We start from the raw sequence: 72,089 nt of genomic DNA, 5'->3' as shown, positions 1-72,089 counted from the left end.
GCAAGTGGTTAATTATTGAGAGTTGTTGATTATTTAAAGCAGTAGACTCTTGTTCAGTCTATGTTGATGATGCAAATGGAAAAAGAGCTAAAAATATCTCTTTTGTCTGAAAATGCCAGTTCAAAATGAGAGAGATAGAGAAATAGAGGGGGGAGAGACAGAAACAGAGAGAGAGAGAGAGAGAGAGAGAGAGAGAGAGAGAGAACGAGAGAGAGAGAACAGCTGAAAGCATAGTTTGTAGGATATGTATTACCTATATTTGCGTATAGGTAATAGCATCACTGAACTCTCAGAGGAGTAAATTGCTTTACGTTAAATATTCTTATCACCATTCCCCTTCTTTCTTCTTCTTCCTCCTACACCTTCAGTCCTACACTTAGAAGTTTATGATATAGAATGTCAAATAATTTCTTTAAATTTTTAAAAAAATTTTTGAGTTGAGGATCTCAATCTATCACCCAGACTGAAGTACAGTGGTATGATCATGGCTCACTGCAGCCTTGAACTCCTGGGCTCAGGCTAAGGCTATCTTCCTGCCTCAACCTCCTGAGTAGCTAGGACAATAGGTGCATGCCACTGTGCCCGGCTAATTAGAATGTCAAATAATTTCATGGACTCAGGAGGGCAAATAGGGAGACAATATAGTGAATCAGATAAAGCCGAGGCTCTGGTCTTAGGCTGCCTAAATTTGAATCCCAACTTCAGTGTTATATGTGTGACCTTGTGGAAGTTACTTAATCTTTATGTACTTTATTTAACATGGGGTTGTAATATATTTTAATATTGTTGCAGGATTAAATTATATACTTACATATTTCTTAGAAAAGTTCTTGCATGTTGTAAGTATGCCATCATGCTATTATTCTCTTGTAGTCCTGAGGTCAAATATTAGTAGTGATTCTTTTTCCAGACATGATACTAAGTCTTCATTCCCCTCCATTGTACAGTGGAAGTCATTCTGACCTATATTCACACCAGTAACATAAAGAGTTAGTGCCAAGATCCTAGTGTCCTTTGATGAATGCTTCTTCTTCTTTTTTTCTTTTTTTGAGTTGGAGTCTCACTCTGTCACCCATGCTAGAGTGCCATGGCACGCTCATGGCCACCCCAGCGTTAACCTGCTGGGCTCCAGCGAGCCTTCTGCCTCAGCCTTCCGAGTAGCTGGAACTACAGGTGCACGTTGCCTCGCCCGGCTAATTTTTTATTTTATTTTATTTTAGAGACGAGGTCTTGCCAAGTTGCCCGGGTTGGTCTCAAACCCAGGGCTCAGGCAATCCACTCGCCTCGGCCTCCCAAAGTGCTGGGATTACAGGCCCAGCCGCCAAGCCCGGCCTGCTGAATGCTTCTTAATGTTTGTAATCTCCACCTGCATTCCAAGATCCAACTTTTAGCATTCATTGAAGAAAGGTCATGTCTATGGCCAATGAAAGAGGGTATCCTTTCATTACTAGTCTGCTTATTTCCTAGGTCACCTGATTTTTTTTTTTATAGATTGCACTCTCCAAATTTAAATGTAATGCAACTTTAAACAAAAAGGGGAAGTCAGTAGATTTATCAATCCACAAGAATTTTGTAACAAAGATCCATAAAGTGGTGACTAGGTTATAACGCTTAGTACAGAATATCGGAAGGAGTTCTTAAAATCCCATACAGACTCTCAGTGTGGTATGAAATGCCATTGATTTGGGCTGACATAGTATTTTGTAGTGGATAGATGCTATTCAAGGGCTTGAATAATTTGTTTTCTAATTAGTATGATCCTTGGCTTCATTTTACTTATGCTACACTTTGCACAGTGATATCTCCTTTCATATACTGTACAAAAAAAGCAAATTTCAGTTCTGTTTTGATGAATTATGATAAATTCCAAGAGTTCAGATGTTAGTGCCACAACACCCCTTGAAGGAGAGAGTCAGCAGGCAATTCAGTATGGCTTTCATCTGCCTGTTGATGTCAGTGTGGAGGCACAATGTTATGGTTAAGTCTGGCATATGACTTTTTGACTTAACTGTGTATTCTTTTATCCTTAATTGAACTCTGTTTATGGAGTCACCATTCAGATTGCTGCTGTCAAACTGAGAAGCCTTTCAATTGGCACTATATTCTACTATATAAACACTTCAAATAGTCTAACTTTCTTAGACACCTTTTTTTCTTTTTTTGAGTTGGAGTCTCACTCTTGTCGCCCAGGCTGGAGTGCAGTGGCAGGCTCACGGTTGCCGCAGCCTCGACCTGCTGGGCTCAGGCGATCTTTCTGCCTCAGCCTTCCAAGTAGCTGGAACTACAGGTCTGTGCCACCATGCCTGGATAATTTTTTGATTTATTGTAGAGATGAGGTCTCACCAAGTTGCCCAGACTGGTCTTGAACCCCTGAGCTCAGGCAGTGCTCTTGCCTTGCCCTTCCAAAGTGCTGGGATTACAGGCTTGAACCACCATGCCCGGCCTTCTTAGACACTTTTAAAGAAAGATATTATTTATTTTTGGACCCAGTAGCTTTATGGCTTTTGATATGGTATATATTGAAGAGTAGAATGAAAGTAAGTACTTATTTAATTCAGGGAGTAATATTTTGGTAAACTTTTATGTATTGCGTATTTTGGACATTTGAACAAATGATTTTATATTTAAGCTCTGTAGATCAAATTATTAAAAAGCTCAGAGTTTTCATCAAAGCAGGGTATTGACTCAAGTTTTAGAAGTTATTTTAGAGTAACACTTTTATTGTGTAAAGTTGTCAAGACTCTGTTAGGCGATTCAGGCCAGCAGATGGCACTCTTACCTTGTGCTCATACGAAGAGCTTTTTGGGCTTGTTAGCTCTCAGAAACTGTGGAGAATGGCATGTCTCTATTTTTATTTGAACACAACTTTATAACAAAGCAATAAAGTTATTTTTATTGTTATAGAGAAAAAGTGGATGAAAGGATAAAACCATTTCTATAGATAGTCTGTCCAATTAGTCAGCACGTGAAATAGTTAAGATCCATATGGACAAAAAATGCTCTTCCTGCAAATGTGTTCTATATTGTATCAGTGTTTTTTCTTCCTTCTTTATAAACTCAGAATCTTAATATGATAAATCCAGCTGAATGAACAATAGAATGAGAACAATACCCCTTTCGCCCTTTGTTTTGGGAATTTCATAATATCTTGGAATCAGAGAATTTTAGTTCTATAAGGGACCTTGGAGATCATCTGGTTGAACACACAAACTTTTAGGTGAAGAAACCAAGGCCCACAGAGGGGAAACAACTTGTCTAATCTAAAGGTAGAAACACCTGCTTTTAATTAAAACCAGAACATGAGACACAATATTCAGAGCAAAGTTGGCGCAATATATAATTGCATATTGCTCTGTTATTCTCTGATGCATGGAAAGCAAGGGAGCTTTAGTCACTTGACTTATTGGTGGAGATTAATATGTTTGTCATGCTTTGTCTGCTTTTGCTTATTTCATAAAACTTCTGCACAAAGCAGCTAAGATTTTAGAGACGCACCTCAAGTATATCTAAATATTAAAAGCAGGCAAAAAAGGTATGTTAGAAATGATCTTTTTCCATAGTAATTATTAATGTAAAGAGGGATACATACATCTTTAATTAAGTTTAACTTAATAAAAAAGAGAGATACCAGGACCCAGGGGAATCTACATGTTGCAGGTATAAAATGTTCAAGCCCTGAGCCAGTTAACTAAGCCTAACTTCACGAATAGTTAGTTCATTTGGAGTGGAGATATTTGTGGAACCGGGAAACATTCATATAGGTACAGGGTAGGGTATCCAGTTAGCCCAAGGCAAGGGAAGATAATAAGTCCTTCCTGCCATAGTAAAGGAACTCCAAGATTTTCAGTATGACACTCGGATACAAAAAGCATCTCATTTCTTTGCTGTTATCAGTCAAACTAAATATGAATCATTCCATTTGCCTGATGAGCAGGACATCCAAACTCAAGTTGTTTTTTTAGGAGAACCTCCCTATCTTATTCAGAATGGCAAAAGACCCAAGGGGCTTAAATGAACCAGAAAAATTGGACCAGGGCCTCTGTTCTCTGTTCTAGTTGATAGCTGCTGAGATGTTTGTTGATGAAGCATGGGTGGTCCATTTGAAGGCGTTTCCTCATTACCATTCACTTCCTTTAAGGGACATTGACCTGGACTATCAAGCTGTGCAGGGTTCTAGACACTCACATGGAAGCTTTGCTTGCTTCTGTGAGGGACCAGTGTGTCTTCTATTCCCAATCTGCCACCACTGCTCCAGTTCTCTTCAAGATCTAGTGGGCAAAAACCTCCATGCCCTCAACCTTTGGGACTGTGCTGCTTAATTTAATCCAATAATGCTGAAACCAAAAATGACTGCTTTTCTCTCAGGGAATTCAGAACACAAAAGAATGTCTGAGAGAAAAGAAAACAAGTAACGTTTATTCTCTTGGGCAATGAGTTTTCAGTAAGAAGCATAAGACACATTTTAATTTCTTAATGATATGGCCTATTTCATAAGGCTATATACTTCATTCTAGTCACGTATATATTTTATCTATTTATTTTTATTTTTTTTTGAGTTGGAGTCTCACTCTGTCGCCCAGACTGGAGTGCAGAGGCCACTCCGGGCCACGCAGCCTCAACCTTCTGGGCTCCGGCGATCCTTCCGCCTCAGCCTTCCAAGTAGCTGGAACTGCAGGCGCGCTACCACGCCCGGCTGATTTTTTGATTTATTGTAGAGATGAGGTCTTGCCAAGTTGCCCAGGCGGGTCTCGAACCCGCGGCCTCAGGCAATTCACTCACCTCGGCCTCCCAAAGGCGCAGGATTACAGGTTGAGCCACCGAGCCTGGCCATATATATTTTTAAATTTTTTATTGTATTTTAAAGATGTGGGGTACAAATCAGACTTAGGTATACCAATGTTCATTATGCAGGTACCCTTGTTGATGAAGTGTGCCCCCCTGCTTCCCTGGCAGATTCCCACTACTGCCAATCTCCTCCACCCCGGTCTAGCTGTATATTTTTAAGATAGGTGACAACATGGGAGGAGGTGAAAGGAAGATCTGGATTCACACAGGCTGCTGCTTTTAGGTGTTTATAGTAACCAGGCCCCTGAGTTCCTGCTGCGTGAAAAATAGGTTGAGTTTAAGTGGAACAACTGTTAAGAGCACAAAGGCTGGAGTGTGTGGGGGAATAAAGTGTAGTTGTTTTTCCCAGAGGAGTGGGCCTCTTCTCCCATGCAGCTGAAGAAGTTTTATTGCGGTTTAATGTTCTATTGCCAAACTTGATTTCTTAGCTTCCTATAAAACAGAATCTACACTTATTGCCCATTTACTCCTTAGGGATCCTTGAGAATTCCCTGGGTTAATTTATGCTAAGTGCTTCATTCTAGTCAATGATAATACTAATCAGGGCTATTAAGACATCCGCTAGACAATTGAACGCACCCCCCTCCAATTCCCCTCAACTTTTGTTTGTTCTTGATTTATCTCCTAGACTGAGATAAATGTAAATGGCCTAGAAAACATCCCAGTGAGGAAAGCTTGTCAGGTATGTGAGGCAGAGGAAAACATCACTTCTGATATGCTCCTCTACTTCTCCAAATGGGGTAAAATGTTTGAATTTTGGAGTTGGGCTTCATTTTCTATATCAGACCTTGTAGGCTCATACCAGCTTGTGGGAGATGATTGTGCACATCTCTTTCCAACACTGTGGTGAGGACATCATTATGTAGCTTGACATCAGTCACAGTGGGAATATTTATAAGGAGAGGCAAAGACTACACATGATAGCTGACTGATAAACCAGCACACTGCTGCCTAAAAATCACTTTTGAACCAGCATATCGAAAAATCTTCACTTTTTTTTTTTTTTTTTTTTTTTTTGAGGCAGGGTATCACTCTATTGCCCAGGCTGGAGTGTACTGGCACTATCATAGCATACCTGGCTAACTTTTTTGATTATTTTCTAGAGACAAGGTCTTGCTATGTTGTCTAGGGTAATCTCGAACTCCTGTACTCAAGCAATCCTCCTATCTCAGCCTCCCAAGTACTGAGATTACAGTCATGAGCCACTACGCCCAGCTAAAAAAATCCATTTTTAAAAAACATCTGTAAGGACCTAAAGTTTTTCATTTCAACTTTAAATGAAAAGAGTGTCTAGAGGGAGAGTTTGGGTGATCCATGATGGGAAGACTATTGTTCCCTTCCCTTCGGCATATATCAATAATGATAATTTAAAAATGCCACCACTGCCTTTGTTTAATAAAAATTAATTGCCTGTGGGCCAATAATAACATGTTGTTAGAGCATGCCACAGTTTTGCTCTCTAAAAAGAGAAATGAAAGAAAACAAGCAAAAAATTCTTTTGGCCATTCTCTTGCTAAGTTATGGTGTGGCCATGTGCTCTTGAGCTATGACTGTTGCCATGTTTTTTTTTTTTTTTTTGAGTTGGAGTCTCACTCTGTTGCCCAGACTGGAGTGCAGTGGCTGCTCCCGGCCACCGCAGCCTCGACCTGCTGGGCTCTGGTGATCCTTCCGCCTCAGTCTTCCAAGTAGCCGGAATTACATGCACGCACTACTACGCCCGGCTGATTTTTTGATTTATTGTAGAGATGAGGTCTCACTGCCCAGGCGGGTCTCGAACCCACGTGCTCAGGCAATCCACTCACCTCAGCCTCCCAAAGGCGCGGGATTACAGGCTGAGCCACCGAGCCCGGCTTTTTTTTTTTGAGTTGGAGTCTCACTCTGTCACCCAGACTGGAGTGCAGTGGCTGCTTCCGGCCACCGCAGCCTCGACCTGCTGGGGTCCGGCGATCCTTCTGCCTCAACCTTCCGAGTAGCCGGAATTACAGGCATGCGCTACCACGCCTGACTGATTTTTTGATTTATTGTAGAGATGAGGTCTCGCTGCCCAGGCGGGTCTTGAACCCGTGGAATCAGGCAATCCACTCACTTCAGCCTCCCAAAGGCGCGGGATTACAGGCTGAGCCACCGAGCCCGGCCATGTTTCTTAAATCAGACTTAGGTATACCAATGTTCATTATGCAGGTACCCTTGTTGATGAAGTGTGCCCCCCTGCTCCCCTGGCAGCACGGTTGATAATGTATTTTGGCTAATGTGAACAATGTTGCAATAAACAAATGTGTGCAGGTATCTTTTTCATAGAGTGATTTGAGTTCCTCCGGGTATATTACCAGTAGGGGGATTGCGGGGACATAGGAAGGTCGATTTTTGGATCTTTTAGGAATTGTGAAACTGTTTTCCATAGAGGCTATATTAGTTTTCACTCTCACCAACCTTGGGGAGGTGAATCTCCTCTTTCTCTCTCTAATTTACTTTTTAAATAAACTATATTTTCTAATTAAAAAAAGAAATTCTTTTGAGTTGATGTTTTAAGAAAATATATGCAGAGATAATACGGAATACAATTTGAATTCTATTTCAGGAAATATTTTTAGGAATAGCTCTTTGTGCCTTGATACTCATTACTTTCCCCCACCTCCCAGTTCTGTCAGAGATAAGTCCCGTTACACCTAAGTTACTATGACAATTATCACAGATTTTAAGGAACATTGTGCTAAGCCTGAGGGAAGCAAGTGAATTAAATGAAATAATGAATTAATGACTGCAGAGTGTTTTGTTGAAGAAAAAGACTCCTTCCTCCTACAATCACCATCTCCATAAACAAAAAAACTGTGTTTAACTCAGTAGCATATCAGTATCAAGTTAAAGTTAAGAATGCCTTTAGTTTCAGTAGAACCATGGTAGAGGGCAAAGAAATGCTTTTCTGTATAGTGCTATCATATTTCAAAGTAAGACTGCTAAACAATGTATTTTTATATATTTTAAACTGAGGATTCTGTTAAATCTCCAGGAATCGTAAGTATCAAATATTATTATTTGAAAAGTCAAAAAGAAGGACTTTCATGGCACCTTAAGTAAAATGGTGAGAAAGGTAGGAGGGCTTCCCTAAGACGCAAAGTCCTAGGGAAGCAGAGACAACAGAATCATTGCTGATTTTGTTGTCTCTGCTGTTGTGATGTTCACACTTCAAGGACTGTCAGCTATATAGCTATGGACTCACCAAGCCATGCTCCAAAACCCTCAAGTAGTTAGCCATACAGCTGGCTCACTTTAGGAGCACCTCATCTTGGCTTTGTTCAAATAGCTCAGGATCCATTGTGAACCACAGATGGACCAAAATCCTAAGCCTCACTGTTAGGAGGGAGATGTTGCCCTGCATGAGCTTCTCAAGTGTGATACCTCTCCATTTTGGGCCGAATCTTCATTTTCATTCTTTTTTTTTAAACTTTTTATTTTAAAGGTGTGGGGTACAATTCAGGATTAGGTATACAAATGTTCATTATGTGGGTACTCTTGTTCAGGAGGTGTGTCCCTGTCCCCCGGCAGATTCCCATTATGGCCAGTCCCACCTCCCTCCCCTTGCAGTTTCCTGCTACTGCCAGTCCTTTTCTTATCGTATTACGATAATTGGTCAAAGTTCGCTTATGAGTGAGAACATGTGATACTCAGTTCTTTGTTTCTGTGATAGATCACTCTAAGTCCATCCAAGTTGCTGTGCAGTTCACAATTTTGTTCTTCTTTATGGCTGTGTAATAGTCCATTGTGTATATGTACTATATATATTTTTTTATCCAGTCCACTTTGTATGGGCAGCACGGTTGATAATGTATTTTGGCTAATGTGAACAATGTTGCAATAAACAAATGTGTGCAGGTATCTTTTTCATAGAGTGATTTGAGTTCCTCCGGGTATATTACCAGTAGGGGGATTGCGGGGACATAGGAAGGTCGATTTTTGGATCTTTTAGGAATTGTGAAACTGTTTTCCATAGAGGCTATATTAGTTTTCACTCTCACCAACAGTGTAGAAGTGTTCCCTTTTCCCTGCATCCTCTCCAGCATCTATCGTTTTTTGAGTTATTGATGATAGTCATCCTGACTGGAGTTAGGTGGTATCTCAGTATAGTTTTAATTTGCATTTCTTTGATGACTAGTGAGGCTGAGCGTTTTTTCATGTATCTGTTGGTTGCTCATATGTTTTCTTTTGAGGACTGTCTATTCATATCTTTTGCCCTCTTTGTAATGGGGCTGTTTGTTTTTTTCTTTTCGGCACATTTGAGTTCCTTGCTGATCCTAATGTTAGGCCTTTGTCAGACAGACATACAGATGGAAAATATTTTTTTCCCAGTCTGTGGGCTGTCTCCCTGCTCTCTTGATGGTTTCTTTTGCTTTGCAGAAGCTTGTCAGTTTGATGAGATCTCACTTGTCTATCTTATCACTTATGGTTGCTAGTTCCAGTTTCCATAAGTGCGTCTCCTGCATTTTCTAAGGTTCTTATAGTTTGAGGTTTTACATTTAGCTCTTTGATCCATTTAGAGTTGATTTTTGTGTATGGTGATAGGCAGGAATCTTGAATCTCCATTTTCATTTCCGAGCATCAGAGTCTGGCTCGGATACCGAAAGCTTATCAAAAGTTTATACTTTATAGTCTTCTATTCTTGTGTCTTCTAACCCTAAAGTAGTTACTCAGAACTTGTCCCCCAAGTGCTTATATCTTATTTGGAGGGAAATTGTGGGTGTTCGAGGGTCAGATACACATGAGTGACTGGATTTGAACCTGCATATGTCAGTTACAAAAAACAAAACAAAACAAAACAAAAAAAACCCATTTCTGTAGTCAGTGTAATCATCAAATCTGATCTTACTTGCCCAACACAATATAAGAAAAATGTTCAGAATTTCTGATACATTATTAAAAAATGCTCTGAATTTCAGGCATTTGACTATTTGTAAGTGAAGATATTCAGATGTAATCATTATATTTCCATGCATTGAAGTTTATATATGAAGACAGTTATTCAATAGACATTTCCTGAGACCAAACATATGGTACATGATACAACCCAAGAAGAATTAAAACAATAAAGAAGCTAGAAATGAGCCAGGCTTGGTGGCTCAGCCTGTAATCCCGTTCCTTGGGAGGCTGAGGTGAGTGGATTGCCTGAGCCCGCGGGTTCGAGACCTGCCTGGGCAACTTGGTGAGACCTCATCTCTACAATAAATAAATAATTAGCCGGGCGTGGTAGCGCGCGCCTGTAGTTCTGGCTACTTGGAAGGCTGAGGCAGAAGGATCACCAGAGCCCAGCAAGTCGAGGCTGCGGTGGCTGGGAGCGGCCACTGCACTCCAGTCTGGGTGACAGAGTGAGACTCTAACTCAAAAAAAAGAAGCTAGAAATAATGATAACACCTATCATTTGCTGCCTACTTTTCCTGTGCCAGGAACTGTGACAAAGGTTTTTAAGGGATTATTCACTGACAAAATCTCAGGTCATAAGACCTACACATTTTAGAATCAGGATATAAGCACAACTGATCAGAGTCTATGGGCTTAACCTCCACAATGCAGCTATCACATTTCACACAATAGTGCAAATGGGCATCTAGGGACAGCCACAGAGAGATTTGAGGCAAGAAGTCTTCTTGAAAGACATATTTGGAGTCAATTTTGACATATGGTCCTATGGTTCAAAGTTATAGGGTATACGAACAGCTTGAAGCATGTCGATTAAGAAATTTAAAAATCATTAAATATTTTGGAAGAAGCAATGCCACATGTACTAACTTAAATGAACTGCACTAGTAATTTACCACCATTTCTCATTCCTTCATCTCTCTAGTTCACCAAAGCACTACTGACATAATTTTCATGCACTGTCATTTCAGCTCAAATACTTTCCCATCATCACCTTTCCTAGCTTTGGTTTACAAATCCATATTAGTCACCTTTTCCCAGTCAGACAACAGAAAACTTTCATGATGTTAGTCCTTACCAGGATATCTGGCTTATCAGAGGCTCTTGTAGATATTGGTTGAATGCATTCTAATGAAGATGGTTTCATTTTTGTCTTCAATTCTCTTTCTTGTTTTCATAGCCACTTCATTTTTCATTAATTACACTTTCTCATTCCAAATTCACTCTATCCTTCCCTTTGCAAAGATGAAAAATATATAAAATCGAGCTCTTAATGAGAATGAGAATGATAGGAGACATTATGACTTTTCCAGGACTTGCAGTGGATACTTCTAAGGCAGGAAACAGAATCCTCTTGAAAGATAAAGAATTCAATTTAGACAGAAGGGCTTTCTGATTCTCATTTGTGTTTACGTGGTGTACATTGGATAGTTGTTGTATCATTGACTGCCAGATAGAATCTGTTGATGATTTGATTTTGAAAGAATTAAAACGAGTGCCTGTAGAAGTAAGTTGTCAGGAATTAGCTAACTGCTTCTTTAGACTGGACAAATACACTTCTTTTTGGACTACATTCATGCCTTTTCCAAAGGGACATTGTCACACAATGTTTGCACAAGTGCTTCCTATTTGTAACTTTGCCAGAACTGTGTTCAGCGTGAGTCTGCTTACAGACCCAAGATTGCTAGAGTTGCCAACATTCAGACATCAGTAGTGACCTCACTAATGCCATTTTGATAAAACGTTTCCATCACTGCTTCTCTTATATCTTGTTCTTGACGCATATTGGAGTGTCTGGCCTACATTTCCCCACATCCTTCATTGACCACATATTTGTTTGATGGGGTGTTTTTCAAGTTGTTAGTGTTCTGTACTTTTAATCCCTTTTGGCTAGAACCCAAATGTTTGGTGCGCCAGGTCGTGAGCCTTTCACCTTGGCAAGAAAAATTCTGCTAAAGGAACCATTATGAGGATAATTGCCTTTTCAGAGGTTTCATATTGTTTATTTCCCTCTGTCACTGTTACTTGGGGAAGAGTTACTTTTCTTCTCTGTGCTTCTTTAAAATAAAGATAGCCAGTTAGATTTGAAGGGTCTGCAACTGCTGTTTTTTCTTTTACTACATTTTAGCTAATTTTGTTTCCACAGTGGTCTCTTCTCTGAGGTCTGAGCTGCTTACACTCTGGAATTGGTTACTTTACTAATAGAAGCAGCTTCTGCCTCAGATCATTGTCATCTCATGGTCCCTTGGGTTCTAATATTGACTTTCCTGTCTGTTCAGATTTCTGAATGACAGCCTTACCTTAACCTCTAGGCTATATGTTCCTCACCTCTTGTCTTATTGAACCCTTTGTTTATCCACATATAGCTCATCTATATTTAAATTATCTCAGAAATTTCTACAGAAATGTTTGAGACTAGTAAATTGACCCTTTGTCCTTGGTGCTTCCCTCAGCTATTAACTCTTCCTAATAAAAACTGAAAGATCAGTTTTCCATGATCTTTCTTTGCTAAGTAATCAGCAAAAACAACACCAACTAGCTTTCTTTACTGTTGAGCTTGTAATATATAAATATACACTTTGAATATTTGAAGGGGTGTATACTATGAAGATGTATCCATTATAGAATCCACTTATTGGTTGCCTTCTAAACACCCTTATTTCTCTAGCTTTAGGTGTGCATCCTAAGTACTCTGAAGTGGTGCTTCTAATCCATGGCTACATACTCAGATCATCTGGAGAGCTTTTAAAAAATAAAGATGCACCAGCCCTACCCCAGACATACTGAATTTGGAGTCTTTGTGGTATAGGAACTGGATATTTTAAAAAAATACTTCCTAGGCAATTCTAAGGTGCATTTGTAATGGAGAAACGTGAGTCTTAGCCAATCAATGAGCTGTAACATTTACCCAAGTGACTGTGATTTTTTACTCCTTATGACAAGAATGCACATTCTCATTTAAGGGCAAAGTGAACATAGTCCGAGTTGCCTTTGGCTGTTATCTCATGACCAGCCTTAGGGTGAAGTTGATGCTTTGGACAAGAAAGCAGAGAGAGTGTTCCCTGATGACATCTTTGAGCCACTGAATCAATTAACCCTGAAACTTGTCCTACCTCTGGACTTGTTATCTGAGAAAATAAATTTCTGAATAGAGGAAACTGGGATCAAAGGGATTAAATGACTCATAGAAAAAACTAAAATCTGTCTTACAGTTTAGTGTTTTTTTGTGTGCATTCTATGAAGATACCTCTCAAGAAATTGGTGAGATTTCATCTCCTTTTGTTATATACACAGAAGATGAATTGTTGGGCTATACAGTAATTCTATTTGTAGTGTCTTTAGGAATCTCCATACTGTTTTTTCATAATGGCTGTATCAATCTATATTCCCACCAATAGTGTGCTAGGGCTCCCTTTTCTCCACACATTAGCCAACCTTAGTTATCTCTTATCTTTTTAATAATAATCATCCTAACAGGTGTGAGGTGATATCTCATAGTGATTTTAATTTTCATTTCCCTAATGATTAGTGATATTGAGCACCTTTTCATATACCTGCTGGCCATTTTTTCATGGCACATGCTAATTCAAAATTTTTAAAAATTTTATTTATAGTTTATTATACATGTTTATGGAGTACAGTGTGATGTTTCTACATGTGTATACATTGTATAATGATTCAATGATTAGCCTGTCCATTATCTCAAACCTTTATCTTTTCTTTATGGTGATGACTTTCAAGATCCTCTTTTCTAGTTACCTTGAAACATCCAATACATTGTTATTAGCTATAGTACCCCTATTATGAAATAGAATTTTCATTTATCTATTTTTGTTTTTGTATCCTTAGTTTTTGATGTGGTATCCAAAAGTGCCAAGGCTAATGTTAAGGCTGTTTTCTCCTGTGTTCTCTTCTAAGAGTTTTATGGTTTCAGATCTTGCATTTAGGTCTTTTGTCCATTTTGAGTTGATTTTTGTGTTTGGTATAAGATAAAGATCCAATTTCATTCTTTTGCATGTGAAAATCCAGTTTTCCTAGCACTATTTACTGAAGTGACTATCCTTTTCCCATTGTGTCCTCTTGGTGCCCTTGTCAAAAATTAGTTGATCATGCATTTGGACCTATTTCTAGGCTCTTTCTATTTTTTCATTGGTCTATGTTTCTGTTTTGATGCCAGTACAATACTGTTTTTATTACTATAGCATTGTTGTGTAATTTTTAAAAAGGAAGTGTGATTTCTCTAAATTTGCTTTTCTGTTTCAGTATTGCTTTGACTATTCAAGGTATTTTGTAATACCATATGAGTTTTAAGATTGTTTTTTCAATTTCTATGAAGAATACCATTCAAATTTTGATAGAGATAGTGCTGAATCTATATATTACCTTGAATAATATGTACATTGTAACATATTAATTCTACTGACCCATGAGCACAACATATCTTTCCATTTGTTTGTTTCTTCTTCAGTTTCTTTAAACAGTGTTTATAGTTTTCAGTGTGCAAATCTTTCACTTCCTAGTTAAATTTCTAATAATTTTATTTTATTTTTGTAAATGGTATTGTTTTCTTGATTTCTTTTTCAGCTAGTTTATTTATGTATAGAAATGCTATTGATTTTTTTGTGTTGATCTTTTTAATCTTGCAACTTTACTATGTTTATTTATTAGTTTTAACAGTATTTTTTGTGGCATCTTTGGGATATGCTACATATAGGACCATGTCATCTGGAAATAGTGATAATTTTACTTTTTCCTTTTCAATTTTGGTACATCTTATTTCTTCGAACTTTCATGTTTTATGCACCATTATTCACTATAGCCAAAATAGAAAAAGAACCCAAGTGTTCATTGACAGATGAATGAATAAATAAAATGTGATACATATATTCCATATACAGTAGAATATTAATCAACTTTAAAAATGAGATCCTGCCATTTGCTGCAACATGGATGAACCATTTTACTATTCATATGTGTTCTGTAACATCATATTATTAATCTATAATATGCTTCATAAAACATATTAAAAAACAGAGACAAAAAAAAGAAAGTAGTGAGTAAAAAATAGGTGAGAAAGCAGTACTTGCTCCCAAAGAAGTCACGATTTCTTTGAAGGAGATAAAATAGATTTTGGGAAACTTTTCAAAAAATTGTTGTATCAAACTCATAGCATGTTAGAGTTTACAAAGAATTTTGACATCTATTATGTCTTTTTATCCTCTCAAAAGATTCTTAGGAAGGTTATTATTATTATTCCAACCTTATAACAGAGGAGATTGAGGTTTAAACCTCAATTAGGATGATCCAATTTGGAACAGAGTTAGGAGTTGATCCCAGATAGAATCCAGTGTCCATTTAGCTATGCCTCTCTCTAGCTGTGAATGGTTTCTCTGATTTTGAATTCCATCATCTCCTTTCCTGGCTATGAAGACAAAGGGTTGGAGAAAGGTAAAGCAGTACTATCCCCGGAAGCAACAGTGACTTGGTGTACATGCCAGTATAACTTATATGGAGAATTGTGGGGTTGTGTTCTTATGTCTGGAAGTTAGGTGAAGTTTGTAGACATTGTAGAGTTCAAGGGAGGGAAGATTTGTCTTGAGATTTTAGAGTTTAAGGGTTACTTGGGAAGATTTAATCTGGGTTAAACAGCTCAAGATTACCCATCAATAGGGTTCAATTGTGGGAGCAGAAGACACAGTCCTATTTTATTCCTTCCTATTTTTTATTGTCTGGTCTTATGTAATTTTCTTGCATCCTCTCCCAGATCCAATAGTCACATTTTTGATTCATATTGAATGTACAGTAGTTTCTGTTCTCTGTGTTCTGGAGCTTTCTACTCTTTCCCTCAGTCTACCAAACTCAAGGTAAACCAATTGCCTCCATCTACAAAGTAAACTGCTACTGTGATAAGCTTTCCACTAACTTCCCACAGGATAAAAAGAATAGTCTAGCAATATTCCCTGTGTATTGCTCATAATTCTGGGCAGATAGTAAACCGATTAAATAGCGCAGCTGTACAAACATTCCAACTATAATTTATGAAGTTCAGATCGTGAACACATTTTCATTGTCTTCTTTCTCCATATGGAATCTCATTGTTTCTTTTAATTTTTTTTTTTTAAATGTGTTTATGTAAGATGGAATGTTCTTTAGCTAAAGTAAGTTTAAACTGCATTTGAAATGAGTTTTCTGAGGGGAAAACGTTTTTGGGGAGAAAATTGATTTAGAATAAATAATTTTTTTTTGAGAATAGGAATGGTTGAATATCTGAGTCTAACTTAGGTTAAGTCAGCACCAAAGCTTCCCCTTCAGTCTTTTTCAGCAGTTACATAGCGGGACCACCTCTTGGGATAGGTGTCTAGCTTAGTAACCACAAGTCACTCTGCTGAAGGTATAATCATTGCAATGAAAACTTATGAGCACTTGGTGTAAAGCAGAGCTGACTCTAAGTGCTTCATATTGGTCATGCTGTTTAATCTTCAAAATGACCTGAGATGTACTTACAGTTATCATCCCATTTTGTAGATAAGGAAAAAAGGTATAGAGAGGTAAGTAAATTGCTCTTTGTCATCTAGCAGGCTGATACTTTAACCCAGTAATTATGACTCTAAATTTATATTTTTACCCATCATACTGTATTATCATCCTTCAAAAAAAAAAAGTAACCCATTTTATTGGCTTTCCTTTAAGTGACCTCTTTTTTCTTAGAGCCACTAATTGGTTATCCAACTAACTCGTCAATGACTAACTGGTCAACCAACTATTAAATGACAGTACCACTGTCTTCCTTATCTCATTACCAAAAGGCAGACCAGGAGAAATCACCTCCTGGAAACAATTAGAGAAAGATAAATAAATTTTGTAGCTCTATCTAAAACATGTGGACAAAATTGCCTGCTAATTTTTCCTTTCATTTCTTGATTGTTGAGACACTTTCACTTTGCATTTGGTCAAAAAGAGAACCATCTGTTGAACATTCTATCGTCCATACTTTTGACTTTCCTGCATCATTATGAAAACAGTTTATTGAATCTTAAGGATAAATTCATTCTTGTTTTCCCAATCCACAATGTATCTCTCTAGGAAGTGACAAACTCTAAATGAATTGCTCCAGTGGTTTGCTTGTAGTTCATGTGTTCTCTGTGTTGAAATATTAGTGGTAGCTAATGATGAAAGGAGTATATTTCCCCGAGTTCTTGACATTTTTTTGGATAATCTAACTTCCCATAGCATATTTTAGATATTTTAGGTACCTTATGGATGAGGGTACAGAGAGTAAGTGACTTCAAAGCTCATGCACTTGGAGAGCCAGAGGTGGTGTCATTTTCTTAGCCTAAAACACTTCCAGGTAAAGTTCTCTTCCTCTTTCATCCTAATTGTGCTTTAATCATTGTTGATACTAGTCAAGCAAAACACTGTGCTTTGAAGTGTTCTATTCATTTATATACATTTTTGAAAATGTACCAAATATAAGTCCTCCTATATTATGAGGAACTATGGAACCTGTTCTGGCTTCTGTTGGACTCTAGTGATCAGGGATGATAAAGATTTAAGAAGCTGAGTCATATTAGCAAAATGGAAAAGAGAATGCTTGGCAAATGGGAATGCTAATTAGCGAATTCAACTTAGTTTGCCCCCTTGTGAAGTATTGCTCCCACTGAGCTATTATTTTACGTTTTTGGAGAAATGCTATGAGAACACTTATGAAATCTGATACTCTATCAGTCATAGAAATGATGTCAAAGATGTTTGACATCAGTGCCCCATTAGGAAAGTCCCATGTGAGAAATTCCCATGTAGCTATAATTGATAAGGAAAGTTCCTCTTTCTCAGAGGAACCATTATATCTTTATTATTCATTTTAACAACTAAAAGCAACCATAACCTCAACTTTGCTTAGACTACCTTAGAAAGAAAAATAAATTATATAGACATTTATGATCTGAATACTTGCTTTTTCTGTCTCCCTATACATGCCTTACATTTGTCCAGGAATGTATGAATACTGATCTTTTATTGTTTTGCTATGTATGTTTTTGTTGTGTGTTGCTTATAATTTTTTGGAGGATTTGATTGGGATAGAAAGTAATCTATAAATCTAATTTGTTGCAATATTAACAACCGGGTGAAGATTGGGTTTTGTTCTTTATTTGGAAGAAAGCTATTATGCCAGATTTCTTTCTTTTTTTCCCTTCAGATTTCTTTCATAAAAGGAATTCCTTTTCTTCCTTTGACAGGGAGAAAAAAAGTTTCCCCTACCTTCTTAGGTTTAGTTGTTGAGGGACTGTAATTCAACTGACAAAACATGGATTATCAAAAAAAGACAGGTTTTCATTCATGTACATATTATATGGGAGTTCACAGAAACATGTGACTCAAGGATGTGGTTAGAATTTGGGGCTTATGTTGGAGAAAGCGGTGGGAGAATGGCACTTATGGGAAAACAAATGATTTTTAGAAACGATAAATGGGCCCTTAGGAGAATAGATGGAGACATGATAGTTTGTGATGATGTCTGTTTAGGTAATTTCTTATCCTTGTGTTGACTTCTCATTTCTGGTTTTAGAAGTTAACCTTTACCGGTTGTGAAACTCCTGGGGGAGGGTATTTATGATAGTTGAATTCTTTTGGAAGGCTCTGCTTTTAGGCAGATAAGGAGAGTTCAGAGGGGAAACCCCTTCCAAATCCAAAACAACCAATTCTTCAGAGTAGTATATTCTGGATCCATTCATTTTAAAGAACACTGCTCTCAGAAAGGTAAGATAATCTGGGTAATAGACCATTTGACAATGCAGTTTATTTGTGGGAGAGAGTGAGAGTGGGCTCCAGGAATGTATTTCTCCAGGATTTAGTTAAATTTAATAGCTCAACACATCCTTCTCTTTGTAATGGTGTTGTATCTCCTAATTAAATTTCCAGAGTGCCGGGCTGACATCCTGATTTCTTCATGTTCTATGTTTCTTTACTCCAACTCACTATGCAAGCCTTCAGGGATATGGTATTTCCTGATATCTCATTTCCTGTTTTTCTTTTTCTCAATTGTAAATGCATTCTCCTTTCTTGCTTCAAATGACACATTTGTGCTCATTTTGTTAATCAACTTTTTTTTTGTTTTTTAAATAAAAACGATTGCTACTTAGCATTTCTTACACTAGGATATAGAGATCTTTTTTTTTTTTTATTGTAAGAAGTACACATCAAAAGGAGTCCTTTCTTCTTCCACTTTTACTCTGTACTAATTTGTTTTGCTTTTGGTCTGACTATACTCACACATTTCTAATTACTTTATTCCTGCCAAGATTAGAGAGTTAAGTACTAAGAGAAAAAAGTTAATTCCATTACATAGAATTTGCTCAACCAAAAATACATTCTTATAAAAGTGTGTTGTGAGTATTAAGTCTATTACTTCTTTATGCCTCAACTGTTATCATTTTTTTACAGAATTAGTTGTCATTTGCACTATAATAACGTCCTAATTTATCACTTTGCCAGCTTTTTAAAAAAAATCCCTGCAATTAATCCATTTGATCTGTATAGACAATGTGATTTTTTAAAGGTGAAAGAGATTATTAAAGATTAAAATTCTTTCGTGGTTTTTGAATGAAAACTGTAACTTCTCAGCATGGCCTGCAAACGGTAACTTCTCAGCATGGCCTGCAAGACCTCTCAAGGTTTTGCCCTTGCATCTCACCTCAGACTTCATTTCTTATCAACTCTCCTTGCTTGTTCTTTCTAACCATGATGGCTGCCTTTCTCTTTATGCAAAGCACTTTGCTCATTCTTTCCCAGGGCCTTTGTACAACATGCTTTCTTTATCTGGATTTTCTCATGGCTAGTTCTCATCATTTGAATGTCATCTTTCAAAGGAAACCCCTCTCTGACCACTTTCTCTAAAGTCACCCTATTCTATCCTGTCTACTTTCTCCCATATTACCTTGTTTTAATTTTCTACAATCACACTCACTATCTGAAATTATTTATTTAGTTGTGTTTAGCCTATCTCCTCAACAGAATGTAAACTCAATAAGACTAAGATATTTTCTACCTTATTTTCTGCTGAGACCTTATCATCCTTGATATAAACTCACTGACTATTTGTTGAATGAATCATGCAATAGAAAAGAATGATTGTATTGCTTTCTAAATAGCTACAGGGCGATAAATATTTAGTAAATTCATAAAATGATGTGAAAAATTTGTTTGGAATTTATTTTAATGAATATTTTGAAAATAATTTTCTCAACTGCTTGAATAGACCTTCATATATAGTATTAAATTTTAAAAATTTTGGTGAGATCTCATCTCTAAAAACAAAAAGAAAGTAAACAAATGAGCATGGCTGTGTTTCAATAAAGCTTTATTTTAAAAATAAAATTTTGGAACAAACATAAACTTACAGAAAATTGGAAGTATAATACCAAAACGATTTTTTCCTAAATCATTTAGTAGTATGTTGCCCGTTCCTGAATGCTATGTGTATTTTATGTGTATTTCTTACTGAGAATGACATTCTCCCACATAATCAAATTCAACTGCCAAGTCAGGAGATATGCACTGATACATTACTATAGTATATTCTTCAGAATTCTTTAAAGTTTTATCAATTGTCACAGCCATGTCACCTAGGGCCAAAGGATCCAGTAGAATTACTCATTTTAATTAGGTCTCACGCCTCTTTAGCTTTCTTTATTTTAGAACAGTTCCTTAGTCTTATCTTAACTTTCACGAGCTTGAGACTTTTGAAAAAAAAAAAAAGGCCAATTATTTTGAAGAATGTTCATTGATTTGATTCAATTATGAGTCTGGAAGGAACATTATAGAAGTGATGTTAAGTTCTTTTCATTACATCCTATGATGTGGCACTGGATTTTGATTTGTCCTGTTGTTGATTTTGTTTACTTTGGTCACTTCATCAAGGTGGTATCTGACAGACTTCTCCATTGTAACTTAGTTGGTTTTCCCTTCGTAATAAATAAGTATTTTGTGGAGTGACCCCTTAAGATTATGTAACACATCTCTTTCATTATCAAACTTTTAATTTATTCCTAAAAAAAAGTTTGTTTTCTATTTTATTCAATGGGTTATAATCTATTGTTGTATTTTATATGATGCTCAAATTATTTCCAGTTTAGCTGGAAGGAATGTATTTAAATTGGCTTTTGTGACCTTTTGACATATTGCCATCATTCTTTGCGAACTTCTTAATCTCTAGCTTAGCAAGACATTCCAGGTGCATCTTTACTTCTCCTGTTTCATTTCTGTCTATAGTCAGTCATTTCTCCACAAAGCCTTAGTTTCTCTGAGTGGAGAAAGGTAACCCTAACCCTAACCCTAACCCTAACCCTAACCCTAACCCTAACCCTAACCCTAACCCTAACCCTACCTTGTTTACTTATTATATGCATTTATTTATTGTATCATATTATACATTTATATGCTATATGTGCTAGTTGTGTAACAATAGGACCAACTTATTCTCTGGGAATGAGTGAAATGAGACATTTAGCAATTTTAGACTTTAAAAGTCAATTAAAGTCTATTTTAATGTCACTAGAAATAAAAACTTATGATCAATAGTAATTATTAGGAAAAAAGGACCTGCATTGAGACTGGAAAAGCTGGTATGTGAAAAAAGTCAGAAGTGCTACATGTTGGTTTCCCCTAATGGTGAAGACTTACTCACCTGTCAAAGGCAAGCTGAAAATAAAATACCTCACCCATTAAATACCCATGCTGGAGTTTTAGTCTTGAGTAAGATCCCTGATTAGTCTGTCGAAATAATTAAAGTCAGTAGTTAGTTTAAAATAAAAAAATTGTGCCTGTTGTCCATAACAGCATACCCTCTTTGAGATGCAGATCTAAATGCTCACCCTTTTCTTATTTTTAGATTCACAATTCTCCAGGAAGACCTGGATGTCTGAAAAGCAGCTGTCTTTTTGGTTCCAGGAGGAAAGAAAGCTAGTGGGAAAAATAGTATTTACACTGAAGTAAGTTTTGCTTAATTTTCCATCTCATTTTAAAGAAAAAACAAAAGGAATTCCATAAAAGGGGCACATAAGAGAATACCTTAAGGATGCTGGAGGGTTTAATTAACATTCACTGTTATTTCATATTGATGGTTTCAATTGTGATATAGATAATTAGTTTTCTATTAGTTTTTTATTATGGTCATATGGCTTTATAAAGTAATGCTATTAAAATAGTGTTCTACAACATCAAGGGCAATCGGTTTATTGTGGCTTTGAATGTTTCTAGAAAGATTAGTTTTGGTAAAACTGTTCTTTTGCTTCTTAATAGTACTATGGATTGAAAAATATAGAAAATTGATGAGTATAAATTCATCTTGGCTATAAGCCTAGTGTTTTGTTATTGTGAAAAAAACTATGCTTTTTCAAATAATTTTTCAAATTCTTTGCTTTTTCAAGTATTTTTTGTTGTTGTTGTCCAATTGCTGATATAAATACTGTCAGTGGCCATTATCCAGAGTTCAGTAATCCCCCTACCTCTCAACATATGAAGACAGAGCAAAGGTAAGGTTCCAATATTGTTAAGGAGCCAATTACTGCATCAATGCCTCTTTGCCACTAGATGTCCCTGTATAGATGCGTCTTCCACTTCAGAGATTTCTCTGAAAAGAAGCCAACAAAATCTCAGGGATGTCTGCTACTCCTCAAATCTTCTTCCTTACTCTTAAGTTAGTATCCTGATATTGTTCAGATGCTTTTATCCTTTCTGGAGGATTAATTCCAGAGGAGTCGACAGGACTTGAATTAAGCTAAATGAGAGTAGAATTAGGTTTAGTCATTGGTTCAAATATATGCATCTATTAACAACCCAACCTAGCAAATGTAAAAAGCCCTACAGATAGAGATTAGATTTATGGAGAATTTTAAGCATGCTAAAATGACGAGGGGCTCGGGTTTGAATTAGATAATAAAATGGCAGATAATTTAAAGTTGTATTTGGTAATCGAATATTTTTGTATTTATGTTTTGAGTATGAGAGTATCTGGTGTTCTGCAGATTACTATAACTTTCATTAATAGATTCATACAGACAATATTGATCTTCAAGGGGACTTGAAGTTGTGGAAATTTCTTATATACTTCTTATCTCACAACTCCTGTCTGTTTTCTGTACAAAGACTGAACACGTATGACACCAGAACAGTGTGACAGAATAGCTTTACTCTGAACTGATTTCCTCATAAGTTTGTTAAATTTTTAGCTCTTAGTTTGCCTGCAAAGGGAAGAGGCAACTGAATGTTTTTTTAAAAAAATTTTCATTATAAAGATGTGAGGTACTGAATGTTTTTATTTAAAATGTCCCTTACTCAGTTTTAGGTTGTATGGAATCATAATGTTGGATTGGAATAACAATGAAATAAATTTCTTCTTATACTGTTTTGACATTATCAGAATCTTTCAATAAGTTTTTGGTAGTAAAATGCAATGTTAATAATCTATTTAAAACCTGAATTGATAAAAAACTTTTGGGGAAATTTATTTGTTACAAGCAATCATATCAAGAGGATTAGACTCTCCATTTCAAATACTACAGGCTTTAATTTACCAATTGAATATATTTTAATCAATTTTGTGGCTAAATAATCTTTTCTCCTATAATATTTAGCATTTTATGACATTACTTAATATAACTCAACATAGAAATACTGTAGCGAAATAAAATATGAATTAATGCCAAATAACCCAAATTAGTTTAACACAAAAAAAATGTTTGAGGGTTTTTTTTTATGCAAACTTTCTTTTTAGTCTTGAAGAAAAATATACAAGTGGATATCCAGCCTTCTGTTTGCCTTAAAGCAGAGTCATCTTTGAGAAATGATGATATTTGGGCAAACTTGGAGAAGGGGAGTGATTGCAGGAGATCAGCAAAGACTTTATCATACTGTCTCTTAAAAATAAGAAGAACAATTTTACAACTTAAAAGCTGAATAATTTGACAGTCTTGAGCAAAACTCTTGACAATGTTACCGAATAAAGTTTAAAAACCCTTTAAATTTAAAAAGCGATCATTATAAATAAGCATGTGGAATAAAAATGTCAGATTAAAAGTGTTGGAGAAGATGTGGAGAAATCAGAACCCTGATGCACTGCTGTTAGAAATGTAACAACAACCAGTTTGGAAAACAGTATGGCAGTTCCTCAAATGATTTAACATAGAGTTACCACATGACTCAGTAGATCCACTCCTGGTTAGCTGCCAAGAGAAATAAAAACATATGTCCACATAAAAACTTGCTCTTGAATGTTTATAGCAGCAATACTCATAATAACCTAAAGATGGAAACATGTCCATCAGTGGATGAATGGTTGAACAAAATGTGGTGTATCTATACAATGAAATATTGTTCAACCATAAAAAAGAATTAAGTACTAAACGTGCCACAACATGAATGAACATTGGAAACATTATGCTACATGAGAGAATCCAGTCACAAGAGACCACATGCTATATTATTCTAGTCAAATGAAAGTCTAGCATAGGCAAGTCCATATAGACAAAAGGCAGATTAGTGGTTGCCTAGGGCTGAGGGAGATGGGCCAAAAGAAGGGTCATGATTCAAGGGTATAGGGTTTCTTTTTGAGAAGATGAAATGTTCTAAATTGATTATGATGATGGTTGCACATATCTGTGAATATACTAAAAGTCACTGAATTATATCCTTTAAATAGGTGAATTGTACATTGTGTGAATTATATATCAATAAAGCTGCTAAATATTGACTACATTTGAGAAGGTACACAAAGCTAGGAGGCATTGCAAATACATTGATTTCCAGAAATAGCATCTAAGGTGATTTTGCTAGGCTGGGATGTTCAACTGACTAAGAAACCAATAGCACAGAATAAGGGATAATATGGCCACATGTGTAAAAGACTTCATAATTTTGACTTAATATCTCATTATGATGGACAGAACCATTCTCTGTAGCTATCTTTATGTCCTCTATAGAATGATGTGAAGTCCTCATACAGATATCAATGTTGTATAGATTTATTGATGGGAAGAAGACTTAGATTTGTGTCAAATTAAAGGACAGATCATGGACCAACTAGCAAAAGTTACAAGGAGGTAGATTTTGGCTGAATGTGAGGATACAAGAGATTGTGCAAGATCTCATAAGGTTACAAATTCTTGAGATAGGTTGACTATTGTTAAAAATATTCCTGTCCCACCTTGAGTGTGGATTATATTTCTCCATCCCATCCTCATTGGCTTTAGGCTTGGCCACTTTATTTGTTTTGGACAATGAAATATGAGTGGAGGAGCCAGCCTGTGGTTTTCTGTGTCCTCTTTTTCCTCTATCAAGGTGATTAGCATTGTTCCATATAGCACTGGTACTTCAGTCTAGGTCCTGGGGTAAAGGTGATATGTGCAAAGTCTCACATAGCCCATCCATGATGAAATTTTATCCATGTGAGCAAGAAACACATGTTATGGCAAGCTCCTAATTTTGGGTTGATTTGTTATCAAAGCATCACGTAGTCTATACTAAATGATATTGCTCATTTAGAGGATGAGCAGTTTCCTAGGTTTTTATTGTTCTCTCAACCAGATGCAGTTCACCAATTAGAGATTATCTCTATCATAAGCAAAGTTGCCTTGTAAAATAGATAACATGCAAATTTTATTAGGCTACCAAGGGGACAGAACTAGAAAGTTAATTAAAGGTCAAATTCTCAGGTGAAAAGTAAAAAGGTATTGCTACTCCTTTGCCCTCAGACACATGTTGAACTTTCTATACAAACTTAACACCTATTCAGATTCTCTTTATCTTGGCTTGTATGATTCCCATCTTATCCCTGGAAAAATCAGTGCTATTATCATTAAAAAGTTACATTTACTTATTTATTTTTTTACATCCATCAATTCTGCCCATTATCTTCTTTTAGTCAACTAGAAAATCTATTATAAAAATATAAGTGATTAACAAGGGAGGATATTTAAGTATTGACAGAACACAAGGGTTTTTTCCCCCCATCAATATCAGAGATAGCTCCTTCTGTGCAACTAGAATGATTGGTAGTGTATATCTGAGTGAAGGTGTCCTGAGATGCAAAAAGTTTTCAAATAGTGACAGGATTTTGAAATGATGACTACAACTGACATCCCCAATATAATTTGCTGGCTATTTGTGGAAATTCTTGATGAACATGGAGTCATATTCTAAACATATTTTCTTTCAGTGGTTTTCTTATGTGAAATGAAACAAAGGGAGATACAATATATGATGTGGTTGAAACTAATTTTCAACCAGGGTCTAACTAACAACGAATTAGTGATTGGTTAACACTTTTTGGGAGGGAGATATCAATCAAAAGGCCGTTTAACTGATGATTGCTGTTCTTGTTAAGGGCTGGTAACAGTTCAATTTTATCTTGTAGAGCCCAGGAAAATGACAAATTGTGCATAACTTTATTTTTTTGATTCACAATGCATTTTTTAAAAATGAAAATTGACTGATACTCATAGAAAGCAATGGCTTTCAAATTATTTTAGCCAAATACATTCCTTAATTTAAATCTGACATGGAAACCAATATGTAAGACAAATTACAGCAGAGTAGCTTGGTTTGAAGTGGCAAAAGAATAATAGGGCCTGGTGTTCTGCAGAAAACTACTAAAAATCTTTTTTAACTTGAGGCAGCCTTTGAGGCATCTCTGGAGAGCCCAAAGTTTATGGAGAACACAGCTGGAAAATCTCCAGTGTAATGTATAGCATATTAGTTGGAGTTCTAGACTTGTTTCTACAGTTAGTTAGGTAACTTTAGAGAATTCATCTCATGATTCTTGGTTTTTGCTTTCCCTATGTAGAAAATGAAGGGGTGTAATAAAATGATTTTTAGGATATTTCCTAACTCTGATATCTTTAGATTCTAGACTAATAAAGACAGATGCACAAAATATTAGGTTGAAAATAGAACTTGGTTAAAAACTTATGGCCATGGCAAAATTAAACCTTAATTAATTGGTCAATATGCAAAGATGATATTTTTTCTATTATTCAGTTTTTAAATTCTAGAAGTATAAAGCTGTATTAAATATAAGCCAGGTACCTGCTTTGATATTCAAGAACCCTGCTGTCATCTACTTCCGCTTGTGGGGGTTAATTGACAGCATTTCTAGTGTTTGATATTTTCTCTTTCTTTTATAATAACTGAGTTTCAAATTTTACATTGCAGGCTTTAAACAAAGGAAGAAAGTTACATTTTTGATTATTTTTGAATGACTTCATTTATGCTAACAATCCTGCTTTTTTTTTGATACAATGCAGTGTTTCAAGAATAATTATGACAAGTGCAAGGAATATCAGAGCCCAGGAAAGACACTTTCTTGGATGAACTTTTTCACTGTGTGCTTCATGGAAGTCACATAGTAAGGTTATGACCCTGAAACAAAGAATAGGTGGATGTGCTCTGGGTCTGAGCAGTAACCTGGGGACGTGGCCCACAGGAGTTCTTCTTTATCATTGCTATGCACATGTGCAGTGTCTAGGTGTTCAGGTAAGTGACACAGAGGCATGAGGAAGTTTTCCCTACTTATTACATCGAAATAGGTAATGCTATCTTAAAAAACATGGAACCAACCGTGCTACTCATTGAAATTGGACTGGATTAAAAAAAAGTACATAGACATGATGGAATATTATACATCAATAGAGAAGGACAAAATTATGTACTTCACAGCAACTTGGATGGACTTAGAGTGTATAAACTCAGTGATCTATCACAGAAACAAAGAACTGAGTACCACATGTTCTCACTCATGAGCGAACCCTGAACATTTATCATAACACTATTAGAAAGGTATTGGTAGTAGTGGGACACTGCCAGGGGAGGGAGGGGCACATAACATCAATAAGGGTACCTGATCTCAAACCAGGTGAAGTGGGGATCAATGGGAGGCCCCACAAAACAACCCCCCACAGAATTATAATCCAGGGACAGCTACTTCACCATGGAATAAATTCTTGTGGAATTGTATTTTCTGCTGGGGTGGATCTGGAGGTCAAAATGTCACCATCAAAGGCTGTCAGAATTTGATATGATATGGTTCTTTTGTCCACTTGTTTTAAATCTTGCCATAATAATAAGAGTAATAATATTCCCGATATTTTGAACATATATCAATTGAACCATGTACTGAGAAAGTAACTTTTTGAATTTCATTGTTTCTTTACATTTATTCAGAGAAGTTGGTTCTTCTCTTGTCTCTGAAGATGTGTACAATTCAATGAATTTTATGGACAATTTAAAGTTATTCAGAGTCTAAATTCAAAATGTAAAACATTTAGGCCCATGTAAGAGCCATCAATCTTCATTAAAAGGTGAAACATTATTTGAAGTTGAAGCTTCTGGTCAGGCATGGTGGCTCATGCCTGTAATCTCAGCACTTTGGGAGGTGGAGGCGAGAGGATTGCCTGAGCCTAGAGGTTTGAGATCAACCTGGTCAACTTGATGAGACCTTCTCTCTACAATAAATCAAAAAATTAGCCAGATGTAGTGGCATGGGCCTGTAGTTCAAGCTACTTGGAAGACTGAGGCAGAAGGATTGCCTGAGCCCTGAAGTTTGAGGCTGTGGTAGCTGTGAGAGTGCCACTGTGCTTAATCATGGGTGACACTCTGACTCAAAAAAAAAAAAAAGAAAAAAGAAAGAAAAAAGTTGAAGCTCCTCTGCTCCTCTTCCTCTTGTAATCCAAGCCTGCTAGGCTGGAAACCGTGTATCCCAGAACAGGTGGCATCATCAGCTATGTGATGGGCTTTCATTCTCATGCTCACCTATCCTTCAATTCCTCCTCTCTTTACTGTCTTTTATTGTCCTTTTCCCCCACTTAACTTTGTAAGATAAGCCCTTCTCCTTGTTATTATAAAACTAAACTTATTTAAATGTATTTTAAAACATGTATTGTAATGTTTATATGATGTTTCTCCATCTTCTTACATTACTTCCAACCTCTCCCATGTTGGCAACTGGGGAGGAAAAAGAGAACAAGTACAGGAAATTTTACTTGACTGGTATTGTGGAGGCGATGGGGACACATCTATAATAGCAGACGTTAAAGTTGATTCTTCCTTGCGTGGGCACACTGTAAGTTCTTCAGAGATGGTCTTCACATTGCAATTCTTCCGACATTGGTGAGTACATTTCACTTTAGTTTAGTTGCTCGCTTCTTCCATTGTCCCAAGGAATTAAAACCTTCTCTTCTTTCTGTTGATACTTGCTCATTTTTCTTTGTAGACACTCTAGTTTCTAAAATTCTCCATAAAGTTCTCTCGTCTCTCCCACATGAGACTACATTTAGCCCCAGAGAGACACTAATGCATTTACACTGATAAGTTCCCAGAAGACAGTTGCTTTCCTGCAAGGCAACTTCGCTCAGCTTATTGCCTCTGTGTTTCCAGCAGCAGGAGACATTGCCTCTTTCTAAAGTTAGTTACTGTTTCCTAGCTTTAGGTGAAGGGTAGAGAAATTCTCTGAAAAAAATCTAACAACAACAAAAAATCCCTTTCTGACTTTCTGTGGTGCTAGCAGTGTTCTATTTTTAGACTTGAGTGGGAGCTATATGGTATTTACCCAGTGATGATGATAATATCATCTGGCTGCTAAAAACAATACAACAATTAGCCTCCTTCCTGATCTCCAACTCCCAGTCTTCATACACTTTCTATGTAGGGCCTTTTCTCTGGTGCTTAGATTTTTGGAATAATTTTGCCTCTTGGTCTAGCTTCTCATTTCATTTATTTATTTTTTTTATTTTAGATTCTGAGGAACACATACATATTTATTACATGGGCACATTGTGTAGTGGTGGGAATTGGGTCTCAGGTGGCCCATTCCCTCAATAGTGACTATTATGCCCCACAGGTAGTTTCTGAACCCAATCCTCCTTCTCTTATTGTTATTCCCAGTGTCTGTTATTTCCATCTTTGCGATTGTTTAACTTTCACATATGAATGAGAGCATGTGGTGTTTGGTTTTCTGTTTCTGGAGCTCCTCATTTTAGGAAGTCTCTTAGTTGAAACTTCTATTTTAACACCTATATGTTCATCTCAACAACAATCTAGTGAATATTAATATCAAATACCATATTAAGCCATTTACATAAATTATATATAAATATAGCAACTAAACTAAATATATATATATATATATAAAATATATAAATATTCCTACAAAGTCATCAAGTTTAAGAATTGTTATCACCATTTTGCAAATGAGGAAAGTGAGTAATTTGCCCACGGTTGCAACACAAATGGCTGTGCCCAGCTTTGGACTCCACATTTTTTGACTCCACAGCCCATGCTTTTTCCTGTAAGACCATTCTCAGGCTCAGAACAAGGGGTTTCATGGGTGTGACTTGGGGGCCACCATAAAACATGCAAAGAAGGTGCAGTTACTAGCTTTATCACGTTTTTAAGTCTCCCATTTGCTGAGGTCAGAGTGCAGGTATTTGTATGACAGCTTATTTAAAGCCCAAGGGAATTCTGTAGGAGACTTATAACTTTTGTGTCCTAAACCAAACACAGAATAAAAGAATGAAAAGGGGGAAGGTGTTATTCTCAGAAACATATTCAGCCACTGTGGTTGGTTGACAATTTTATTCTGCAAAATGAATTGCTAGTGGTCTAAGGATTAAGACAATTTACTTGTAAATTTTTGAAAGCAAATAATTGACTGGGCTTGGTGGCTCAGCCTGTAATCCCAGCACTTTGGGAGGCCGAGGCGAGTGGATTACCTGAGCCTGCGGGTTTGAGACCCACCCGAGCAACTTGGCGAGACCTCTTTCCTACAATAAGTCAAAACAGCCTGGCGTGGTAGCACACGCCTGTAGTTCCAGCTACTTGGAAGGCTGAGGCGGAAGGATCGCGGGAGCCCAGCAGTTCGAGGCTGCAGTGGCCGGGAGCGGCCACTGCACTCCAGTCTGGGTGACAGAGTGAGACTCCAATTAAAAAAAAACAAACCCAAAACAACAACAACAACAAGCACCCAAAAAAGAAAGCAAATAATTTACTTCTCTGTCATGGAGTTGATTTTGAGAAGCAATTGCCCGTTGGGTTAATTTAGGGAAACAGAATTTGTGCTCCAGATGAAACAGATATCTGGTCTTTGCTTGTGTACCTCAAACTGCAGAGAAAATGCTTATTCAGCAGATACAAATAAATATGTTGATAGCAATTAAGTGAGCAATTAGTACTAAGCGACTAAGTACGATTTTGCAGAGTTTCTTGTGGTGCTAGAGTATGGAAACTCACAGTACTGAGTCCCATGAATCGATTACTTTTGCTCCTTGTTGAGTGAAATTAAAGTGCTGATAGGTCTGATAGTAGCCTCCAGGTGTTGGAAACAGAGTTGCATGCCTTTGCTTCAGTTTCTTGGCAAACTTAATCCATTGACCTTAAAATGTATCCTGAAAGTATTTTTTCTAAAATATGGTTTCCAGTTTTCCTCATTATAGATGATTGGAAAAATTAAAAGAATAGTATAATTATAACTTGGCCATTCTAAGACAAGGATTGCTGACATTTTCATCTCAATCCTTCTTTCGGTACAGTTGCACTCAGAGTGAACAAGCAATTTTATTGTCTTTTTTCTCCACTTAACTTTGTAAGATAAGCCCTTCTCCTTGCTATTATAAAACTAAACTTATTTAAATGTATTTTAAAACATGTATTGTAATGTTTATATGATGTTTCTCCATGTGACTAAATCACAATTCAAACATTCTCATATTCATGGATTATTAATATTTTTTCCTATTCTATTAAGACTGCAATGAGCATATTTATGTATAAAACTCTTTTTGGGCAGGGGGCAATGGCTCACGCCTATAATTCCAGCACTTTGGGAGGTTGAGATGAGAGAATTGCCTGAGCCCATGGGCTCGAGACCAGCCCGGGCAACTTGGCGAGACCTCATCTCTACAATAAATAAAAAAATTAACTGTACATGGTGGCGCATGCCTGTAGTTCCAGCTACTTGGAAGGCTGAGGTGGAAGGATCGCCTGAGCCCAGCAGGTCAAGGCTGCAGTGGTTGTGAGTGTGCCACTGCACTCCAACCTAGGCGACAGAGTGAGACTCTTTACTAAAAAAAAAAAACCCCAAACCAAAACCAAATAAAACAAAAAACCTTTTTTTTTTTTTTATATTTTGACTGCAGGTTGGGTAAGACTCAGAAAAGTAGAAATACTGAGTCAAAGGACAAACACATTTTATTCTTTAATATTGTTTCTTAAGAAATGGCAGAAATAGATTTTATTTTTTTAAGAAGACCCAAAGTTAATAGAATAGTGTGAAATAACTTTATTTATATTTAGAGTGTCTGTTTTGCAGGAACTCTAATTATTATTATTATTATTATTTTAATTTTAAAGATGTGGGGTACAATTCAGGGTTAGGTATACAAATGTTCATTATGCAGGTACTCTTGTTGATGAGGTGTGCCCTTCCCTCCCCTGGCAGTTTCCCTCAACTGTCAATCCCAACCCCCTTCCCCTGGCATTTTTCCACCACTGCCAATCCCTTTCTTAAAGTATTACGATTGTTCAAAGTCCACTTATGAGTGAGAACATATGGTACTCTGTTCTTTGTTTCTGTGATAGATCACTGGGTATGACAGACTAAATTCATTAGAACTCTGTTTTATGGCATTAATTCTCATAATTCTTTAAGGTAGGTGGCAAGAATATTATCAGTGAAAAAAATGGAGTTAATGCTGTTTTAAATTCACTTAGAGTTTGACAGAGTCCTAAATAGAGTTTTTATCTTTTAAAAAATTTCACCTACTGTGCATTTGTGACATTACTCTAACTTCTATCAGAAAACTCTTCCTATAGCAAAGGGAAAAATTATAGATACCACATATACATGCCCGCCCCCTTAGAAGAATTTTAGCAAAAAAGAGAACTGAAAGGGTATAAAGCCGAAATTCTCTTATTGTAAGGCATCCTGAGGAATTTATGTGAAGAACAGATTAGCACGTGCTGTTTTTCCTCTTTGGATATATTTATGCGTGTTTAAAATGAACTTTATTCTTGAATGATACAAAACTTTCTACTTGCCTTTCTCCTTCCATATTATTTTTCTTGAACACTAGATGGATAATATTTATGTATGTATTTATAAGACTATATAGATTTTCCAATACAGTCTTTAATCAGCAAACATTTATTTTAAAGGGTTTTTAAAAAATTTTCTTTCTTTCCTTTTATTTTTTTAAATTGAAGACAGGTTCTCAGGCTGGGCACGGTAGCTCATGCCTATAACCCCAGTACTTTGGGAGGCCTGGGTGTGAGGATTGCCTGAGCTCACAGGTTCGAGACCAGCCTGGGCAACTTGGAGAGACTTCATCTCTACAATAAATCAAAATATTAGCTGGGTGTGGTGGCACGTGCCTGCAGTTCCAACTACTTGGAAGACTGAGGCAGAAGGATCACCTAAGCCCAGCAGGTTGAGGCTGTGGTGGCTGTGAGAGTGCCACTGCACTCTAGCCTGAGCCACAGATTGAGACTCCAACTCAAAAAAAAAAAAAGACAGGTTCTCCTTTTTTCACCCAGGCTGGAGTTCAGTGACTCAATCATAGCTTACTGTAACCTTGAACTTCTGTCTCAAGCTGTTTGTAGAGATATGGTCTTACTTTGCAGCCTAAAGCAATCCTCCTGCCTTGGCCTTCCAAAGCATTTGGATTACAGGCATCCAACATCCAACCTTATTTTTCTTATTGGTGAAAAACATACTCATTATTATAAAAATATCACAAAGATATTAAAACTACTACTAATAGTAGTACTAATAATACTACTAATAATAGTATCGGCATCATTGGCTTCTTGTGAGGATTAAATATGTAGAACTGAGGACAACTCTGTGTAACTCATTAATAAGCAATCAGTAGTAGACTTGCAGATTGATATAGCAGAAAGCCACAGGGAGGGAAGTCTGGATTGCAGGGAAGGAGCTGTTGAAGTAAGTGGACATATGGGTCAGAGTAGGAACCTACAGAACGGCTGAAATACGTTAGCAGAATGATATGTTTGGCCATCTCTAATAAGGAATAGAGGAAAGGGTGGATAAAAATTGGACAAAGAACTTGATAATAAAAATCTGCTTTTTAAATATTTTTGTTTTTTCATTTTGGCTTGTTTTATAGGCAAGATTGGAAATAAAATTACAACAAATAAGGCCAGAAAAAAACAAAAAGCATAAACATTAGAAAGGAAAAATACAAGTCATTTTTCACAGATGACCTAACTGTATTAAACAAAAAATTGAAAACAAGCTATAGATAAACTATATGGAATAATAAGTGAATTTAACAAAACCATCCAAACAGGGCATTTTATTAAAATATCAATGTATTTTTAAGTACAAGTGGCAATTAGAAAATGAAATTTAAGAACAATATCATTTATAATAACAAAAAAGGCCTAAGAATAAATCTAATGGGAGAAATGCAGGTGTTTTTCATAGAAAATTCTACAACATTTTTTAGAGAAAAGTTTAAAAATACGTACATATAGGAAGGGCTATAACAAGTTCATGGTTTGGAAGACTCTATTTTGTGAATATATTATTTCTACTTAAATAAATTCATAGCTTTAATGAAATCTAAATAGAAATTATCAGAAATTTGTGTGTGCGTGTTGTATATAAGTTGACAAATTGATTATAAAATTTATATGGAAATTTAAGATAGGCTTGAAGAAGGACAACGAAGTTGTAAGACATGCTAATGGATACCAAGATTGATTTTAATGCTGAGTGAATTAATATGGGGGTGTTATTTATGTAAGCCTAGGCAAATAGATCAATGAACAAAATACAAATTCCACAAACAGATCCATCTCTATTTCATGGCAAATGTGACCCTGCAGAGCAGTGGGAATATGACAATAAAAAACATAATTCTGGATCAATTAGCTTGCCATTGTAAAAAAGTGAAACTTAAGCCCTACTTCACAAACTACCCCAAAATCACTTTGTGGTAGACTCTAGAGCTGAATGTGAATGGTAAAATAGTAAAGTGTCTAGGACATAACATTGGAGAATTTCTGGAAAAAGACACACAAAGTGCTTGCTACAAAGGAAAGTATTAATAAGTAGCTCAACACTAAAATTCAGAGCTTCTGTTCATCAAAAAGAATTATTATTTGTAATATTAGCAAAAGTTAAGTTCCTAGGAATAAATCTAATAAAAATATGCAATCTTTGCATAAAAACATCATTAACTTTCTTTAAAGACATTAAAACTACTCAAACACATGGAGAGACACACCATGTACAAAGAGCAAGATTCAATATTGTAATGATGCCAGGTTCACCTATATTTAGCTACAGATTTAATGTAAGTTCAATAAAAGTCCCAAAGAGTTTTGAAAGTGATGGTTAAGGGCAATCCCCTTGGGTCCCCTCCCACTGTGGGAGCTTTTCTGTCCTCTTAATAAATCCTGCTTTATAAAAAAAAAAAAAAGGAAAGAAAATGATTGTTAAACTCATAGGTAAGAGCAAAGGGTCAATAACAGGACAAGAGTGAAGAAAATTAGTAAGCCATAGATTTATTCTACCAGATTTTAAGACCTTATTAATGTGGAGAAATTGAAATTCTCATAATTATGAAGTTATAGGAATTATGACCAAGTGGTATTGACACAGTGTGGTATCAGCACAGAAACAGAACAGAGAACTCAGAAATGAAAAAAGACCAGTACTTATATGTACTCTTCCCCCCCCATCATTTTTATTTTAGATTCAGAGTGTACACATGCATATTTGTCACATGGACTGCATTGTACAGAGAGGATTGGGTTTATGTGACTCATTCCTATAGGTAATTTCTGAATCCTAAGCTCACACCCCACCTCCTCCTATATGTACCCTTGAAATATGATGTTGTGCCATTGGAGCTCCATGAGAAAAGCATGGACTTTTCTGTGAATTATAGGGGTCTACATGTTTAATGTTTTAAAAAAATTAGATTCCTATACAAACAACATCTAGTAGACTAAAGAATTAAATGTGAAAGGCAAAACTATAAAAATGTTAAGACATGATACAGGAGAATATCATTATGATCCTGAAGTGAGGGAATTTCTTTTTTTTCAGTACAATTTATTATTATTATTTTCAAAGATGTGGAGTACAATTCAGGTTTAGGTATCCAAGCGGTCATTGTACAGGTAAAGTTTGGGCCTCCCTTTGGTCCCCACTTTGCCTGGGGGTTTCTTAAACAAGAGATCAAATATAGAGACCACAATGAAAAAGAACTATAAATCCAATCACACTAAGATTAAGAATTCTAATTCGTTGAAAGGAAGCAAACAGTGAATGAATATAAAAATAAATAACAGTGGGTATAGAAACAAATCAATACCAAAGAAAATATTTAAAAAGGCAAAAAAATTATTAAAAATTTTGGAAAAAAGGAGATGTTAATGGCCTTTAACATCCAAAAATGCTCAAACTCATGAATAACTAGGAAAATACTAATTATTGAGATATTTTCACTCTTGTGGAGTTGGCAAGTATTGACAATTTGATAAATAAATTATGGTATATTCATACACTGGAATATAGTAAAAACTAATGAACTCAGCTACATATATTAGTATTCTTCAATCTCAAACACATATGGAGTAAAAGAAACAAATCACAGAAGAATTTATAAAGTATGATCCCATTCATGCGAAGTTCTAAAGGAGACAAAACTGCCTTTTAAAGCACTCACAAATATGTTGCAAACCTAAAAAGAAAACGAGGGAATAATTAAAAAAAATTCAGAGTAGTAGTTATCTGGAAAGGGATGTAGGGAAGAGGAGGCAGGGAAGAGGACATGACTGGGGAGGGCTCCACAAGGGGCCAGTGTTACAGCAAAGTGCTGTTTCTTTCTTTTTTTTTTTTTGAGTTGGAGTCTCACTCTGTCACCCAGACTGGAGTGCAGAGGCCGCTCCCGGGCACCGCAGCCTCGACCTGCTGGGCTCCGGCTATCCTTCCGCCTCAGCCTTCCAAGTAGCTGGAACTACAGGCGCGCACTACCACACCTGGTTAATTTTTTTTGATTCATTGTAGAGATGAGGTCTCACCAAGTTGCCCAGGCGGGTCTTGAACCCGCGGGCTTAGGCAATTCACTCACCTCAGCCTCCCAAAGCACTGGGATTATAGGCTGAGCCACCGAGCCCGGCCTAGTGCTGTTTCTTAATGTGCATGACCAGTGTAAGTGTGATCATTTTATAATTTCTCTCTGCAATGTAAATAACCAATTCATGACTCTTTTACATAGTTTATACATTTTCATAGCAACAGTATAAAAGAGTAAATAAAAATAAAGTTTTTATTAGTATTACTAAAGAATAGAAAAGTATAATAGTCATAATGTTATTTAACTTCACTGAAAAAGAAAAGAAGCTTGAACTTGAAAATTGGTATATTGACAAATCTTTGAAATTTCCAGAGGGAAGATTTAATCTTTATAAAAGATTTGCCATTACACATTAAAAAGAAGAGATGCCATTTCACAATGAGAAAAGAAGCCCAAAAACATCACAAGAAAATTCTCAAGAAAGGAGAATACTAGCTGAGCATGTCTTATCAAAATACATTGAGAAAACTTTTCAGATTCATGGGCCAAAGATTACACAAAAGGGCAGTTCACTTTTATATCTTGTGTTCATAGAAAAATATGCTTCACAGATCATTGGTTAGCCTGTCCATGCAAGTAAAAGTAATGCGTGTTGCCATTTTAAACAGAGGCAATAAATCACACTGGGTGAAAACTCCTGGATGAGTTATTACCATAGAGATTCATTTGTTGAAGGAAGTTCAGGAAAAAGAACATGATCATTTCAGGAGAGAAAGGCTTAGTTTCTGCAAAGGATGCTGCAGAGGGGATGTTCTGCCAACTACGAGTGGAGAAATTTGAGAAAAGACAGTCTTACGTAAAGGGCAACAAAGATGATGTTATAGAAAATTAGCATTTTGGAAATAGAAATGTTGATTTTCATATGTACATATTAGCCCATTTGCTGTGAGTCTAGACTTAAACATGAACTCAATTAAAAACTGACTTTTACAAAGTTAGTTTTTTAAAAAATTAAAATGCTGCTAATCATCAAGGGGGGAAGGATTAGAAGGTTTTTCTTTTTTTCTTTTTCCTAGAGCTCTCTGAAAGTTTTGACCTGACAAAGGTTTATTCTTAATATGAATCTTGTTTTTCATTTTGTGTAGTTTTCATCTTCTTTGCCTAAGAACTACTACTTGTTACCAATTTGCAGGTGATTTGCATTTGGCATATTAATAGTTAACAACTGACAGAAGATAAAATCAGGCAGGTATGGCTTGTTGTTGAAAAATAAATTTGGAAAAATTCCTGTGAATGCAAAGGAAGACCTTGTCTTTGAAAGTAAAAATGGCTCTGGGAATGAGCAGAAATGACTTGATACAGATTTGATGGTAGATGAAGATCATTTTGAAGACTTTGGCTTTAATCATCTTACAGTCAGAAAAGCTACAGGAAACATTCTGATAAGGCAAAAAAAAAAAAAACAAAAGTGTTATTTTTAAAATAGTAAAGTCAAGAGGTCTTTGTTTATACTTAAAATTCACTAAGAGTTGGTGTCTATATTAGTTTATTTTTCATTACTATCAAGGAATATCTGAGGTTGGGTAATATATAAAGAAATGAGGTTTACTTGGTTCACAGTTCTGAAGGTTGTACAAGAAGCATGGTACCAGCATCAACTTCTAGTAAGGACTTGAGGAAGCTTTTACTCATGGCAGAAGGTGAAGGAGAGCGAACCTGTCACTGAGAGAGGGAGCAAGAGAAAGATGGGAGGAAAGTCCCAGACTCCTTTTAACAACCAGATCTCGCCAGAATGAAGAGTGAGAGCTCACTCAATCCCATGAGAATGGCACCACGGCATTCATAAGGAATCGACTCCCATGATCTAAACCCTTTCTACTAGGCCCCTCCTCCAACGTTGGGATCACATTTTAACATGAGATTTGGAGGTGACAAATATCTAAACTATATCAGTATCCCTCTAGGAAACACTGATCAAAGTGCTCAACCATGGATTGTTTGTATAGTCAAGTAGTGAACAATTTAGTTCTTTCATTCATGCAGCAGATGGATAGCAAATACCTTTTGTATGTGTGTCAAACCCTGTGGAAGAGCCTGGGAGTAAAACAGACAATAAGGCAAATATGTAGTAATTCTCCCTATTTAGTTTAGCTTGTGATATCATGAGGCAGAGAGATATTAAACAGCTATAAGGGCAAAGGATACAATAAAATGATAAAGAGGGTACCTTATATACTGGTGACATTTTGCTGAGGCTGAGAACATAATTATACAAGAAATACTTTATAATTGATTGGAGGCCGATAGCATTACTGCAGACCTAAGTGAAAAAAGATAAAAAAGATGAAATCGGATGTGATATCTTTCTTTTAGGGCTGCTGTCATATTTTCATTTTTTCATTGTTTTTGAGTCTTGAGAAAGATTCAAACTGCTATCCATTGACATGGTTGTTCTGTCGATAGTTGCATACGCTATCATAAAATAAAATTTTATGAATTTTATTTCTTCCATACAGATTAACTGGTTAACATTTATACGTGTTTGGAATGAGAAACTTGACTTGCTGGAATCCCAGATTGACAATCTGTTGTGTGAATCTGGCTAAGTCTTCATCTTACTGATGCTCGCCTCTCTCATCTGAAAAATAGGTATTTTTCACTATTGCTATCAGAAATGAGTAGAAAACATATAGAAATAGCCTATTACAGTGTTTGGAGCATGGCAATTTCTCAGCAAGCATTAGGCTTTCCCAGTGCCTCAATAGGGTTATATATAAAGTACCTAGCTTAGGATAGGAGCACAATCAATACTAATTCCTTTTTTTCCCTAAATTTTATTATTAAAGAATAGTTAGATAAGACATTATTTTGACAATCCTAGAAAAGAAGATAATTACAGAGTAGGACAGAAACAAAAATTGATTGCTATCCTGAGAGAAGGTATGCTAGGCAATAGTAAGACATACATTGTTTGGTATAACCATGAAGTATCCAATTTTCATTAAAATACTTGATCTTTTCATAAAAGCTTTTGGACTAATTGTAGATTAAGTATGTGATAATGTATATATAATAAATTGTGTTCTATGTGCTGTACCTGGTACTTGGCACACATTGTCTACAAGGGGGACCCCCCCCAAAAATACTGGAATTGCCTTTTGGAGTACAGGTCCTTGTAGTACAGGTTTCCTTCGCTAGGTGAGTGTTCCAGAAATTCATCAGCATCAGTGTACCAGCTGGTGTTGTTGTGAGAAGATGCATTTGACTTCAGTGAATTTTTTTTTGGAGATTCTTTCAACATGTATGCCCATTTCATGATGGATGATTTATGTAGGTACCTGCCCACGTGGCAGTGAATGTTCAGTTTTTTATACCAAATGGCATGATCCCCATGCCCTACCCTCTCTATTCACCCGATCTTGCACCTAGCGACTTTTCTTGTGTGTGAAAAAAGTCTTCAAAGTCCTCAAAGGCATACGTTTTGCTGATGTGGAAGAAGTGAAACCAAAACGTCAGAAGTACTAGAAGGCATCAGAATCGACAAGTTCAAAATTTGTTTTGAGCAGTGGAAAAAGTTTCTAGATAGGCTTATTGCATCAAACGACGAGTGCTTTGAAGGGGACTGAAGTTTAAACATGTAAAAATAAATACACAATTTTTAATAAATTCTGTTGTTTTGGGTCCCCCCTCGTATGTATGGCTTATGGATTATGATTTACAATGGGGTTACATCTAATAAACCTATCTAAAGTCCAACTATCATAAGTTGAGAACACCTGTATATTGCTCCCTTTGTCCTTCTGAGAGTTGTGTCTTTATTCTGCACTTGAAAGTGTTCTATTACTCCAACTTCCAGGTACATTTTGGGACAGGTAGTACTTAAGAGAACATGAAATTAACCATTACTCAAGTAATGATAATCAAACAATAAACACAGTAATTCCTTGTGTTCTAAAGAATTATGTACCTTGCAAAAAATTTTTCTTACCCTCATAATAGTTCACTCGGGGTGTATCATATAGACATTTTATTTTTCTCCCTCTCATTTCTGCTTTCTTCTGTCTCCTTTTTTCTTTTTCTTCTTTTTAATGAGAAGACTGAGGCTTAGGGAGAATAAAGGACTTGCTTGGTACACATACAAGAAATGGAAGATCTGGGGACTGGTCACAAGTTTTTATGTGCGGAGGCCAATTTATTCACTGCATGCTGTGTCTAAGGTAAGCTAGCCCCGTGCATTCATTTCCCATGCATCTTGTTCATGAAAGAAGACTATGTCTAGTGTTGATCTCTTTCCCCTTACAAATGTTACTTTTTGTTTCTTTTGGAACATTTTCTAGATGGAAAGTATTGAGGATGATGATACTTTGGTCATAATGACCCCATGCTTTCATCATCGGCCTGTAAATACCTGTAGCAGCAGCCTTGTCAGGCCCCTCACATGAGTACTGTTCAGTTCAGTTCCTGAAGTCTTGGGTGGGTGTTACTGAGAGGTGCAGTAGAGGTAGGCCTCTGTTTCTAGCTATACACTCTTACATAAATACTTCACTTACTAGGCATTTGATGACACTTAAGATAGTGTCATTTGTGGTGGTCATCAGTAAGCAATGTTCATTTCAGTCATTTAATAATGTTGTGAACTAACACTTTGTTGCTTAATTACGATATTATTGGAGACTTAAAGTGACTCTTTCCCCTGTGCCCCTTAAGAGAGAATTCTGTATTCAAGTTTTTCCTGGGGAAAAAAAAAATGAGTGTAGAATGTAGTCCAGCACTTACCTGTAAACTCTGCGGGGGAAATCCTTGACTTTCAAGGCTGCATTCTGCACAAGTCTTGAGTAGTTTCTCTCTAGTGCTTGATATATGTTCTTTTATTATTAATTTAGAATGTTGAGGTGATGACTTGGGTGTGGATTAACCGTGTTTGATTGCAGTTTTGTTTTATCTGTGAATTGGGATTCAGTTATTACCTTTCTCCATTTCATTTACCTACGAATCAGAAGTTGATTGCATAGACTTTTTAGGTGGAAAGTTAATTGCTTCCAAACCATAGAGGTGGCTCCTCAGTATGACTTCAAATACTGGTTTCAAGTATCCAAGAGTGTCTGGGCCAGCCAAGATGCCCTTGAACAATAGAGGTCAGTTCACTGTGGTAGCTCAGTCTTGTGGTTCTCTTTCTTGACTGGAAGTTATAAAGTTGGAGCCAGAACCAAGACATTATGCCTACTTCAGAGAAATCCTAAGTCAGAATTAGTCAGAAATTAAGTAAATTCCATTTGGCGAGGGCATGAAAAACATCCCAGAGTCTTGGATATATTTAAATGCCATAAATGGTGAAATTTGCAGCTCATTAAATATGAGGAAATGATTTAAATAATAAAACCCCAAACTTCAAAATCACTGTTATTTTCTTTTCCCACCTTCAATTTCCTGCCAGGAAATAGTGCCGTAGAACAACAATCTTGTGGTTCAACTCCCTGCTGCCAAAGGAGTACATTCAAGTTATCTTAAACTAATTTCTTTACATTTAAATGTGTCTAACTAATTCTTAAAAACTTCTGAGGGAAATTCCATAAATTCCTTTTGTAAACTCTAGCAATGTTTGAATGGCCTTGCCATTAAAAGGTGGTTCCAACTATTTAAACTAAATTTTCTTGCTAATGTCAAAATATCATTGGTGACTTTGTTTTTATGAATATTAGAGAGGGAAATGACTTATCTTGAGACTATGTGAGAAGTACTTAAAACAACACCTTTGTATATACTAAGTTATGGCTTGGAATAGTTTTTTTTTCTTTTCTTTCAAACATATAGGAATGGCTCTCACATATATTCTTCTAGGATTCTTAATAAATAAATTATATTTATGATATGTAATCTTACATAGTGGTAAAATTTATGGTGATGTGTTGGTTTAGAAGGATCTGAGGGCCCTTTCTATCCTGACATTTTATGACTTTTTAAAGTTATGACTGTGAATGATGAGGATTATTCAGAAAAGCTCATTTTACCTTAAATGTTCTAGTTCTGTTTCTTGGACTATAAATAGTGTGGACAAGATTTGGACAAGTCTGTAAACTTTCCACTGACTTTATTAGAGCAGTGTTTTCCACTGGTTATTCCTGAGAGGCAGGGTCAGATCTGATAGGAGATTGGCTCAGCAAGAATACTCTGTATCCTGACTAAACATGAGAAGAAAAGCCAGACTATGACAGAAATCTGTAGGCTTGAAATAATGTTTTCAGATTTATACTCTGTATGCTTGGATGAACTTATCCATTCTTGAGGTTTTATATACCTTTTGCATGTTATATATTCTCAGATTTTTTTTGTTCCTGCCTGAACTCCTCTTCTGAAGAGTCTCCTTTGAACTCTAGACTGTATATACAACTTTGGACCTTGCAGTGTACCACTATCTGTTGGGAGCTGGCCATGGAGGCCCACTGAGCGTTAGGGATCAGGAAGGGCCATTGACCCTGAGACCACTAGGATGCGTTCGGGAGCTATTGACCCCACTTCCTCCCCCTTTCTACTCAGCACTACCCAGATTAAGCTCCTGTGAGCTCAAAACATAAAAACTCTGAGACCGGGATGAACACAAGCTAACTTTAGAAGCTCATTGCTCCCATTCTTCCTCAAACTGCAGTTTTGGCTTTCACACAACTTATAATTCAAACTCGTGTCACATCTAAGAGCCTTAGTATTGGTCACAGGCTTCTGGGTCATGATCTTAGGATTTATTGAAGGTGTAAATTGTAGAATATAGTTTAGAAGACAGTCATTTTGTTGAAAGAATGTGACTGGGTTACTTGCAGGTAGCCCACTGTGAACTTTGGACTGGGCCACATTCCAAACATTCTGGGATGGGCTACTTTCATTTGTAAAGTAAATACTTAAGCTTCTATAGAATTGTTTAACTTGGCATAAATCTATCAGCTTAGGATGAAAAAGGTTTATAGAATATGTCAGTCACAGATTAGGTTATCCTTTGTTATGGGATTTTAAGATTATCATATGAAAAGGGTTTAAAGGCAATCACTGATTAAGTTTTCATGGATTAAAGTTTCTGGTGGGTGGGGGACGCCCCTCCCACATCTGACTTTGTGTATAAAAGACCCGTTGTAATTCCCAATAACACACATCGCTTCTGCACTAGACCGGAGTCCAGTCTCTTTCTTTCTCTCTCTCTCTCTTTCTCTCTTCTTCCCCCCAGTCGCTGACGCCTTCTCCACCTTTGGGGTACCCTGAACCCGGCTGGAGCTGGTCCCCGGCAACTATCCTTGTCTTAGTGTCCTGTCTTAGTGAGTGGCACCACTGTCTACCTGTGTCAGTTAAAACCAGCTTTTACTCTAAATTATAGAAAGTTCCAGTGAAAAGTGACTTAAGCAAGATGGCAGTTTATTTTAACTGAACATGAAAATCTGGTTTGGCACTTGAGGGTCTGTACGGTGTCCTATAACATGAGGGAAAAAATTTCTTTATATCTTATTGCCTTGTCTTGGTTTGGCATCGAAGTTCTAGGTAGCAGGTTAGAGGAAGGTAGAAAGAAGAGAACATATGACATACATGCTGTCCCTCACCAGAAAGATCTCAAGAAGCTCTAGGTAAACACTTCTGCTTGTCATCCTGCTGACCTACAGTTATTCATGTGGCTACACCTAGCTGCAAAGGGAAAGTAAGAGCTGTGGTCTTCACTCTGGGAAGTGCTGTGTCCAAAAGGAGAGTCTCTATCACCATTGAAAAAGAGAGAAATGGATATTGGAGGATAACACTTTGTACTCCTAAATATTCATGAAGAAACCCCTGTCCACTCAAGAACAACATCAGCCCCTCCATAAGGAAGACAGCCACTAAAGTCCATCAAGTTACTCATGTGACTCACAATCCTTGACCTTTGGGTATGCCTGGTGTTCTCTATCAGGATCAGATGTAGCTTCTTGTGGTTTGGTGACCTACACACTAAAATACATTCTATTTCCCCATAAGTACTCAAAATACAATGGTAGAGAGGGGGTAGAATAGCTTCTGTAAAATTTTCCATTCAGGAAAAAAAAAAAAAAAGAAATAGGAAACACATAGAAGTCACTATCTATGGCAGTCCAGTTCGAATTCTACTGAACAGGAATTAAAATGATGAGGATTCACTTCCCTGGCACAGGAAAAGTTCCTTAATTAGTTTATCTGGTTGTTCCTAGCTTTACTTTCTGAGAATTCCCTAGTCCATGTTCTCTGTAATTATTGATTTTGCCCTTTGGAAGATTATTTTTCACTCCAGTCTCCCTCATGGCTGCGTCAGAGTACACATTACTTGAGGATGCAAAGATTTCACAGTCCATTTTCTACTTCTGTAGATTAGGGGGACCAGGGAACCTTGTGGGCTGTTTTGGAGGAGTAGTTGAAGGATAAATTAGGGGTGAATTTTTCCAGAAAAATGGCAGCCAGTAACAGTACTCCTAAGAACGTCAACATTTAAGAGTTAGATGAAGGCCGGGCACGGTGGTTCAAGCCTGTAATCTCAGCACTTTGGGAGGCCGAGGTGAGAGGATTGCCTGAGCCCAGTGGTTAGAGACCAGCCTGGGCAACTTGGTGAGACCTCGTTTCTACAATAAATCAAAAAATTATCTGGGCATGGTAGCACGGACCTGTGGTTTCGGCCACTTGAAAGGTTGAGGTGGAAGGATACCGGAGCTCAGCAGATCGACGCTAGGGTGACTGTGAGTGTGCCACTGCACTCTAGCCTGGGCAACAGAGTGAGAATCCAACTCAAAATATTAGATGGAGAATATGGACCTGACAAAGAGGAGACAGAAAAAATGATCAGAGATAAAAGAAGAACCATATTATTAAGAGAAGCATAATGTTATATATTATATAAGTCACAAGAAAAGAGAATCTCAGGAAAGAGGATGTGTTCCAAAATATGTATGTTTCAGGGTGGTAATAAAATATACAAGTTGAAGTGTCCATAATATTTGGTAACTGGGAGTAATTTGAGATTTTGCAAAGCTTGGGCAGTTTCAGTAGAGAGCTGGGCACAAAATCTGATTATGGAGGGTGCAAGGGTGTGAGGAGGAAATAGTAAGTTTGAACCTGGTCTTAAAGAGAATGAGAGGGAAGGGGGAAATCAGGATACTGAGATTTACTCAATTTCTCAGATTTTATAAAGATAGGATTTGAACTTGCAAAATAACAGGGAAGATGTCATCCATTTTCTACTCTGTTCCCTTTCTTAGCTCTGGATCAATTGATGTGCTCCATTATAGTGGATGGCAGAGAATGGGAATTTAGAACTTTTTTTTCCTTGATAGGTAGTTGAAAGAGATGAGGAGAATAGCATCAGCCGTGGCTCAGGACATTTACGGACTGTGAACAGACTGTGGAGTAAAACGATAAGGGCTTTGATACTCACGCATACTTACTGAAGTGAATTACTTTGTAACAAGATCAATTAAACATGACTATTTATTATGTGCAAGGCACTGCCTGGAACCAATACAATGAGTATTTTCTGAAAGAAGAAACTATCTTCGAAATTCAAACTCTAATGCAGTTTAATGAAGTGATTCTTAGTTAAGTCCCCAATACATGATCCATGGAGGAAAGTTTTTTTAGGATTTGGTACTAGACTTAACTGTGCCTTCTTTGAGAAACATCACCTATGTTTTCCTTTTGTATAGTAATACTAGATAACATCCTCAGAAAACTCACATGTGCCAGGCACTATGCCAAATGCTTCCACTTACATTTTCTCAGGGTATTCTTACAGTGTCTCTTTGAAAAAAGTTCTGTCATCATTCCACTGGTGAGGTGAAGTTAATTCTTAAAATTTTTACTTCTTCCTAGCTTCCAGGAAGGTTGTAGCAATTTTAAGGCCAACCACAGCAAATGCACTGGCTTCTGTTTTTTTCTTTTCATTTCTTTTTCTTTCTAAAGAGGAAAAAAACCATTTATTTTACCTTCGTTATAATCTTAAACATTCAGGTAAGATGACTCAATTTCAGTTTAAGGCTGCTGATATATATCTGCTGATATATATTTTTCACATGTTATTTTCTGCTTTAATCCTTTTTCATCCTTAAAAGTAGTTGTATTCATCCTTTTTGTAAGTAATCAAATATGTTTTTTGAGTAGTAACAGGGTAAAAAAATTGAATTCTACATTTAATTGCATTAATATACTGCCATTCTGCTACAACTATAAATTGAGTCCCTAATTTGGACCTTAGACTTTTGATATTTTCACTAATTAAATAATGACACAAATATCTACTATTACTTACACTTCTTTCGATCAAATTTATTTGTCTCTCTATACATGTAATAAGATTTACAACCATATAACACATTTTGTATTACATGTATGTTTCTGGGAAGGAACTAATAAAAAAGATGAAATTTAAAATGCAGTTTAGAGTAAACTTAATTATGAGGAAAAATTAATGCTTTATATGTTAATTTTCCTGGTAGGTTTTTGGTCTGTTATAGTTTTTCTTTGAATTTAGACTTTGAATAATTTTCTTTGTTGTTAAAATACAGAATTATGAAATAGTTCTTTAACTATGCATTTAAAATAACATTTTGACCTTAATTCTTATTTCCTATAGAACTTCCATTCAGAAATTTTAATGAAAAGTTGAATAACACAACCTTCAGATATCCTCTAGACTGTTTACATGTATACAACTTATCTGGCCAAATGTACTTGCTAAACTTGAGTAAATGTGATTTACTAAGAGAATAGGAAACTGACCTTAATTTTCTCAAGTTTGTGTTTAATTTTGGACATGTAATAAAGAATGAGAATTTGTACTACAGATCACTTTCTCACATTACTCAGTTATTATAGGATAAGTAAGAATGAATAACATTTTCAAATTTCTGCAACAGATGAATTTGATTTTTGAGAAGTTGATAATAGAGGTAAGCCTTTAACTCCAAGGTTTTCCCAATTTAAAATAAGTTGGAGGCATTTTTCTAAATTTGGAGTAAGTTGAAAGACATATGTGTTGAATTGGATTGTGAATATTGAACACAACTATATCAGTAAACTACTGCTTTACTAGGTGAAAGACATTATATAGGTCTGCAAATTATAATTCCAGGTCTTCATGCCCTATTACTCAAATTGTTCTTCATGAGCAAATATGTAACCTACTTTTTCTCATATTTACTTTGAAACAGCAGTAAAATACATGAACAAATAGCTTGTTCTAGTAATATTTATTGGGTACTCTTTATATGCAAGGTATGGCATTGTTTTTTTTATGAATAAAAATATGCATCAGACTTTTCACTCTGAGAACTTACAGTTTAATGGGGAAAATTAGATATGGTCACAAAATACTACACAAGGCCCTAACAGAGAAGCAAAGAAAGGGCCCCGGGACTTAAGAATTTATCGTTTATCACTGATTTCATATTCAATTCCATGGATATCTCCTCTTACCGTAGCACCAATCAGGCTTAGATCTCAAAGATTTCTTTTCTCAGATGGAGGTAGCAATGACAGGATTGGGAATCATGTGTTTGCCACTGGGTCACCCACTTTTCTTCTCTTTTTTAATCTCTGACAGACCCCTTAAATATCTTGGGTGAGCTGGGAGAAAACATAGGAGAAATTGCATTCTCATATAGATGGTTGCCTTTTGGTATTGGGGACAGCCTGGTCTTGCATGGGCTTAGACTGGATCTGTCCACTACTAGTGGCTTCCATTCATGCGATGGTTTCTGTAGTGATGGTGAGTATTGTTTTTTTTAGGGGGGAGTATTTGGCTTCAAGGGAGAGGGGCATCTTTGAGCTCCATGGGGGCTGTAGTGCCAACCTTCTTTCCTAGTGGACATCTGGCAGCCCCACAGCTCATATCTTCACCTCTGTGCTTCTTCACAAGCACTCCTGGGAGCCTGCTTTCTGGGTACCTCCTGAGGGTGTGAGGGGACTGTGTGCAGGGTTGCTGTCCATCCTTATCTTAGACATACTATGACACGTCCTTCTTTGCCTTGTGGAAACAGGTGCTCCTGTGTGCCTTTTTTCTTTGGAAATAATCTGTCCAGAAGTGAACCAAAGTGTCTAAGTTCAAATATATTCCCAAATATATGTCATGGTGTCTCAGGAAGGTGATAATTTTACTCCAATGGTGGGAGCAGTACGGATCCACATATCCTGTAGTGTCATAAGCACCCACCCAGGCAGTGAAAGGGTGACCTCCTTTCTTATAGGCACGTAATTCTTCTGAGGGGTTCCATCTCATTTGGCTTCAGGAGGCAGAGCATCTCCAGAAGAATACCATTTACCTTGAATACTTTGCTCTTTATAAGCTGGGTCATTGCTTACATTCCTGTCTCTTTCTCTTCATTGTTTGCTTATTTGAATTAGATTCGAGGTGGGTGTAGGGCTAAGTGGCAGAAACAGCTTAGCTGCTGTTTAATCAACCCTGAGGTGATATTTGACTCCCACTATTTTCGATATCCTTAGGACATTTTACTTAATTACTTAACACATTTTTTTCTTAATTTTGGGTGCTGGTTGTTAATTCTGGGGCAATGGAAAAAAGTTCTCACTCAACAGCATGCTATATAGAGAAGAACTCAAATGTCACCTGTTTTTACAAATAGCTGTGGAGATTTCTGTCATTTAAATTTTCTTTTTTTTAATCTTTACCATTTTATATACACTGCCTATTCAATTTTTTATCAAGACTTCATACGTTAAAATTGTTGTAAAAATTATTTTCTCATGCTAATGTTAACCATTTATAAAAATAATTTTCAGTGCATAAAATTATACCCTTGTGTATTTGACATTGATCATTTCACTGACTAATCGTTTCAGAATTTTGGGTCAATTAGAAGATTTCAGATAAAAAATATAAATAATGTTGAGAAAAATATCTTTGGGCATACATTTCCCCTCCCCTGTATTGGATTACTCCATTTTTATAAGCAATAATACCTACTTTATGAATGACAGCAGAAGTTACTGAGCTGACGTTTCTCAGAAACTTGGAAAACATTTTGTATTAAATACAGATGTACTTTGGTTTTGGTTATCTTTTCTAAATGGTACTCTAGCCCTGGAAGAAAATTTCAAATTCTTCTTTTTGGTTATAGCAAGTTTCTGTTTCTAAGCTTATTTTCAGTAGAATTTTTTTTTATCATTTAATATTTTATTTTCATGGTTTGGCAGCAAGAGATATATTTATTTCTGCACTGAGATTTTGGCAAATGCTTTCTGAAAATCTCAGAATTATGCCAACCAATTTACACTCTCTGTTGTCCAAGACCAGGATTACTTCCCTAGATTCCAACATTTTAGTAAATTTGGGCGAGCTTCATGAATGCCTTTTCTGGGAACCATGAGTCCCTGATTAGGCTTTCTTCTTTTAATGAGTTCTTTTAAAAGCATGAATATAAACATTTATACTGTTTTAGACTATAGTCAGGTCTTTTATTTAGTAAAAGACTCCGCTTTCCTGTCAGAGTCTAAAGTGAAATGAAATAAAATATTGAAAGAGCACTCTGTTCCTTATGACAGCTGATAAGCCAGGTATGAGCAGCTTCTCAAGGCACTGAAAGAATGAGCAGAATGAACTTATTTCCAGAGCTTGAACTGCACAGCCATTAGTCTCTGAAGTGGACAGCTATCAGAGAGGACTTTTATTGCCAATCTCTCCTCTTCATAGCTGAGGGGAAAAAGAGAGGGTCTTAAAACACTGAATATGAGCAAATGAATTTCTAAAATACAGGTCTTCAGACATCTGCTATTACAATAGATTAAAAAAAACTACCTCATGATCCTTACTGTTGAATTCCTTTGCAATCACTTCCTAGGGATTCACATTCACAGGGTGGTGCATTACTAATTATAATTAAATGTAAACGCTGGCATCATTTTGTGGATTAGCATCAATTAGAATTGTAGTTGCTTGTTGAGCAAACTAACTCAAATGGGTCAGGTTATAGCACAGATGGACAGATCTTAAAAGATACTGGCCTGAGGGGCTTTCTTTAGTGTGTGAGTTGAATGAAGGGGGTTGTCATGGATAATTGTGGGAAGTAGATAGAATGCCTGATTTGAACCTTTCAATGAGGATACTTGGCTAGCGGCATTTCCTAAGACTGATGGAAGAATAAAATAGTAGAGATTGTGCAACAGCAGGTTTGGTCCACAGGGAGGAGAGAATCTGAAAAGAATAAACAGGAGGGATTATGGAAGAAAATAGCAGGAAATTAAAACAATCAACATTAGCCGAGAAAACTAACTAGATGTGTTTCCTCAGGATAACTGGGTTTCCCTTTGGGGAGGCGACATAGGAAAGGAGAAACCTGAACTCAGCTGTTTTCCTGTGCTTGTAAATCTTCCGTGGATATATAAGTGATCCTTCAGTCGAAGGGGCATTATCTTTTCATTTGATTTTGGTAGGCTAAATAAACCACAATACTTTATTATTTTACTATGCATTGATATATCATTCAGTTAAAGCAGAGCTGACTCGACAAAATAAAATGAATAACCCTCTTCTTTATATTATAATGAAGGAAGATGGGTGACGAAACCAACATTTTGAAGGTCTACTGTGAGGGAAGAAGACTAAGCTAGAAACATGTGTATCAGAATCGGGTCGATGTAGAAAAGATGTCAAAAGTCTGATTATGGTCATTGTGCTTTGTCTTCTTGATAGAAATCTATGGGTGGGGGCAAGCCCCTCGGGTCCCCTCCCACTGTGGGGGCTTTTCTGTTCCCTCAATAAATCTTGCTTTCAACAACAACAGCAACAACAACAACAACAACAACAACAACATCTTTGGGTGGTTTAGGCAAAGTTAGGCAGGACATGTTGATGAATGAACCTTCTCCTACTATAATTTCTTGTCCAATTTCAGCTCCTTAGATTATACCTGACTCTACATTTTAAATAAGAATTGCCTCATAAGGTCTCCTGTCATGATGACACTGATATTTGGAAATCAAACATTATATAAAAAAGACTTTTGCTAAGTGAAAACGGAGAAGGTGGTAGAACTAGAGAAGGTTCCAGGGACAACTGAGAAATAGAAGATCTCCTGACTCTCCTGTTAATGTGGTATATATGTCTGCTATGGCCACGACTGTGTCCATAACATAACACCCAATTAAGATTTAATTAGAAAAAGAAAAAAATTAGATCAAGTTGTCCACAAAATGCAAAACAAGTAGACTTCTATAAGACATGATACAAGGAGTTTTAACAACCCAAACAAAGAAAAAGCTCCAAGAAATAAAGATTAAACTTTTATGGAATTAAATTTAAAAATAAAATGAATAAAAAGACAAAAATAATAGAAAAAAGTTAAAGAGAATTGCTAGACTATGATATTTAAAAAATAAAGGTAAGTAAAACTAATAGAAAAAAGATACAAAAAGGGGTGATAAGAATAAAAAATGATTTAACAAGAAAGCATGTGATTTAAAATAAAAAACAAAAAAAGAAAAAAGTAAAAGCAAAAAACTTGAAGACGAAATGGATGATAAACATACAAAAGGAAAAGTTAAGTGGCATAGTTAAGTAATTAGTTCAAATAATACTGAGATGCAAAATAATAATAATAATAATGTTGACATGCAAAGCAGAGATTTTTTTCTAAAGATAGTATAACTGAGTAAAATAAAAGAAATCCGTGAGCAACTAGCTAGACACCAGCAAGAGGCAGGAGTCCTTAGCAGAATTCTGAGTTGGAAATTTTTCTGTAGTGTAAGGCTCAATTTAATAGAGTCCCTAATGAGTAGAGATCAGAGCGAGAAAGAGAAGTGCATGCTCTTAGACTTCTGCCCTTCAGCACACCTTGGGCACCAGAGCCCACATCAGGATTTCTCAGCAATTAGGAGCGTGAGGGCAGGGCCCTGGGGCGGACAGCCTCCGCTGTGTGTGTGGGCTCCTGGACCCTGCAAACTCCACTACGAATTTAGGTGAAGCAGATGTAGTTAATCCTTGATTATCCATAGTCATGGAAGAAAGCATTAGTTTATGTAATTTAAAATAATTTATATTTGGCTTTCAGATGTGTGGGTTTTTTTAATTAAAAAAAAAGGAATCATCCCACATTCCTTCCGTCATCTCTCCCCAGAGGTCACTACTGTTGTTTCTTGTGTGCCACTCTTGACCTTTCTCTATGAATTTTAAAAACATATACACTTTTAAGATTTTATACATAAATAATAATCTTGCTAACATATATTAAATGTCTCCAGTGTGAAGCACTAGAGATGAAATATACTGCGTCATGTTCTCTATCTGTGTTAACTCATTTAATCCCTGCAGTGTGATTATTTTGATTTTACAGTTGAGAGTATTGAGGCAAATGAGATTGGGTAACTTGTCCAGGCCACCCTGCAAATGGGAAATGAAATCAAGATGTGCACTTAGAGTCCCCACTCTTAAGTATTATGATGATTTTCTGCTTTACTAATTGGGATCATGCTATATCAACCTCAAAGTTATTCTGATTCTTAGTGATCTATCATGGATCTCTTTCTATGTGAGTACATTTAGACCTGTTTCATTGTTTAAGTCACTGTGGGCTGATGTAGATCAACATCTATTTAATTATTTTCTTATCTGTGAACATTTAGATGGTTTCCAATTTTGACTGTTGGGAACATTCGTTTCCTCTAACAGATGTTTTTGGAGTGCCTGCTATGTGCTAGGCATCCTTGGTGCCAAGGAATCAACAGTGCACAAAACAGAAAAAGGCCCTGCTGTTACAGCATTTATGTCCTAGTTATGGAAATAGACAATAATTAAGTAAGTGCATTATCTATAACAAAACAAGTAAATCTGTAGCTCATGATAAGGCAGTGAAGAGGAAGAGAGTAGAATAAAGAGATACATGGAGTCGGGCTCGGTGGCTCAGCCTGTAATCCCACGCCTTTGGGAGGCTGAGGTGAGTGGATTACCTGAGCCCGCGGGTTCGAGATCTGCCTGGGCAGCGAGACCTCATCTCTATAATAAATCAAAAAATCAGCTGGGCGTGGTAGCGTGCGCCTGTAATTCCGGCTACTCGGAAGGATCGCCGGAGCCCAGCAGGTTGAGGCTGCGGTGGCTGGGAGCAGCCACTGCACTCCAGTTTGGGCGACAGAGTGAGACTCCAACTCAAAAAAAAAAGAGATACATGGTATGAAGGTGTCATTTTATATGGTATAAAAAGATGACTGATTGCCAGTGTTTTTCCTCATTTAAAAAATGTTTTATTTTGAAATAATGATAGACTCACTAGAAGTCTCAAAATAGCCCAAAGAGATCCATGCACAATTTGCCCAGTTTCCCCAATGATAATATCTTACACAACTATGGTACAATATCAAAACCAGAAAATTGACATTGGTACAGTCTACAGACATACACCTTACTCAAATTTCATAAGTTTTGACATACACGCATGTGTGTGTGTGTGTGTGTGTGTGTGTGTGTGTGTAGTTCTATACAGTTTTATCACATGTAAAGATTGATGTAACCAACAATTGTCTACTCTTAAGTTGTCATTTGAATGAAATCTAAAGGAATGATGTAGAAGGCTTTAAGGAGAGGACCTAGTAAGTACAAAGGCCCTGAGGCAAGTGGGAAGCTAATGAGGATATAGAGGAGCTTTGCAGAGACAGTGATCAGAGAGAGAGTGGGAAGAGAAGGAAAGTCAAACCAAGCAGTGACTTTTAAAACATGGAGAAATCTGTTTTTTACTCTGAGTGAGATGGATAGCTGCTGGAGGGTTTTGAGCAGACTTCTGTCTTAACTGGATCATTCTGGCTGGTAAACAAGTCAGGAACGTGATTCTCTGAATTGTTCCCAGTCAGTGACGCCATGCCATGCACCCACCCACCAACTTGTCAAGCTTAGACCATGTAACTGGTTTTGTTCAGTGGAAATGTGCAGACATGACCTCAGAAAGCCTTAAATCAGAAGGCATGGTTCAGCTCAGTCTCTTGATTCTGTTTGCTGCCATGGGAATAGCAGATAGAAGATTCCTTTTTAGACTGGATCTGGGAAGGAGAAGGCATGTGAAGAAGAACCACATGCTGTAGCAAATCTTCAACTTAAACATCACATGACGAAAAATAAATGTTTGTTGTTGTAAGCTGTTAAGATCTTGGGATTTGTTTTTGCTGCAAAGATGACTAAGAAAAAGATTTATTGCAATAAGCCTGATGATGGTATTGTGGTAAGGTAGTAGCAATACTTTTGTACATGTAAATTTCTATTGACATGATTGCTTGATCAGAGGATGTGTGCATTATTGTCAATTTGCCCTAAAAGATTGCATCAATCTACATATGTACTAATTGTGCAACAGAATGCCTACTTCCTAACATCTTAGAAAACAGTGGGTGGTATCTCCTTTTTTCATTTTTTTTCCAATCTGAAGGGCAAACTATGTTATCTCACACTTACAATACTATGCATTTCCATGATTACTAGTAATATTGAGCATCTTTGCACATTTCTTTTTAGCCTTTCTCAGCTAGAGAGATTAGGTTATTATCTAATCCCATTCTCCCTTTCCGGCACTTCTCCCATTTCTGCTATTTTTCTTAGGTTTAATAATATATTTGATTACACATCTAGTTTGTGCCAGGCAGAGCCGTATATCTTTCGTGTATATTACCTAATTTAACTCTCACAACATTCTTACAGAGTAAGTATTAGGACCATGGACATTAGTGCCAATTTTATGGATGAGGAGTCTGAGGCCTGAAGCTGAAAAGTGATTTTCTTGGAGTTAAATAGCCAGCACTTAGAGGTGGTAGTTGAAACCTGGCGACGCTCAGACTCCCACGCTTTTCCCAATTATCACATTGCCTCTGGAGCATCAGCTTCACCTGGGCTGAGCTACTCATTTTTCCTGGAACCAGCTTGGCTCTCCCTGACCCTCTGGTTTATTGCACTGTCCTCTTGATCTGGGATGATTTCTGTTTGCCCAGGTCCTTTTCAGTTCCCACCCATCCTTATAGATTCTTCCATTTTTTCCTAATCATTAAATTCGAATATGAATTTTATAGGTGAAAATTTCTTTGGAGAGAAAAAATTTGTATGTGTGAATGTACTAAAGAAAGTTAGACAGTTTATTTAGCACAAAGCAAATCAGGCAGCAGGCACAAAATATTTGCTGAATCTCATTTAACCAAACCCTTTAAATATTGTTTTATGCAGACTTTTAACTCTTTAATGTGCTGTAAAAATTTTCAGTTTCTATTTTATTAATTTTTTTCCATTTTTTAATGTCTCATGTAAATAGCCTTCCTTGAAATGATGTACTTTACCAGTTGAATGAGATACCTTTCAGTGTGGTATCACCTTGTACTATGTTTCAGGTATCGCACCCATTCTGTGCCCTGTCATGGCTATCTGTACTTGTCCTCTTATTGTAAGAAGGTATTGGCAGAAAACACAGAATGGGTGAGAAACCTAAAATATGACACAATACAATTGTAAAACATAGCATTGCTCACCCACACCTTTCTCATGTGTTGACTTCTCATGTTGTAAGGTGTAAAGACATTGTCATAAAAGATTAATAAAATATTATAGACTTAAAAATTTCCTCTTTCTCCTCTTGAGTAATTTTTAAAAGTATATGTTTTCTCTCACCTATAAGCTTATGGACAAATAATAGACTTCTTAATTTTTCCTTTGTGAGAGTTGTTTGTTCTTTAGCAAATTCATAGTTCTTTTCCATTGAATGACAGTAGGAGTGATTCCTCCCTTCCCAATTTCTTTGTGGCCTCTACTTGTCTCTGAAAATATGTGTCCTAATTTAATTTTTCAGTGTGGTGAAACAGATGAGTATGCCTGACACGTATTGAACAGGAAATAAGAAGATGTTTTTATGTGCAGAAGATGTAGGGCCATCTGAAGTCAGGCAAGCAGTTAATTAGGAAACCTCAATCTATGCAAACAGGAAGAAATGCTTCACATGGATAATTGAACCAATTTGGAATTCAGAAAAATCTTGTTTCTAACATGTCTCTAAATTTGGAGAAAAAATTTTTTTTGTCGAATGATTACATACAAGTGTGATAGGCTTTCTCTAAAAATATTGTCTTCATCTCCAAGGTAATTCTTTTGTTTAGAATTTACATAAGGTAGTGTGCTGTGCTTTGGAAATAATACACACACAGGTTGAAAAAACATTTTTTGGGGGCATCTATGTCTAATATGGATGAAATCTTAGGTTACTTTGAAATTTTAATTTTCAGATTAGCATGAAATAATTTTTTCAATAGGAAAGATAAGCTCTAAAAGAATTTGGATGTTCCACTATTAGATCATTATAATTTTTTTTAAAAGAACTAATATTAAGTGCAAACTTTTTGATGATCAAAAAATATGAAGAAAAATGTAATAAAATATTAGTATATGGCCCTCATTATTGTTAGTCAAATAATGTTCTAACAAAAAATGGTAACATAATTTATCTAATTTCATTGTTCCTTATAATGACTTTTTGGGATAATTAAGGCAGACTCCATTAAGCATATAAATGTTTTTAGTAAAATAATTTCTAAAATACACTGTAAACTTTCTTTTCTGTTAAACTTATTGTAGAAAAATTAAACACTTCCTAATGGTTCAGGGAAATCATCATTTTGTGGTGCTAGAAGATAGCTCAAAATGTGAATTACAACAATCATCATTTTTTATCATTATAATCATAGCTAATATTTGTGATTATATAGGATATTGTGTGTAGCCATGCTTTCAAGTGTCTTGCTTGTATTAACTAATTTAATTCAAATAAGAACACCATGAAGTAAGCACTAACATCATTCTCATGGAACAGATGAAGCAACTGAGGCATAGTACAGAAAGGCTTGTAGGCCTAAGGTGGTAACATTAGAAACTTGGCAGTGGTGCCAAGATTCACGTTCAGGCAGTCTAACTCCAGAGCAACACCTCTCAGCCTTCATATTGTAGACTAGTCTCTAAGATAAAGTGAGTATGGGGTCAAGTTTGAATTTTGGCTTTGCCACTTGAAGTTGAATGACAGGTAAGTTGCCTAACTTTTCTAAGTTCCAATTTCCTTATCGTAAAATGAAGATGATAATGGCACTAGGATTATGGCGTGTTTTGAGGAAGAGATGAAATAGTGTAGGCAAAGAGCTTGGCCATAGAAAGTCATCAATAAATTGTAAGTTTTTGTTGCTGCTGTTTTATTACTCCTGTTATATGAAAGGGAACAAGTGCTCTGTGATGCTGAAAAGTGATTTACACACCTGAAAAATGGCCCTAAAATTGCTAAATTTTTTTGGAATATGATTTTTTTCTATGATTTTCTTCCTCATTGGTAGTCTATTTTTACTCCTTCCTTCCTTCCTTCCTTCCTTCCTTCCTTCCTTCCTTCCTTCCGAGTCGAGGTCTATACTCTGTTGGCCAGGCTGGAGTGCAGTGGGACGATCACAGCTTATGGCAGTCTCAACCTCCTGAGCTTAGAGTATCCTTTTGCCTCAGCCTCCCAAGTAGTTAGGACTAAAGGTATGCGCCACCATACCCAGCTAATTTTTTTATTTCTTGTAAAGATGAAGTATTGCTATGTTGCCCAGGTTGATCTTGAACTCTTGGGCTCAAGCAATCCTCTTGCCTCAGCCTCCCAAAGTTCTGGGATTACAGGCATGAACCACTACACCTGGCTGTCATACTGTCACTTTTTGATATTGTTTAGTGAATACAGGCTCTAGAAATCCCAGCTCCACAGAATCCTCAAGAAAACAGGCTCTAGAAATCCCAGCTCCACAGTTTACTGTTTTATTTGATTGGAGTGATCTACATCATTTCTCTAAGCCACAATTCTCCTGCTATGAAATGGGGATCTATATTCTTATTGAAGCAACTCTATAAATTTGAAGATATGATATTGTCTCTTTGTGATCTGGATAAAAATCTTGAGAAAATATTCTATATCTTAGGATGTCCTCTATATAACCTTCCTAGTGTGTGATGTTTTCTATGATTTAATTTCCAAGTTTGTCTACTTACTTCAGCATTTTAAATTTGGTCAGAACCAACTCATCCATTCCTTCTTATTTTTCTCAAATGCTTGATTGCTTTTGAATGTCTCCTGTATTTGTCTTTCATTGCTTAATACTGCCAGATTTGGTGTATCTGTTGCCATCACTTGGGGTGGTTTGGCGGGAAAAGTTTCCTCAAGGGATAAAGCATTTGTGTCTCTCTACCTCTCTTGTGAAGAAAGCAGGCTGGCTTCAGTTACCACCTTTTGACACATTCATAATGTTAAATTGATTGTCTGCATCAGTTCCTGAAATAGTTACAGTTCTACTCTTTGTTTTCTTTGATTCAAGCCAATTTAGCTCTTTTTTGTACTTGCATAAAGCGTATTGCTGCTGTACAAACAATGGAATGGAAATAATAGTGAGGTATACCTTTAAGAGGAAAATACTACTGAATTGTACCTGAACAAATTGTAAGACATGAAAACAACAGGATCACATCAGTTTTTAAGCTCCTTCTCTGTCTATGTTTGGCCAGAAAAACAGTGTACGAAGGACAGCAAACATCATGGGGAGAAATCATGGATGAGTATGAAACGTAAAATCTATCACTGGATATTTTACCTCTATAACATTATTTTTAAGAAGTCTCAGTTTTCCATTTTTATGTAAATTCTTTTTACTTTGGTTTAAAAAATTGGTGATTATTTTATTTGTCCATTGACACTTTATAATTTACATTTTTTTGAATAGGTGATTTTTCTTATGGGTAAAAAATGACCAGTATTAAGGTAACTTTGAGAAGTCTCACTCTTACTTGTTTTGATTGATTCATTTTTACACACTTGCCTAATATTTTTATATTAGTTTTGTATGTATCCATAAAATATACAAATGCATCAAAGATTAATATATATTCATATTTCATCCCTTCCTTACGCAACTTGCTTTTTAAAACTTAAAAATATATCATAGCCATCTTTTGGTATTAATATATAGAGATAAGAGATAAGTGGCTATATCATTGTTTATATAACTAATTGTATATAGATACATATTTGGGTTATTTCTATTTTTTTCCTGCTACAAACAATGTTGTATATATGTTGTATGTATATCATCTAGCATATGGGAAGTTTATCTGTAGGATAAGATTGTAGAAGGATCATCAGAGCCCAGGAAGTTGAGGCTGCAATGAGCTGTGATCATGCATCTGCACTCCAGCCTAGAGGACGGAGTAAGATTCCAACTACAAAAAAGACACAAAAGTTCAATTTTTTGACATTATTAGTAATACTGTGATACTTGGTGAATGAGATATTCTGACTCGAATGAAAATACTTGTATGAATATAATTCGTTGTTTATCTTCACTTCCAGTTTAGTCTTCTTCCCATTCGTTTTTGATAATGCTGCTAGAGTGATCTTTCTTACATATGATCATGTCAGTCTCTTATGTGATAGATCAATGATTCCTCAATGGCTATATGATAGAGCAGAAGCTATGCAACAAAGCCACCTAAAAGTCAAAAATAAGTTTTAAGCACTGACTGCGTTTGGTAAGGAAGTGTTACATACAGGAAGGAGCAAAACAACCCTTGTCCCTGATCCCATGGAGTTTATGTCCTAACAGAAGACTGATATTAACCATTAATTGCAATGAAGTGTGATATGGGCTATAATAAGATATTAGACTGCCTATCTAGATTTGTCACCTTCTATTACTCATCTCTTCAGCTATGACAAACAGCTTTCATTTCCCTGAATTAACCATTGTTGCCTATTCCTACTCTTGCATTTGCAACATTTTTCTTAGAATACTTGACTGAGTCCTTCATGACTTGGTTGAAGCAGCATCTCTTCTGGGAAACATTTTCCTATCCTCTTCCTTCCCTTCCCCCCTCTCTCCCTTCTTTGCTTCCTTTCTTTTCAATATGTCTGCTATGTGTTAGGCCCCGTGCTAGGTAGTGGAGATGCATGGCGATCCAGAATAGTAAGATCTTTGTTTACACTGTGCACCAAGTACTATGCAATGTGTGGAAGGTACAGATAAATCACAGTGTGAGGAAGGATTGCCGGAACCCAGCAGGTTGAGGCTGCGGTGGCCGGGAGTGGCCACTGCACTCCAGTCTGGGCGACAGAGTGAGACTCCAACTCAAAAAAACAAAAAAACAGAAAAACTTGTCATCTTCATCATTGTAATTTGCAAGTAGAATTGTTTCCTTAATTTCCTTTTAGGGTTGTTCACTGTCGGTGTATAACAACAATTAATTTTTGCATGTTGATCTTAAACCTTACACTTTTGCATCATATTCATTTACTAGCTCTAGCAGTATTTTTGTGTATTCTTATGGATTGTGGCTCTAAATTTTGCTATAATATTTTTTTATTTCCAAATCTGTTGTTGATTTAATTCAGATATCCAAAGCCTTTAAAAATATCTCTTTTTTTTTTAAAATGATGCAAAACATTTGCCTTTTATTTTACTTGTCGTGTTGTCTGGCTTAGAGTATTCATATATTAAAAAGAAGACATAAAAATGAAGGAAATCCTTAACAACATTTTTAAGTGTTAAAGAAATAGTGTGTTAAAGATAAACAATATTATCATTAGTTAAGACCACTGAAAGGTTCTGTAGATTGATTTGTTTTGGTTGAAGAATTACATGAATTTAATGCAATATCAGTTACTCTGATCAAATGATCCTCATTCAATGAGGTAATTTAGATAGCCCACTCATCCTGGCAAATTATGGCTACTCAAATTTGTTCCTGATTTGAAGAAAATGTGACTATTTAATGTCCTTTCATAGTAAAAAAGTAACTTGATTCTCTCTCTCCTTTGCTAATAATTTATGGTTCCTTGAAAGTCAGGATTGAATCTTGGTCTCCCAAATGGGTCTTCCCCTGTCTTGTCCCAAATCCATTTTGAATTTTAAAATTAATTTTCCTTTCATTATTATTATCCACTCAAAAGACAAATGTTGAAATTTATTGGCTGTTAATTTAAAATGCTGAGAACACATTCTTTTCCCACCATTTTAGTGTCTGACCTAGACCAGCGCTTCCTGCTATTGCAGCCTTGACCTTAGCCCTTGGTTATGATGGATGTACAACAAATGGATCATGTCACAGCATTTCAAGACTCAAAGAGAACTTGGAGGTCATTTTCTGGTGAGAAACTAACCCTCCCTCCACACTCCTAATTTTGGGATTTCAATACCTCTTGTTGATTCATATGATGCAATTCTTACTCTCAGTTTCAACACAGAAAAATGAGGACATTCACATCCAAGTCAACAGAGAGTAATAAATAAAAAGTAATTACTTATATTTAGACACAGTGCTCTGGTTCCTGAATTCTCAATGACAGAGGGAAGAAAAGAGCAAAGACCCAAAATGACAATCAGGAAGATGGTTTAGGAATCTGATAGCTCTTCTACAGTTTAGGAATCTGATAGCTCTTCTAAAGATGCCTCACTGAATTCACAACCATTTGAGCGCATGTTTGGTACTTTAATGCCCTCTGATAGCATTATGGTTTAGCCCCTTACCCATAAATTCATACGTAGTAGATCTGGGTTACAGTGTTCCTAACATCCCTGGCATGTGTCCACTGACACTTACAGTCTGTGACTCCTCCAGTGTTTCAGATACATTTTATATTGTGATGGTTATCTCTGCAGATTCATTTATTTGTACCTAATACATTTTAATAAGTAGAAAAAATAGCATTATTTTAGACTAAATTAAAATGTGCTTTCAGATATCCTGGAGGGAAACCCATTGTTGAGTTCATGGGTAGTATTTAGTTTTTTTGTCTTGTATTTTACTCAATCTTTAGTATTTTTGTTGAAATACATTTTGTTGCATTTAAAAAGTCTGTGACCTTCTTCCTACTTTCCCCAAGGTTTGCTAAAGGTAGTGACCACAAACTTATACATAAGTATAATACAGAGAGAATATTTAGTTTTAAAATGTAATGTTTTTACATGTTATTTCAATAATTTAAACAGAGATACTTAGATAATATCTGTAAAGTTGGGACTTTTATATAAAGGGAGAGATGTTGCATATAATTTATTTATATATTTCAAGATACTTTTTTTTCCCAAATGACTTAAATCTCTTAAGTGAATGGAGGAAAAAAATCTTTGTTAGATGTTCCAGCTTACAGGGCTCTTTTGGGCCTCAGCTACATTTTGAGGTTAAGATGGCCCCAAGAGATTTGGTGTGATGACACCCTGTCCGTTCCTTGCCCCTGCTCCATGTTTCACCCCTACTCTCAGTCTCTTGCACTTGTCCTGCTGCTTCCTGCTGCTTTCTTAGGCAAAGGTCTTTTCACTGCTGCATTCTGTCTCCCAGGAACGCTCCTTCTCTTCCTGTTACCCACTTAAAGTCTTCTCCAGTCTTAGGGTTCAGCCTATGTCTTACTTCTTTGGGAATGCATCATCCGATTTGCCATTTCACCCTCCTCTATTTGCTGCTCCTTGGTTCACTTTTATAATAACCTGTAGATTGCTAGTATATTTTCTGAAAAGCACACCAAAGTGTAATTAAATTCTTTCCATATTAGTCTGTATTTCTTTCCATATTGGTCTATAAGCTCCAGAGGGCTTTTCTCGCCCTCAGTACACCATATAGACTGGATGAGGTTTCGAAATGTGTCTTATTCATCAATGTATTCTAGGTCTTAGCAGAGTATGCAGATACCAATAGATACTTGAAGAATGAATGGGTAGATAGATGGATGAATAAATGAATAGTTTGTGTACTTTAGGGAACGATGAATTACAGTTTCTTTCTTGCCTTTCTGAAATGATTAGAAACCTTTGTGGAAAGAGCACATAGGCAGCACACAGACAAAAGTGAGAGGTAACTGGCACCTAGCAGAGCAGGGCTTGGACAATTATGGTGATGCTGACATAAAATATTCTGAGACTATGAAAGATTTTCGAGTATATTCTCTATTCGAATTTCTAGAAAGCTGATTTTAAGTTTGTGTTGATGGCATCCAAGACTCTTTTTGCAATGTAAAAGTAAATGTATTGCTCACCTTAGTATTAATAATTTTTTGACTGTGACTTTAAATTTACCTAATCCATTCTGCAATTTTTAGTACATATCTTTTTGTGTTAGTTTGTGCCTCACATCACAATGTATTAAGTTCAGTATGAGTTAAGAGCAACAATGTGTCAAATTCTATTTGCATCATTTGACTTATTTTAAACAGTTTAGTAATAAATCCACACCAGTGTTAGGGAGGTGACTCGGGTGCATGGTTCTCCATAGTATATTTTAAGTTTACATGGAGTTTGGAAACTAGTGATAGTGGACTAGAAAGACTTTGGGGCTATGGGTCCTATTTTGACAAAGGAAAGCATAGAGTAAACACAAATTTATAGTTGAAAAAGTTATTGTTATATTTATATTTGAGAGAGAGAGAGAGAGAGAGAGAGAGAGAGAGAGATTGAGAAATGAGAGTTCTAACCTAACTAGTATTTGTAGTATCTGGTTGGTTAAAGTGATGACATTTCATTGGGAATTGGGAAAGAAAGAGATTAACAACTGTGATGTTTAATTTTATGTGTCAACTTGGCTATGCCATAGTACTTAGAGATTTGGTCAAACACTGATCAAGATGTTGCTTTGAAGTTTTTTTTTTTTTTTTTTTTAACATGAGATTAACATTAAAATCAACAGACTTTGAATAAAAACAGATGACTCTCCATAATGTGAGTGGGCCTCATCTAATCAGTTGATAACCTTAAGAGAAAAAAAACTGACCTTCTCCAAGGAAGAGGGAATTCTGCCACAGACTACCTTTAGATTCAGGCTGCAATATCAACTCTTCCCTGGGGCTACAGCCTACTGGTTTACCCTGTAGGTTTTGGACTTGCTGGCTCCCACAGTTGCGTGAGCCAACTCCTTAAAATCAATCAATCTCTCCTCCTTCATTCCTTGTATCGCAGTTGAGATACTTGAAACTAGAAGGTGAGGTGATGTGTAGAAAAGCAGGTTACTGTTGATAATTGAATGCAATCTTAAAGGACGAACAGGAATTAAAGAAGTGAAGAAAGTAAGAAAAACATTTCAGGAAGGAACAAAGATATGGAGGTTTGAAGGTGCCTGGAGTGTGGAGAGAGTTCTGAGACGTTAGATCCGGTTGGAAGTGAGGGGAGTATTGTGGTGGTGCAAGAGGCCGGAGCAAAATGCTGGTATACATTAATCCAAAAATTAAAGGGATCTATTAGAGGACTTTGGGAAGGCCACATAGTGGGAGATACCTTTGGGAAAGACTAGTCTAACAGAGACTTGAAGTGTGGATTACTAGGGGGACAAGGTAAGATGCAGAGAGGGCCATAGTGGATGTATCAGTATCAACTTAAGGGCCATAGTGGATGTATCAGTATCAACATTTTGATATCAGTCTCTTTCCCTTTTTCTCTGAGCAACTTCTCCTCTCCTACTCCATGTGATTTCGAGGAGGCTTCAAGTCACTGTTTCTTGCTCCTTCTCTGCAGTCTGAGAGATGCACACCATTCCTAGACATGGGAAACAATGGAGTCCCATTGCCTGGCACTCTGATACCCTTGCAAGGACCAGGTGTGTGACTCTAGTTGGGTCAATCAGATTCTGAGGTTAGGATTCTCAGTATGCTAGTAAGTATGCTGATATGAAAGAAAGAAGCATTCTTTTTCTTTTAAGGTTCTTAAATCCAAAATGATGAAAACCTGGGTTTTCCATTGATCATTGTATTCGTTTCCTAGGGCTGCTGTGAAAAATACTATAAACCAGCTAGCTTATAAAATAGAAATTTGTTCTCTCTAAAGAACTTTATTCTCTTACAGTTCTGGAGGTTAGCAGTCTAAAATTGAAGGATAGTGGGGTAGTGCTCTGAAGGCTGTAGGAGATCCTTCCTTGTCTCTTCTAGCTTCTGGTGGTTCCTGGAATACTTGGTAATGCTTGGCTTCCAAGTGCATCACTCCAACATCTGCTTTCGTTGTTACATGGCCATCTTTCTCCTGTGTGTCTCTGTGTCCAAACCAGTAATTGAAATGGTCTGATCTCATATTAAGTTGATTATATCTACAAAGGCACTGTTTCAAATTAAGGTTATATCTACAGGTTCCAGATAGACATGATTTTGGGATGAGGAGTATGGAGAGGACACTATGCAACCCAGGGCAATCATCTTTCCTGATGCTTGGGTAAACCCATTGTAGTGGGGCAGAAAAAGGCCATGGAACACACTGAAAACAGTGACAGTGAAATGGGTGGAGATAGTCCTGGCTTCGGGTCTCGAAGTGCTTAATTGCACTGGGTCCAACAATTATTCTTTTGATTTTATGGACTGTCTAGTTTTCCTTCCTTCAGAAAATTATTTCCCTCCCCCATTTTTTTTTCTTTAGGTTAGATAGGATTATGGTTCTATCCCTCCCTATTAAAACAATTCTGATAAATCTAGAGATTATGCAGCATTCCAAGTAGAAAGAGAAGATAATATGAAACATGGCAGTTGTAGTAGAAATGGGTTTGAGAGAAATTTAGAAGGTAAAATCAGCAGAGCCTGTACTGTATTTAAATGTTTACATTAAAGGAGAGGGATGGGTTTATAGCAATCCTTGGGATGGCTGGGTAGATGACAGTACCATTCTCTGAGAAAGAAATAGAAGAAGAATATGAAAATGCACGAGATTTTGTCCTTGCCAACTTCTCTAGACTATTATTATTTACAAACCTTCTGTAGACTTTAATTTCTTAAAAGCAGGAAACATTTTATTCATTTTTAAAAATCTGCATTGTTATAATTTTATAATATATTGGGAAGATGGGGTATGTGAGACAATGTTTATTCGATTACAAATAAAAATCAAAGACTTGACTGGCAAAATAACTTTCTCCAGCCAATAGAAAATATGACCCATATTCTTCAGCCTGAAGATGTTTGTATCAATAATCAGTTCCCTGGAGTGTCCATCATTATGTATAGTGGAAGTTTGTATGCAAAAGATCATGGGATCATATTCAGACGACACTCATCCAACTGAAAAAGAGGGAAAGAGTAAACATATAGTTTACAAACAGTTTACAGACTGACCATATTTAAAAATGCTAACATAAAATGAAAGACAAACGGGTTTAAGTATTTTTATTTCCCCCCTGTCCTACATTTGTTTCTTTAAGGTATATAATGATGGAAACTCCTTGAGACAAAAACAAGTTTTACAGTTCCTTATACAAGAAGCAGTTCCATTAGATAAAATAAGGGCTCAATAAATGCTTGCTGAAGAATCTGTAGTTGGAAGTCATTGATAATATGAGGGAGACCCCAAAAACTAGGAATTTATTTTTAAAAATTTTATATTTATCCTTACATGTTTAAACTTCAGTCACCCTCAAAGTACAATTCGTTGGATGCAATACTCCTATCCAGACACTTTTTCCACTGCTCAACACAGGTTTTGAAATTGTCAATTTTTTTTTTTTGAGTTGGAGTCTTACTGTCGCCTAGACTGGAGTGCAGTGGCCGCTCCCAGCCACCGCAGCCTCGACCTGCTGGGCTCCGGCGATCCTTCCACCTCAGCCTTCCGAGTAGCCGGAATTACAGGCATGCGCTACCACGGCCAGCTAATTTTTTTGATTTATGGTAGAGATGAGGTCTCGCCTGCCCAGGCGGGTCTCGAACCCGCGGGCTCAGACAATCCACTTACCTCAGCCTCCCAAAGGCGCAGGATTACAAGCTGAGCCACCGGGCCCGGCTGAAATTGTCAATTTTGATGCCTTTTACTGCTTCTGCCACTTTTTGTGTCACCTCTTCCACATCGGCAAAACATCCTTTTGAGGATTTTTTCATCCTGGGAAACAGATAAAAGTCTCTTGGGCGAGATCGGGCAGAATAGAGAGGGTGGAACATGAGAATCATATGTTTTTGGTCAAAAACTGCAGCACACTCAGCGCAGTGTGGGCAGGAGCACTTATAAACCACCCATTATGAAATGGGCAACCGTGCTGAAAGTATCTAAAAAAAAAAATTCACTGAAGCCAAACCAGTCTCTCACAAAAAAGTGCTACACTGATACTGATAGTTTCCTAGAACATTTACCTAGTGGGGAAAGCCTGTACTGCAAGGGGCCTGCCCTCCAGAAAGATAATTTTGGGATTTTTTTTTTGGGGGGTGGGTCCTTCTTTCATAGGGATGTTCTTCAGATAAGAAATTAATATTGTATAAGTTTAGTGCTTGAATGCTTATAATTCAGTCTAAACATCTCAAAATATGCAGTTGGAATTCATAAAACCTTGAGAAAGTTTGGGATAAATGTATTCAGTGGCCTATGCATATGTCTGTGTATAATTCAACCAACAGATTGAAAGAATGGTTTATTTTTTATTTTGGGGAGGTGGTTGTAGTTTTGTAGATGGACGCTAAAATTTTTCTAGCAAAGCAGTCACTACATTTGGTTCTTTGAGGAACGGGTTTTTTGGATTTAAACCTCCATTGATAACACAGGGAAGTTTGTTTGCTATTTATTTTTGCACAGATAGTTGTAAAGGATTAAAAAAAATAAGTATCAGGAGACCAAGAGACAAATGGTTATTTCCATTCAATTTGACCATAAATAAAATAAAACAGCTATAGGACATAAAACCCAGCGATTATTTTACTGAATCCAACAACTTTTTATACTTTGTGAAAAATCACGTGAGATGAAATGTAAACTCTATCTGGTCTCAAACCAGGCAAAGTGGGACCAAAGGAATGCCAGAACTTTGCCTGTATGATGTTCACTTGTATACCTAATCCTGAATTGTAAAAGAAAAAAAATATATATAATATATTATCAAGTAACTATTTTTTCAAATATTTTCACATAATATAAACTACTATGGACTGTAGAGCTTAGCACATGTAATATTCACAGCTTACTAATTTTAAAGGAAATATTTAAAACAATAAAACTCATCATTCAGATTTTTAAAAAAAGAAATTTGTGTCTACATCATACTTCGTTCTTTGTCCAGATCACCTCTTGATTACTTTTCCCCTCTTTAAATCAGAAGGCATGTTTATGAAAGTTAATGTATATTTAGTTACATTTTTCTTAAATATAATTTATTCTCATAAGACCTGAGAGCCTAAAAGCTTCATGTGGTTAATTTAATAGGCTGGTAGTTCCCTACTCCCTCTCTACCTATCAAACATTTTTTTCATTAGACCTTAGCTTTTTTTTCTTCTCTCATTTTTTCATACAAGTTTATTAAAAAAATCATTTCTCTTCAATTACAAATAATGAGCTAGGTAAGATAAGACGTTCTTGTGTGCAGCACTTTTAAAAACAAAATGACTTCATGTAACAAAATAATTCAGGTGCTTCCAGTTACATAAGTGACTCTCTAAGGGCCAGGCACTTAGGGAGGGACATTAGCTTTTCAGGCCACCAAGTACCATTTAAGGAAAGCAGTGTAGCGGTTTGCTATGCAATAGAGGAGAATAGTGCCTTGTAGTTTTACAGTACATTTCTTCCAAAAAAAACTTACAGTGCTCTTACACAGTCCATCTCCTTTCTCCTAAAAACATTCCTGGATATTATTCTATATTCATATATTGTCCCTTAGGCAACTCAACTAATTACTCCAATTGGTGATTGTTTGAGCTTCTACTATGTGCCAGGCTGTTGCTAAGTTTACAGAGCGGTATGAAGCCTAGTACGCATATCTCTGGGTACCAGTACATTCAGCCGAGAGACCTGAGCAATTATTATAAGTAGAGAATATGGCTGAGGGTGATAATAGGGGTAGATGCAAATGTTCTGGGATCACAGGGGACTGAGTGACTAACTGCTTGGAAGATAAGGCTGTAAAACTTCTAGAGAGGAAACTGCTGAGCAAAGTCTCAACAATACAACAAAATAAGAATGACAATACCTCTTTTTATTCAACTTATTTTTCAGGTGGAAACATTCTCTATGTTCTCAATTTACTCCTAGAACTATGAAAAATGACTTGGGTTGTTTATGTGTATGTGTGTGTATATGTATGTATGTATGAGTGTCTGTGTGTTAGAGGCATGTAGGGAAGATGTCAGGAGAGTATCAATAATTTGGGGACCTTTAAGAAAAAAAGTATACACATCTCCCAGAGATTTTGCTATCTCCCTATGCCCTTTTGAGAATCATTGTTAATGATGGCAATGTGTGTTCACTAATGCATTCATGTTGTGCAGAAAAATATTGATCATTTCTGCCCTAGAGAGTTATTCCATCAGTTAGAAGAATTAGCTTTATATGAAATGAATTACTTTTGAAATTTTATTCTTAAATTATTTGTTCTATGAATGACAACTCCAAATCCAAAGAAAATACAAATGGAGAATAAACTATTTGTTCTTTCATAACTGAGTGATAAATAACATGTAGCAGACTCAAATTACTCCTCCTTGGCTAAGGGAGCTGCTAGTTGTACTCATCTTCCCTGAGGACAGTCCTTGTTAGATTCGCAGTGGGTTAGATTGACTCAGTAAGAATATAAGAACTATGAGATAAGCTGTTGAAGGGAGTTATGGATCTTCTATCATTCCTATGACAGCTCTGATTTAGGAAAAATCTTTCTTAGAGATGAGGGATGTTATAATGGTGAGATCCCAGGGTGAGCATTTAAAAAATCTAGGTGCTGGTCTTGGCTCTGAAACTAAATATCTATTTCATTTAACCATTTGGAGATTCATTTTCTTAATCTATAAAATATGATGTTTGAATTTAATGATATCTTGACTTCTTCCAGTCGTAATATCTTATAATTATATGGTTGTATGAATGAATCTTTTTACAGCATTGGAATATTCCTTTGTTCATTGAGTTCCCTCTGTCTCTTACATATTTTCTCCCCCCCGCCAGGCCTGGAAAATTACTATACATTCTTCAAAGCCAAGTAACAAAGGAAAGAACTGATATATTTTTAATGTCACTTATGTGCCAAATACTGTGATAAATAGGGTGCATATTGTCCAGGTTTTCAATAGTGCCTTCTGATACTCTCAGAAGGATTCTGGTTCAGACAATGAATTATATGATGATAAGGACTTTTACAAATATTACTTAATTTAATCTTTACAGCAATTCTATGAGGTGGATATTATTAGCCCCATTTTCCACATGAGAAAGTGATAATTTGGAAAATATTAAGGAATTTATTCAAAGTGTCATTGATTATAAGTGATAGAGTAATTTTATACTGGTGTTATGACTTCACATGTTTTCACTGCACCTTGATGCCCAGATCAAGTGTCACTTCTTCTAGAAAACTTTTGCTGACCCAACCCTCCACATTCTTTCTCCTAGAGACCTGTAGGTTTGTTTTTACTGCTGGAGAATCACACCCTATACATAAACACATGCATGTCTGAGATTTCTCTCACTGGACTCTGTTCCATCATGAAAATAAAAACCCTGTCTTATTTATCACTGTGTCAGCAATGTTTAGCATACTTTGCCTGCATGCATGTTTATATGCTTCCATATTGTGTTTATTAGAGCACTTGCTGTCAAGGACTTGAGAGACTTAGTTTCCAGTTCAGGCTCCCTGATATGTTAGCTGTGTGACTTCCAGCAAGTTTTACTTTTTCTGAGCTGGATCCTATCTGACTTTCAGAGGTTGTAAAGATCAGTGAGGGTAATGTATGACAAAAAGGTGACATTTGTAGAATGCTTCTCTTTGTCAGGTGCCACATTAAATCCTTTAGAAGATTATTTCTTTACAAGAGCCTCCACTCTGCGGATCCCATGAAATTTAAACATGCTAACTGCATTCCCCAAGGTTACAGAACTGGGAAATAATGGGTGAGGCAAGATTCAAACCCAACTACCTTACAGTGCTTTAGTATGTTGAAAACTCAGTGCCCAAAGGTAGCAGACATAGCTGAAGGAGTCTAGGGAGTTCTCAGCTAAAGGGTCTTAATGTTAAGTGTTAGGTTTGTGTTTTGCAGTCTGCTAGGATTCAGCAGCTGTTTCAAGCCCTCCATTTAGGGGCACTGCTCTCTGAACTTGTTTGTGTCACAGCACCAGAAGTCAGGACTATGATCTAAGTGAAACTGGCTTCTTCCTGACTATGCCTGGGTTCTGTTGCATAGCTGGAGGCAATATTGTATAAGGTTTGAGCCTAGACTTTGAAATAGGTAACTGATAATAATACTGTTTGTACTGAGTCAGTGAGATTTTTGCGGACACTTTATTATGGTTAATTTTATGTGTCATCTTGATTGGGGTAAGGGATGCCCA

This window comes from Carlito syrichta, unplaced genomic scaffold, assembly GCF_000164805.1.
Source record: "Carlito syrichta isolate Samal-C Ts95f unplaced genomic scaffold, Tarsius_syrichta-2.0.1 Scaffold145301, whole genome shotgun sequence".
NCBI lineage: Eukaryota > Metazoa > Chordata > Mammalia > Primates > Tarsiidae > Carlito > Carlito syrichta.
Note: the sequence above shows the minus strand (reverse complement) of the source record.